General features: G+C 46.4%; 2 protein-coding genes across 4 annotated transcripts in view; both read right to left on the bottom strand.

The window, feature by feature from the left end:
• Positions 1-8,049, bottom strand: part of LOC136151290 (DLA class II histocompatibility antigen, DR-1 beta chain-like) — a 14,865-nt gene extending 6,816 nt beyond the window's left edge. The window contains exons 1-2 of the mRNA XM_065912277.1: positions 7,950-8,049; positions 2,242-2,511 (exon numbers count right to left, since the gene is read on the bottom strand). Coding sequence (XP_065768349.1) covers positions 2,242-2,511; positions 7,950-8,049 — 370 coding nt within the window. The remainder of the gene's footprint in view (positions 1-2,241; positions 2,512-7,949) is intronic.
• Positions 8,050-15,973: 7,924 nt separating this feature from the next.
• Positions 15,974-58,077, bottom strand: GCLC (glutamate-cysteine ligase catalytic subunit). Of its 3 annotated transcripts, none has more exons than XM_065912466.1 (16): positions 57,508-58,077; positions 35,425-35,537; positions 34,420-34,602; positions 32,029-32,142; positions 30,309-30,367; positions 30,074-30,207; positions 26,697-26,771; positions 26,105-26,221; positions 24,740-24,878; positions 24,207-24,319; positions 23,897-23,989; positions 23,477-23,581; positions 18,995-19,076; positions 18,815-18,921; positions 18,601-18,721; positions 15,974-17,564 (listed from the first exon to the last, which is right to left on the bottom strand). In XM_065912466.1, the coding sequence occupies exons 1-16, from the start codon at positions 57,655-57,657 to the stop codon at positions 17,353-17,355; spliced, it is 1,917 nt and encodes a 638-aa protein (XP_065768538.1). In that variant the 5' UTR covers positions 57,658-58,077; the 3' UTR covers positions 15,974-17,352. The 3 variants fall into 3 exon arrangements, with proteins under 3 accessions (XP_065768538.1, XP_065768539.1, XP_065768540.1); XM_065912467.1 differs by having other exon boundaries at positions 18,815-18,918; XM_065912468.1 differs by lacking the exon at positions 26,105-26,221.
• Positions 58,078-71,389: the final 13,312 nt, after the last annotated feature.

The following is a 71,389-nucleotide window of genomic DNA, read 5'->3' as shown; positions in this document are numbered from 1 at the left end:
ACTACCTAAGCACTATTAGCATTATAAACATGGTAATATTAGTATGTTAATATTAAGTAACAAAATTATGTCCAAAAGTTGGCTTCACAATCATTTCAAATATGTAAACTTGTACATACCAAGAAAGCAAAAAAGTAGTCGGAAATTTAGAATTAAAAGCAGCTTCAGAAAGGTCAAAGGGGTGTGGGAGGTTCCTCTCCACTGCACCCCTAGAAATTAGTGCCCCCACTAATTTATTCTTAACCCAACACTCCTGCATACAGACACCAGCGCACTTACTCCGGAGGGTTCAGAGTGAGGGGGTGTGCCCAGAGCAGACTGGGGCTCTTCTCACAGTCTCCCAGTCCTTTTACATTCCTCAGCTCCCCCGCAAACCTCCCCCAAACCACGGACCCGTTGAGGCCCCTTCCTGAATCTGCCCCCACTTCAGCCAGCGTTTCCCTCCCCCCTCCCCCAGCCTCCCTGGGTGGCAGAAGGTTCGGACCTCCCGTCCCCCGCATGTCTCTCCACCTCGCCCCTCTCCCCCTCTCAGATCCTGGTCCGCTCCCCCACCACACACCCTCTCCCCCCCACCGCACACTGACAAAATCGCACACCAGCTTTCTGGCAGCAGGCTCTCACACGGGGACCCCGTAGCCAGCACTGTCCCCCACCATCCTGCTCACCCACTGGACTCAGACTAGCTCCGTCTCTCTCTGCCTCTGTCTGTGTGTCTCTCTCTGCCTCTCTGTCTGTCTCTGTGTCTTTGTCTGTGTCTCTGTGTCTCTGTGTTTGTCTCTCTCTCTGTGTCTCTGTCTCTGTCTCTCTCTGTGTCTCTGTCCGTCTCTGTCTCTCTCTGTGTCTGTCTGTGTCTCTCTGTCTGTGTCTCTGTCTCTCCGTCTCTCTCTGTCTCTCTCTGTGTCTCTCTGTCTCTGTGTCTATCTCTGTGTCTCTGTGTCTCTCTGTCTCTCCATCTCTGTCTCTGTGTCTCTGTCTCTGCATCTGTCTCCGTCTCTGTCTCTCTGTGTCTCTGTCTCTCCATCTCCGTCTCTGTCTCTGTCTGTCTCCCCGTCTCTCTCTGTCTCTTTCTGTGTCTCTGTCTCTGCATCTCTGTCTCTGTCTCTGTCTCCCCATCTCTCTCTGTCTCTGTGTCTCCCCATCTCTGTCTCTGTGTCTCTCTGTGTCTCTGCCTCTCTATCTCTCTGTCTCTCCTTCTCTGTCTCTGTCTCTGCATTTCTGTCTCTCTGTCTCTGTCTCCCTGTCTCTGTCTGTGTCTCTCTCTGTCTCGCTGTCTCTGTCTCTCCATCTCTCTCTCTCTGTGTCTCTATCTCTGCTTTTGTCTCTGTCACTCTGTCTCCATCTCTGTCTCTCTGTCTCTGTCTCTCTGTCTCTGTGTCTCTCTCTACCTCTGTGTCTCCGTCTCTTTCTCTCTGTCTCTCTGTCTCCCCGTCTCTCTCTGTCTCTTTCTGTGTCTCTGTCTCTGCCTTTGTCTCTGTCTCTCTGTCTCTGTCTCTCTGTCTCCCCATCTCTCTCTGTCTCTCTCTCTGTGTCTCTCCATCTCTGTCTCCGTCTCTGTCTCTCTGTGTCTCTGTCTCTCCATCTCTGTCTCTCAGTCTCTGTCTCCCTGTCTCTCTCTGTCTCTTTCTGTGTCTCTATCTCTGCCTTTGTCTCTGTCTCTCTGTCTCTGTCTCTCTGTCTCCCCATCTCTCTCTGTCTCTGTCTCTGTGTCTCTCCATCTCTGTCTCCGTCTCTGTCTCTCCATCTCTGTCTCTCCGTCTCTGTCTCCGTCTCTGTCTCTCTGTGTCTCTGTCTCTCCATCTCTGTCTCTCCGTCTCTGTCTCCCCGTCTCTGTCTCTGTGTCTCTCCATCTGTCTCCGTCTGTCTCTCTGTGTCTCTGTCTCTCCGTCTCTGTCTCCCCATCTCTCTCTGTCTCTGTCTCTCTGTCTCTCCATCTCTGTCTCTGTCTCTCTGTCTCCCCGTCTCTCTCTGTCTCTGTCTCTCTCTGTCTCTTTCTGTGTCTCTATCTCTGCCTTTGTCTCTGTCTCTCTGTCTCTCTCTCTGTCTCCCCATCTCTCTCTGTCTCTCTCTCTGTGTCTCTCCATCTCTGTCTCTCCGTCTCTGTCTCCCCGTCTCTCTCTGTCTCTCTCTGTGTCTCTGTCACTCCATCTCTGTCTCTCCGTCTCTGTCTCCCAGTCTCTCTCTGTCTCGGTCTCTCCCGCACTCCCCTCCCCTGCACCGCCCTCTCCCCCGTGGCCGGCTCACCTCTCCTCTGCACCGTGAGGCTCGCAAAGAACCGGTAGTTGCTGGCGCAGAAGGTGCGCACGGCGGCGCGGGCCCGCTGCAGGGCGTGGGGCCAGCGGTTCCAGCGCTCGGCCGCCGGCCGCCCCATCTCGGTCCGCGCGCGGTACTCGCCCACGAGGCTGTCGAAGCGCACCTGCTCCTCGCGGTTGTAGATGTACCTGTCCAGGAAGCGCACGTTCCCCGTGCCGTTGACGAAGTGACACTCGGACTTGCCCTGCACCATGAAGAGCGCTGCGGGGCGGGAGCGCCCTGGTCACGGGCGCCCGGGCCGCGGGGCAGCGACGGCCCCCAGCGGCTCCCCGGCCCGCGGAGCCCGGGTCCGCGTCCCCCGCCAGCCGCGCAGGGAACACGAGCTCTGCCCCTGAGCCGATCGGGCTCCTCTTGGCCACCCGGCTCTCCTGGCGTCGCCAAGTGCGGCCTGGCCGGGGTCCCACCACCGCCTCCTCCTGGGACCCTCCACTGCAGACTCCACCGCAGACACCACCGCTGCGCCCCCCACGATCTCTGCCTCCCCGCGGCCGCCCCCGCCTCCTGTGAGGGCTTGGTCAGGACGCCCGCCGGCAAACCCTCGCTGCCCCTGAGATTCCAGGAGGGGGAGAACGGGCACGGCCCTCTATTCCTGCAGCCTGTTTAGTGAGAGGGATGGACAGAAAACAAATGCACAGCAATTTGTAGGGGAACGAGGAATGTCAGGATAACAGGGTGGGGCTCTCCGAATGATAGGAGGACCTAAGTTAGGTTAGGGCGTTGGAGGCAGGTCTCTGAAGACACGTAAGGTGTGAGGTGTAAGGGGAAGTGGCTGAGAGCTAGAGGAAGTGTGTGTGTTTAGGGGAAAAAGAGAGGCACATTTTAAGTGGAAAAGTGGAAAAGAAGGAGAAGTGTGGAAAAGCTGAAAGAACTGATGAATTTCCTCAAGAAGACAGTTCACTGAAGCACGAAAAAGTGAGAGAAAGGAGGCTAAAAGATGAGACTGGACAAATTACATGGAACCTGGCACTTGTAGGTAATATTAGGATTTTGACTTTATGCTAAATATAATGAAAACTATTGATGAGTTGTAGGAGATTAAAACTGTAACCCGAGGACAGGTCCCCCATTCCTTTTCCAAGTCTGGACAGCTCAGAAAGTCAGATTTTCCAAAAATTTGGTGCCGCGATTCATCTGGCAATTCTGACCTGCTGAGGGAAAGGGTCAGCTGGGTCTCAGAGCTCTTATTGGTTACACATGGCTCTGTAGCTTCACTGTGTATAAAGATACAGAGATACAAATAAACACATACATACCATATGAGTGTATATATTTTAAATCTTTTGGGTCTTTTCTTAAATTGTAGTATCGTTGATTTACAATATTATATTAGTTCCAGGTGTACAACACAGTGATTCAATACTGTTATACTTTATACTCCATTTAAAGTTATTACAAGATAATGGCTATATTTCCCTGTGCTGTACTATATGTCTTTGTTGCTTATTTATTTTATACATAATACTTTGTATCTCTTAATACCATACCCTTGTCTGGCTCTTCCTGCCTTCCAGTTTCCCACTGGTAGCCACTAGTTCACACTTTGTGAGTCTGTTTCTGTTTTGTCATATACATTTGTTTGTTTCATGTTTTGGATTCCACTTATAAGTGATAACAGAGCATTTGACTTTTTCTGTCTGACTTCTTCCACTAATCTTAATACTTTCTAGGTCCATCCATATTGTTGCAAATGGCAGAATTTCATTCTTTTTTATGACAGTAATATTCCATTGTATATGTACCACATTTTTATCCATTCATCTGTCAATGGACACTTAAGTTGCTTCCACATTTGGGGTATTGTAAATAATGCTGCAGTGAATGAACACTGGGATGCATGAACCCCTGCAATCTAATCTCCATGTGGTAGCTAGAATTATTTAAAAATACATATATATATATAGGACAGTGGTTCAGTGGCTAAGACTCTGAGCTTCCCATGCACAGGGCCAGCATTCACTCCTTGATTAGCGAGCTAGATCCCATGTGCTGCAACTAAAATCCTACATGCTGCCACTAAAAAAAAAGATCGTGCATGCTGCAACTACAGATCTGCATGCCACTACAAAGATCGAAGATCCCGCATGCCACAATTAAGATCCAGTGCAGCCAAATAAATATTTAAAAATATACAAATGTACTCAGTTTGTAACTTAGTAGCTTCCCTACAGTATCTCTGTAAATAAAAGTCAAATTTCTCATCATGGCCATTGGGGCCTAACATGATTTGGCTCCTGACTTTCTCTCCAATGTCATCTTATTCCAGTCCCCCACCTGTTTTATCTGTTTCAGCTGCTCGAACCTTCTTTCTGCTCCTTAAACATAGCAAACATCTTCCCACATTTCTAGCTTTCTCTTGGTTCCTGGAGTATTTGTCCTTTAGATCTTTCTCATGATCGTTTTCTTCTCATCATTTATTGGATGTCACTTTCTCAGGGGAATCCCCCTAGACACTTGCACTGAAGTCAGATGGATACTCTCTCTCTCTCTCTCATATATATATATATATGACTCAGACAGTAAAGAATCTGCCTGCAATGCAGCAGACCTGCGTTTCATCCCTGAGTCTAGAAGATCCCTTGGAGAAGGGAATGGCAACCCACTCCAGTATTTTTGCCTGGAGAATCCCAGGGACAGAGGAGCCTGGTGGGCTACAGTCCATAGTGTGGCAAAGAGTCAGACACACCCACACTCACTCATCACATATAATATATATATATATATATATATATATATATATATATATATATATATACACACACACGGCATTTACTACTGTTTCAAATGCTTTTCTTCATTCCATGTTTATTGAGTTGTTGTCTTTCTTTCTTGTCATTAGGTAACTTCCATGATCTTAATGGACTTTTCTATATTATTCAAATAGAATTCACTGAGTCTAGTACATAATAGTTGCTCAAAAGAGTATTTGTCATTTATGGTTTTGGGAATTAATCTTTGTGGGGCTTCTGGAAAGCAGGAAGGGGCTCCAACTCCAACACAGTTTTGTAATCATGACACCTTAGTTTCCCCAGCCAGAGTCGAACCTGTGCCCCCTGCAGTGGAAGGTAGAGTCTTAACCACTGGGCCACTGGGGAAGTCTCTGTATCTTATGTCTCTTCTATATTCTGTGAGAAATTCAGACTAACTTCCTCTTTCTCTTCTTTCTACTATAAAGAAACATTCACAGGTGATTTTAAGAGACAGGGAACACTTCATGAAGTTTCATCTCATCCAATGGGTCTGTTATAGTGCTGAAGGTTTGTGCAAACTTTGGGAATTTTCAGTAATGGTGGTGACATGATTGGGGAAAGAATACAGAAAAATGGAGGTAGAGGTAATCAAAGATGGCTGATTATGGAAAACTGTTGGCATGATGAATGAACATATGAAAATTGGGCTCAAAACTCCAAGAGGCAATGAGTTCCCTTGACTTCCTTATTGGCTCTCAGCCCCGTGGGATGGAAACAGCCTTGACACTCTCAGTATCCTGCTCAGGGTATATGGTTTGAACCATATGAAATGGCTGGTATTTGACTATTTGGGATTTATAAAGAAAGTGAAAGTGAAAGAAAGTGAAGTTGCTCAGTCGTGTCCGACTCTTTGCGACCCCATGAACTGTAGCCTACCAGCCTCCTCCGACCATGGGATTCTCCAGGCAAGAATACTGGAGTGGGTTGCCATTTCCTTCTCCAGGGCATCTTCCCGACCCAGGGATCTAACCCAGGTCTCCTGCATTGCAGGCAGACGCTTTAACCTCTGCGCCACCTAATTTAATGTGGTCTATTCTATCCCGAGATTCCCAGGTGGTCCTAGTGGTAAAGAACCCACCTGCCAATGCAGGACACATAAGAGATGCAGGTTTGACCCCTAGATTGGGAAGATCCCCTGCAGGAGGGCATGGCAATCCACTTCAGTATTCTCGCCTGGAGAATCCCTTGGACAGAGGGGCCTAGTGGGTCTATAGGATCGCAGAGTCAGACACAGCTGAGTGACTGAACACGCACACATGCATTCTATACTAGTTGAATCTCTTCTTGTGGGTTCAGGCCAGGTCAAGAAGAGATGGAGCAGAAACTGAGAGGGTAGGTTCCAAATAGTCGCAATAAACACTGACCTGTCCCAGGTTTTCAGTTCTTCCTGAGTTCTTTACGGCGTCACAGAATGCCCCTTAGATGGCCTTAACTACAGGGTCATTCCTAGTACTGAGGATCCCCACTTTAGTTCCAGAGGCTTTACACCGCAGGATAAACGAGAGAAAACTAACCCCAACTTGTGCCAGAGAACCTCCAGTCCAGGGACACGGGCCTTATAAACCGCGGGGTTTAGGGAGAAAGAAAGGGAGACAATAGATAACCAACAAGGACCTACTGTATAGCACAGTGGATGCTGCTTAATATTTTGTAATGACCTAAAGGGGGAAAGAATCTGAAAAAGAATACATATATACTATGTATGTATATTATATATACACACACACATATATATGTAACTGAACTGCTGTGTTGTATACCTGAAACCAACTCAATATTGTAAATCAACTCTGAAAAAGTGGAAGTGTTAGTTGCTCAGTTGTGTCTGACTCTTTGAAACCGCATGGACTGAAGCCTGCCAGGCTTTTCTGTCCATGGAATTCTCCAAGCAGGAATACTGGAGTGGGTTGCTAGTCCCTTCTCCAGGGGGTCTTTCCGACCTAGGAATCGAAGCAAGATCTCCTGCAATGCAGGCAGATTCCTTATTGCCTGAGCCGCCGGGGAGCCCAGTATATACGTATCACATATATGTATGTATAGCTGAGTTGCTGACACAGTATTGTAAATCAAAGATACTTCAGTTGAAAAAAAGAGGAGACAGCGGGGAGGCCACTTGGTCCATCCTCACATACTGGGGAGCGGAAGCAGCTCACAGATCCCGTGCAGGACCCAAGAAGGGTCTTCCAGGGGAGGTCTTTCTAATTCCTTTTGAATCCCCTTAAAGTTTTCAGAGGATTGTTCCCATTTTCTGGTATAACTCAATAGAATAAATGGAATAACAAATGGGAATTATTTTGAAATTATTCATAATCCTTACTAATCATTTTGAATTATTTTTGAAATTATTTCTAAATCCTCTCAAAACCCTGAGGGAATAGGATGTGAGACTGAAGAGGTTTTATTAGAAGAGAGTTGAGAAGAAATAGACTATATGCATATATATGAAGTCTCCTTGGGCAGGTCTACTAAAGAGGGCAAGTATCCAGGCTCCTTTTGTTTGTGGAGGGAATCGAGGATTCATATGATAAAGATAGGGCTTCCCACGTGGCTCAGTGGGTAAAGAGTCTGCCAGCGATGCAGGAGATGTAGGAGACGTGAGTTCGATCCCTGGGTTGGGAAGATCCCCTGGAGGAGGGCATGGCAACCCACTCCAGTACTCTTGCTTGGAGAATCCCACGGATAGAGGAGCCTGGCAGGCTACAGTCCATGGGGTTGCAAAGAGACAGATACGACGGAAGTGACTGAGCGTGCATGCAAGCGCTCATGATAAAGATAAGCAGTCACTGGAGAAGATGCTGATTTTTGAGGGATGTGGCCTGGACACAGAGGTAAAGCTAACTCCCTCCCTCCGCCTCCCTCCACAGCAGCTCACCAACCGAGGTGTGCACTTACTTCGGTTACTTCCAGCCCAGGCCAGGAGCGGGCTCAGCACCATCAGTATCTCTGGCAGAATCACTGTCCAGGAGCCTTGGGGGAACCAAAAGCACACCATGCAGAAGAAGAGAAGAAAGCAAAGTGCAGGGGAGCAGAAAAATCTCAGTGAGGACTAGGATCCCCCTCCACCCACATCTCAAATATTACCAACCTAGGAACTCATTGCTCTGTTCCTGGATTGGGTCGGCTCAGTTTGGGCGAGCCAATCAGATTCATCCGCGGATAGCATCATCAGTTGCTGGTTAGATATTCAGTATGCAGTTCCTCTTTTGAATCCTTAGGAGGATTGTTTTAATTCCGTGCTTTAAAAGTTTGATCCGTTTGTAGTTGTAGCATTTTAATTGGGGCCCTATCGTGAGCCAGCTCTACTGGTCACCTAAGTTTTTCAGGATCATCTCCCAGCGCTGCCTCTGCCTTTAGTGGCACCTCCAGAATACACATAAGAGAAAGCTGCTTATAGCGAGTGATCTGTGTGCAACGAAGGGTCTTGAAGCTACCTTTGCAGTGTGTGTTACTAACAGTGTAACAGGGTCCAGGTCCTAATCCCATCCTGCAGGGGCTCAGAGATAGGTCTCAAATCAGCAACTCTGCTTTAGAATAATTAGCATTTTATGTGAAAAAGTGATTAATCCCCTCCTCCCGGTTCCCATTTTTGACTCTCCTCTTTCGACTGGGGACATGCCCCCTTCTCTTGCTTTACCCGAAGCAGATACAAGCAGATGTTGCTCAGAACACATTGTAGAGTGTTCAGTAAGCAGAACCCTATGAAAAAAACTATGAATTACCTCCTTTGAGGCAATCATATGACTTACATATATCATTCTACTTTTAGGTTAATGATTACATCTTATATTAATATATGCAGTATCTGTGATTTAGAATGGACTTTAAAGGAAAGCTGTCTATCTAAAGTTCTGCATTAATTCTTTTTCTACCACAATTCTGATAAACAGTCCATCTTTACGTGCTTTAATGTGTCTAGCGACAGGAAACTCACCATGTTCCATAAAAATGTGGATCAAGTTGAAAACTCCCTTGAAATGACACAGTTACTCATTCATATTTTCTATTCACTTATATGACCACAGTATATTTGTCTGTAATAATTAATTCTCTCATGTTTCTAAAATCTTAACTTTTTAAAAATAATGTTTGATTATATGATTAATTTTTTAAAACCAAACTTCCAGAATTCATAAAAATGACTATGACTAAAACTGGTACTTTCTGGTGGCCCAGTGGCTAAGACTCCATTCTCCCAATGCAGGGGGCCCAGGTTTGATCCTTGTTGAGGGAACTAGATCCCACATGCCACAACTAAGAAGTCACATGCCATAACTAAAGATTCTGCTTGCCACAACTGAGACCCCATGCAGCCAAAAAAATAAATGTATTTTTAAAATGACTGAAACTTATTGAGCAATTTTTGAGCTGGCTTTCTGTATCATCTTTTTATTGAATTCTCACATCATCTCAGTGATTGAATTACCTGAAGATGGACAGAATAAAATGGTGGAGAAGAACGACTTTTGCCAGGATGAAAATCTGGTGAGTGACACTCTCCACACTCAACCAAGTTAAATGTGATTCCAAACACCACAAGGTCAGCTATTACTTCACAACAGTTTACATTCAATTTCTGAAGAGGGTCCTTAGATTAAAACAATTTTTTCACTTCATCTCAGTGGAAATGTGAATCCACGAGAGGCCCATTTTAGTGAATGACAACATCTTATATAAACTGAGGCAGTTGCAGTGTTGCAATTCTAGTTCCTCCAAAAAGTTTCCCCTCATCTTCATTGTTATTTTCCTCTGGAAATGACAAACTTGGCATGGATTTTTGTAAATAACACTAGAGTTCTTGTCCAAGTCTCCTTCTTATTGAAGATAAAAGTGACCTTAACATTCCTAAATCCAGTCCATTGGTCTCAGTTATTATTCCAGATTTTTCAGCATGATGTAGTGCAAGTTTGAACCCTGCAAAAGAGAATCAAATGGTGCCTCACTTACTTTGGGAAAAGGATTTCTTTGCCTGTGGAAAGTTCAAACTTTTCTTGGACAGGGAGAGCTTGAGGAGCAGTCACTATTGTCCCTGGACTTGAGGAACATCCATGTCCCCAGGACCGCAGTGATAATTCACTACTACCAGCAGTTGTGCAGTTGCCACCAGGAAACTATTAGGTTTAATTTGACAAACAGAGAATCATAATTTACTCAGAATTCACCAGTTGTGACAATGTGGAAAGCCTAGCAGAGGTTCACCTGAGATGATAGGATAGAAGGAATGCCAAGGAAAAGTGATTCATTATCACAAACATACCAAAACAGTGTGAAAGAGGCAACTACCAAAACCCATTCATATAAATCTGACACACAGTTTATAAAATCACACAAATTTCCTTTCAAAAAGGATGGGTTGTATATATTTATGAGTAACCAGGATCTACTGCTTTAAATGTTATAAATCTCAACTTTTCTTCTATACTAATTAAACATAAGGACAATTCAGGTAAAACAATGCAGTAACTGTCACCACACCATCATCCCTAAGGTGATCTTGAGGCTGAACTTCTTCACTGAAAGCAGGAGGAGAAGCAATCCTGCTAAGCTCCAACTGTGTAAGAGAAGTCTCAAGTAACAGCTTATCTCCCAAGGAAAAGGCAGTTAATTTGGTTTCTGGAATAAAGTGGTTCTCAGTGTAGAAGTTCCAGTCTCTGCTCTTGATGCATGAGACCATACGCTTGCTTCTATGGGCAATAAATCAACACTTGGGAACAAACAAGTGGCATCACATTCACAGACCTTAACTGAACAACAAGCAGGTGGAAGTTTGTATCATTACAGGATGCTTTGAGTCCCACTAACTGTCGCAGAATAGGATTCACTTGTAGGAAGCCTGGAAAGTTGCAACACATCTGGGAAAAATGGGTTCTTCATTATTGGCAAGTTAGTTAGCATATAGAATCTCTCTCTCTTGTCCAAGTAGTTTAATATATTCTCTGTAGTTTTCAGAAGCTATCAGCCCTAAGCTGGAAACTAAAGTGAGAAGCAGGTCAGGGGTTCCTTTATTTAAGGAAAAATATTAATAACAGGGAATGGATCAACAGGTCCCATTTCTTCTTACCAAGGAAGACACATATCCTCCACAGAAGACTGTGTCATTTACAGGCTGCATCAGCCCTCAGCAGGCTTAATAGGATGCTTTCCAGTGAGATTTTAGCGATGTCCTCCATTAGGAACTTTTAAAAAGTATTTGTTTTTATTTATTTGGTTGTGCCAGATCTTAGCTGTGGTATGTGAATCCAGTTTCCTGACCAGGGATGGAACCCAGGCCTCCTACATTGGGAGCTCGGAATCTTAGCCACTGGACCACCAGGAAGATGCTTAAAGATGATCCAGGGACAAAAACAAACCAAACAAAAATCCAACAAACTAACTATAACCACAGCAACAACAATCAAAAAAACCCTCTTCTGCGCCATAAGTGTCGCGCGCCGCCTGCTGGCCGCCGGGCCCAGAACCGGACACTGGCTGGAGAAGCTTGCGGAGCCGCTCCCGCCGCGGACTGAGGGGCGCGAAGCGGCGACGACGCGCAGGGGCTTCAGAGCACGAAGGTGAGACCCCGAGCTGCCGCTGGGGAGGTGGTGCGAGCGGAAACCCGGAGCGCTAACGGGAGAGACGCAGCCCCCCGATCGCGCACTCCACGCCCCCGGCGTCCTGGCGCTCTGGACCCCGGGGAGCCCAGGAGCAGGGCGGCCGCCCTCTGGTTCTTGGGAGCTCGGCTGCGGGCGGGGCGTGGTGTGCGGAGGGGGTCGTGGAACTTCTTTTAGAGAATGAGGCTGCAGATGGTCAGGCTTCCCAGCTCCTTCTGTCAGGCCAAATGCATTGGGTCTTAGGAGGGAGGCGCTGATGAGGACGGGGTACCCAGGGCATCTTTCAGGGCAGCACTGGGTAAATGTGCACCGTGGAAAATGTCCGCTGCCCATTTTTAATGTGTACCCCCCACCCCCCATTGAGTTGTATGGATTTTTTAATATATTTTGGATATTAACCCCTTTATCAGACACATGATTTGCAAGTATTTTCTCCCATTCGGTAGGTTGCCTTTGCATTTTTGGTAGGTTCCCTTTGCTGTGCAATAATTTTTTAGTTTGATGTACTACTTGTTTATTTTTATTTTTGTTGCTTTTGGGGTCAGATTTAAAAAAATCATCGTCAAGACCTATGTCAAGAAACTTAACACCTACATTGACTTCTAGGAGTCTGTGGTTTCAGGTCTTGCATTGAAGCCTTTAACCCATTTTGAGTTAATTTTTGTGTATGGTGTTATTATTGATAGTTGTCTAGTTTCATTCTTTTGCATGTGGCTGTCTGGTTCTCTTTACACCATTTACTGAAGAGACTGTTCTTTCCCCATCGTGTATTGGCTCTTTTGTTTTAAACTAATTGACTGCAGTCATGAAATTAAAAGACATTTACTCCTTGGAAGAAAAGCTATGACAAACCTAGACAGCTTATAAAATAGCAGAAACATTACTTTGCCGACAAAGGTCCGTATAGTCACAGCTATGTTTTTTCCAGTAGTCATGTATGAATATGAGAGTTGGACCATAAAGAAAGCTGAGTGTTGAAGAATTGATGCTTTTGAACTGTGGTATCGGAGAAGACTCTTGAGAGTCCCTTGGACTGTAAGGAGATCAAACCAGTCCATCCTAAAGGAAATCAGTCCTGAATATTCGTTGGAAGGACTGATGCTGAAGCTGAAGCTCCAATAGTTTGGCCACCTGATGCGAAGAAATGACTCATTTGAAAAGACCCTGATGCTGGGAAAGATTGAAGGCGGGAAGAGAAGGGGATGACAGAGGATGAGATGGTTGGATGGCCTCACCAACTCGATGGACATGAGTTTGACCAAGCTCTAGGAGTTGGTGATGGACAGGAAAGCCTGGCATGCTGCAGTCCATGGGGTCACAAAGAGTCAGACACGACTGAGCAAATGAACTGAACTGAATTGACCATGTATATGTGAATTTATTTCTGGGCTCTCTATTGTGTTCCATTGATCAGTTTTTATACTAATTCCATGCTGATTACCACAGCTTTGTAATGTGGTTTGAAATAAAGCCCGGAGGCACTATTGCTCTCACTGCATCTTCCATACTTCATGGGCTTCCCAGGTGGTGCTAGTGGTAAAGCACCACCTGGGAATGCCAATGCAGGAGATATAAGAGACACAAGTTCAATCCCTGGGTTGGGAAGATCCCCTGGAGGACAGCATGGCAACCCACTCCAGTATTCTTGCCTGGAGAATCCCACGGACAGAGGAGTCTGGAGGGCTACAGTCCATGGGGTTGCACAGTGTCAGACATGACTGAAGTGACTTAGCACACATGCACATGCTTTGTAATGTTTCATTTCACAAAATGTTAAGAATGTAAGGGGCTTTAGGGACTATCCAGCCAATTTCAGCCTCCATTTACTATAAATACAAATAATACCATAATGCAAATACAGCAAATCCCCTATGTACAAACCTTTAAGTTTTGAACTTTCAAAGATGCAAACATTCCTTCCATCACAGTCAGGCTTTAGTGAAACTGCAGCTTGTCCTGTCTCCTATTGCTGAACCTTCAGCTCTGCCATATCCCACCTTTTCTCCCTCCTCGTAACTCTTCCTGCCTGTTCACTTGATGCCAGCCCGTGTATGTAAGCCAGCTGTTATCCTGTACTGCAGTCCTTTCCAAAGGACTGTACTGTAAGATTAAAAATGTTTTATCTTTTGTGTTTGTTTTTTCATGTATTATTTGTGTGATAAGCATTACAAACATATTACTGTACAGTACTATATAGCCAATTTTGCTAGTTGGGCATCTAGGGTAACTTTGTTGGACTTAGGAACATGTTCAGAACATGAACAGAACTTTGTGTTTGTTTTTTCATGTATTGTGTGATGAGTATTACAAACATATTACTGTACAGTACTATATAGCCAATTTTGCTAGTTGGGCATCTAGGGTAACTTTCTTGGACTTAGGAACATATTCAGAACGTGAACAGAACTTGCTCGTGTGTAGGAGACTTACTGGAGTCTGAGGAGCGCATCTTTCCCAGCCAAGGTTACCCGCTAAGGCCTCCTCACGTCCAGTCCAGACAGTGGTTCCCTTCTAATTTACACTTCCCTAAATATCACTTGGCATACATGTTCAGAAGCATTTACAGGGAATGTTAAATATTTACACAAAAGTATAATGAAGAGAGAGCAGCTGGTAGATCTCAGTGGCTTATCTTCAGGGAATGTAGGCGCGGGGAGCCTTAATCTAAATGGAAAGTTTATTAGCAGCACGCCTAAGAACCCTGCCGATAAAACAGCCCCTGGACAGTTCTGAGAAGGGCCCTTCGCCAGCAGGGAACCTTGACGCCCTGGAGCCCCACGTCCCTTCCCCCCACATCTGACACCACCAGTGCTTGAAAGATGCTGTCACATTTTCTCTCTGCAGGATCCCCAAGAAACCTGCAGAGATGTGGCCTCAAGCTGGGTTTCCACACTTTGCACTTTTAGTTAACTTCTGTGTAGGTGCTAGTTCAGAAGGCAGTGGCCCGGGCCAGCTCCCTCCAGAGACAGAAAGGCTCGCCAACAGCCAGGGGCCGGGTGGCAGACAGAGCATCCTGGGGCTGGGCCGGGCGGCGAGGCACACGGGATCTTAGTTCCCTGACCAGGGATCGAACTCAAGTCCCCTGGCTCAGAAGCTTGGGGTTTAAACAACATGAGACCGCCAGTAAAGTCCCTAACGGGCTTCTTTGTAAATTTTATGCGCTTTTTCCAGCGCTGGGTCTCCAGGGCTGCACAGCTTTTCTCTAGTTGTGGCAAGCGCGGGCTACTCCCCGATTGTGGCGCGGGCTTCTCACTGTGGCGGCGTCTCTTGCTGCAGAGCGCCGGCTCCAGGGCGGCGGGTTCAGTCGTGGCCTGAGCGCTTAGCTGTCCTGTGGCATGCGGGATCTTCCTGGATCATGGATCAAAAAACCCGTGTCTCCTGTGGTGGCAGGAGGATTTGTCACCACTGAGCCACCAGAGAAGCCTCCTTCACAGGTTTTGTTTGTTTGGAAACCTCTTGTAGATCCAGGAGACTTGATGGGTCAAGTAAGGGCCAGTTGTGTTCTGAGTGTCTGGGCTCAGCCAACGCTATTTCCACCAAGGACAAGGTACGCTTTGCTTATCTGTTTTATTGTTTTGCTCCCAAAGCCTGAACCCTCAGCTGTGTTCAGGAGGAAAAGGTGATGCTTTGTCTTGGATAGAGATACGGTGCTGCTATTTGATTTTCAGATACACATGAAAGATCAGTGTCAGCTGAGACTTGGAACGGATGTGTGTCTGAGGTGCAGGAGTGATCTAAGTCCTTGTTTCTCAACACGGTCCACAGACCAGCAGCATCGCGTTGCCTGCGGGTCCTCACCCTGGACCCACTGAGTCAGGGCGCATTTTGGTCAGAGACGTGTAGGCAGATTCGTTTGACAGCGAGCCTGCTCTAGGATCATTCAGATAAATAAAAGCAGACCAGCAGGTGAAGTTGAGAAAAGTGGATGGACCAGATGAACTAGGGGTTGGGGGTAGGTGAGAGGTGTGTGTGTGAAGACGTGGGTGGGCAATGGCTGTCTGCCAGGCCTGCTGAGCCGGTCTGAGTGGATTCACCACTGTGCACACAGCACCTGAGTTACTTGCCTGTAATTCACCACGTGATCACCGACCCAGTACGGTGATGGTTTGGAATAAAAGGAAAATTCATGTCTGGGGGTCACTGCTGCCCTCCCCACAGTGCTGAGGGCTCCTGGGGAGGCCAGGCATCTGTTCTCATCACTGTGCTTCTTTCTAGAAAGAGCTGAGGATGGAGCATGATGAAGAAATCACTTTCTGGCGTACTTGGGCTAATTAAAAAAAAAAAAATCCACCACTATCTGATAAGTTGCAGAACTCACACTTTCAAGAGTTTTCACAATGCCAATTCCATTCTTTTATTTCCTCATACCACAAACATTTTACTGCCTTTTTACAACCTGAATTTACATAAGCAAATTGCAAAGGAAAAACAGGCATTCTTTTATCCTCCAAAATGCTTGTATGAAATATAGCACAAACTCTAGTACATAAACAGGCTTAGCTGAAGCTTTATGGCAATTTCTTAAAATGAGCATGACAGTTTAAATATTTATGCCTGTAAAGGTCTGCATAATCTACTATACATAGTTATTTCAGAAGCAGTTAAGACATTTAATTGGAAAAAAACTTCAACAAAAAAGCTCTAACAATTGTGTGCAACTTAAATTATTCACAATTAAACATTTAGGGTCCTGATTCACAAAACTTAGTGCATATCATGATTTTTGCAGTGAAGCTAAGTAGTATGCAGAATATTCCTTGGGTAAAATCTAGAATGAATGGCTTTTAGAATAATGTTTGTAATATGCTATTGGAAACTAGAGAAAAAGTAACAAAAACTTCAGCAACTGCATTTGATTTGAAAATTTAAGTAGACAACAGCAACCAGAAAAAAAAAAACAGAGGCCACAAGAGAAGAGCTGGTGGCATTTTTGATATTAGTTTTGTTATGTACAAGAAGAAAAACAATACTCCCCATTTTCTTCCTTAAAAAAAAAAACACCCCTAATAATCACTACATGTGAACTCAGAGTCTTTCTTCTTCCAGAGTTGTCTTTAAACTTAACACCAAAATTAGCAAAAGTGGATAAAAAGTACCATCAGTTCAGTGGGTTTTGTTTTAGTAGGGAAAGCCTGGGACAGGGTTACCAAGGGATTAGCTATTCAAATTACGAGAGAATTGTCACAGATAAGGCGCCAGAACCCCAAGCTTCCCCTTGAAGCACTTTGGTGGATTCAAAAGTGATTTTACACATATGCCAAAGGAGATGATGCAAAGGAAATGAGCAGAACAACCTGTTCTTAAGGTAAAGTGACAGAATGTTCAGTGAATCAGGAACCAGGTTAATGTCTTAAAAAAAAAAAGCCAAAATTTACAGTAAACATTTTAAACTCTGGAATGCAGATATAGTACAGTTACCAGTAAGTTACATTTACAAAACTGCTTCAGACAGTAGTTGCTCCAGAGTCAGAATTGAAAAATGTACAAGCCAGCTCATGAAGAACCTTAGATACAATGTTATTAAAATACATTGTTAATCATAAAAATACTTTACTATGTACATGTACCTGTATAAACTCTAGGCCTGCTTAGACCCACTTCTGCCAGGGCAGCGCGCTATTACCACCCGCTCTTCACACACCGCACACAGCCGGTCCAGCCGTCAGGTCTCCGGGAACGCGGGAAGGGCTCCTCGTCCTGCAGGGCGTCTAGGTGGGAGAGTCGGTTTTATTTCCACTGTACCTTACTTTCCTAAACGCTGGTCCGAGTAACTCTGGGCACTCACATGATTCGTTTGCGATTTGATTACACTTTAGAAGAAGGCTATAGTTCATCTGGTCAGTTATTACACTGTCCTGCTTGTAGTCAGGATGCTTTGCGATAAACTCCCTCATCCATTTGGCAACTGTCATTAATTCGCCTGGGGGAGAAAAATAAATTGTTTTTTTATGACAACTTAGTAGTATTTTTTTTTATTTGTTGGGTTTGGTTTTTATCTTTAGTAAGCTGACACTTAGCGGCTAAACAACACAACCCTGAAGAATCAAGAGTGGCGTCTGGGCCGAGCCACACGGCCGGGGCTGGGAACAAGACGTTTTTCACCTTGTTTGAAGAACTCCTCCTGGGCAGGGTTTCATGTTGCAGGCAAGCAGAACACACATGTCCTGCTGCTATGAGACCTGTTAGGTGCCACCCATACGGGGACGCCGCCCGCCCTGACACAGGAGCCCATGCATGTTGACTAGTCCGTGTCCTCCCATCCAGCCAGGCCTGCCAGTGTCAGAGACTGCCCTGGACGGGGGGCTCTGCGTTCCCCGTTCCCCAGGGCGACCTGATCAGAGAGGGACACAGAATAGTGAGCAGATGCGCTCAGAGAGAAACCCGCAGAGACAGCACTTGGGGGGTTATCCTCTTGGCTCTGGAAACCTTACAGAAGCCTCAAGCAAAATACACAAGCCGCTCTCCTCTTAGTCACAGCTGACGGCTCCCTGGCCACCGGGATCTCAAAGCTGAGAAAGCAGGGGTGCCTGGGCGCCCCTACAGGGAGGCAGGCTAGAGCGCCTGAGTTCAAGCTGTGTACTTAGTTAGTTCACCTTCGAACTGGCTTAGACTCACTAGAGAGTCCGGGATGCTGCAGAGCGCGCGCAGTTGAGCATTAACGACAAACTATCCACATACAGTATTTTATCACCTAAAACGCCATCGGGTTATAGACGCAACACTTGTTTATGAACCAGGAAGAGAAAATGTGCTGCTGACTCAAAGGTGACTGTCAAAGACAACAAGGTGTATGTAACTGCAGAGACGGCACTACCTGGAAAAGTGCATTGATTTAGGATGGTGCATACTTTAACAAAAGACCACTTTAAAAACTGAATATTTTAAGACTGTGAGGTTCTGCCTGTGTTAACGAGATTTTTTTGTTTTAAAAGAAAGAAAAGCAAAGGATGCCATACCAGATGCTCTCTTCTTGATCAGCTTCAAGTAGTTCAGAATGCTGCATCTGGTGTCCACATCCACCTCCATGTTCTCCAGGTAGGAGTTCAGAATGGGGATCAGCCCAGGGAACACACCTTCCTGCGAGGAGCAGGGTGCGGTCAGGCAGGGGCGCTCGGGGTTGGGGGGGCAATCTGGGCAGGCAGTCGGGGCACAGGCCAAAGTGGGCCCTACCTTGCCATTGATGATGGTGTCGATGGTCATGAGCGTGTACTCCTCGGCCGCTGGCTCTGCGCTGCCCGCGGCCTTGCCGCAGCCGTCCACCACAGCGTTGCCACCTGCTGGAGGGGCGCAGGGTGTGTTAGCAACCGGTGTGGCCTCCGGGGACCCCAGAAATGCAAGAAAAGGCGGTACCTTTGCAAATGTCTTTTCTGAAATAAAACTGTCCCTGCAGGACGGCATCTCGCTTCTGGGCGACCTTCATGTTCTCATCAACCTAAGGAGGCAAACCATCGTGGCCACGTCAGAATGTTCCCGAATCGGGGACACTCCTGCTCCCACGGGGGTGGGGCCGTGGACCCGCCTGTGATGAACCCTCCCACCCCTCAGCGCCGGCTGCGGTCAGAGAGGCTGCACAGTCACGTGGGGTTGTGTCCCTCAACCCCAGCCTGGGACACGCTTTTCTATAACGGGGCAACTTGAAGAGATGCGCACCTTAGAAATCCACGTGAAACTTACACGTGTGGAGGCTGCCTGGGAAAACCTGGGGGGAATGCATGGCGCTGGGGAGGCACCGGGCGGTCCCGGCTCACAGCCAGAGGGAAGCGCAGAGGCCCTGCTGCCTTGGGGGTGGGGGGTCCTCTGTCCTCCCTGCCCCCAGGGCTTTGCTGCCTCACCCCACCACCTGGCAGTAGGCAGGCTGCCAACGCTGCCTGCCCGCCTGGGGCTCTGCCCACTCCCTCGGGAGCCCCAGCTCCCTCTTCGTGAATCCTTCATTTATTTCAATCAATATAATGAAATCGTAGGGGACAGTCCAATATACAAAATGGACACAAGTCAGAGGTCATACTGGAAGGGACGGCTGGGACAAAGTCTTGGATCCCTCAGCTTTGCCCTTCACACCCATTAATTCCTACAGTTATTTATTTCTTTTAAAGGTACATATGACCTTCAGATTAATATAGATAGTTCTAGGAACATGCTCAAATAATAATCTTCATACATCTGGCTTCAATCCTAGTCAACACTTGTATTTTTCTTAGTCTTGACAAAAAGTCACAAAGATCAACAGCAGTAATTTCTGCTTTTAGAAATTCCTTTTTCAGTCTATTTTTACTACTGCTCTTTAGATTCTTAATTTGACTACTTAGGTTTATTTTTAATCTTTCTGTTAAAGCATTTAAAGCTACGGTTTTTTCCTTGAGCCCAGCTTTGTCAGCATCATTTTCCTATACAACCTACAGTTCTGATTTTGATTTAATCTAGAACCTATTAGGAGAACAACTTAAAATTTCCAACAGTTAAATTTTTCCTGAACATTTTCTTGATGAGTTTCGGTGGAAACGTGACTTACTGTATTTTCCTTGGTTAACTTTTGATATTCTTCCTCAGGGCATTCAAAAGGCATGTGTGGTGTGAGATCTGTGGTACAAGTGACAAGCCAAGCTTGTTGGGCGTGTCGTTTACGCCCCCTGTGGCTTTTCTCTTCCTCTGAGTGTGTGACCTGTCAGTTGCTGGGTAACAGGACGGCTTCTCTAGTAGGTGGTCTACTCCACTGTCCCAACACGGCCTCGGGACGGCCCCCCATCCCCTCTGCACCCGCATACCGGGGCGCGGAGGACAAGTGGCCCCAGTGAAAGCGCTGCCAGGCGCTGCAGGTGACCGTGCGCTCACCCGGACCAGCATCTTGCCCTCTGCGCTTCGGTGCCCTTAGAGTCGTTTATGATCCTGAGAGGCTATGCTTTCTGGTTAGAAAAAAACAGAATCGTGGCTCTAATGATCCTGGATGAGCAAGTGGACAAACTTGCTTTCTGTATCTAAGACTTTCTCACATTTCTCTGTTACAACTTTGCCATGCCTGTATTCTTTTTAAAAGGTCATTATGGAGCACTTTACTGTCAACATCTGTCCTTGTTTTAGGTGTATCTTATGCAAATTACACTGCTATTTTAGATCACTGCTTTCAGTATTTGAATAGGAGAATATAGTCTATTCAAATTTGTCTTCATCTTATTTTCACCATCGTGTGCTCTCTTAGGCATACTGTCTTACCATGCCCATGGCCCGAGACCTACTTCTGTGGCACTGGAAATTTTCGTCCTTTTCCCACCCCATTTAGCTAGGAGATTAGAGGCAACAAATCCTATTTCTAACCCGTAAGTGTTTCTTCTTACTTTCAGACAGTTCAGTCGCTCAGTTGTGTCCGACTCTTTGTGACCCCATGAACTGCAGCACGCCAGGCTTCCCTGTCCACCACCAACTCCCGGAGTTTACTCAAACTTATGTCCGTTGAGTTGGTGATGCCATCCAACCATCTCATCCTCTGTCGTCCCCTTCTCCTCCTGCCTTCAGTCTTTCCCAGCATCAGGGTCTTTTCCAATGAGTCAGCTCTTTGCATCAGGTGGCCAAAGTATTGGAGTTTCAACTTCAGCATCAGTTCTTCCAATGAATATTCAGGACTGATTTCGTTTAGGATGGACTGGTTGGATCTCCTTGCAGTCCAAGGGACTCTCAAGAGTCTTCTCCGACACCACAGTTCAAAAGCATCAATTCTTCGGTGCTCAGCTTTCTTCACAGTTCAACTCTCACATCCATACATGACTACTGGAAAAACCAAAGCCTTGACTAGATGGACAAGTAGTTTTGAAATTCTTTCTCCAGATGTCAGCCATTAAGAAGCATCTACTATTCCCCTCCTTCCACTGACCCCTTGCTAGATAAGATTTCTGGCTGACTCTGAGCCCTAATGTAATCTTTTTTGTTATAATCACTCGGAATTTAAAGACTAGCTTGGATGCCAGAGATGTTCACGGTTCTAGTTCTTTACCTTCAGGATTCTGGAGACTTCTCTCCATCTCTTTCAGCGTTTAATGTTGTAGATGAGAAATGAGACCAACTGATTTTTCTTCTTTTTGGCAGAAAGCTAAGTAGCCTAATTTCCTCTCCTTTCTGGACAACTGATCTTTTCTTTGAGATTCTTTCTAGATTTCAGTTCTTCTTTATCTATTTCTGTCTTATCCTTAATGGATTCTTACTTGGGGAAAATTATATTCATTTATCATCTCTCATATCTCTTTTGTGTAGACCATTCTCTTCTTCTAATTATTAGACAAACGCTGAACTTTTCAAAGAATTTCTCTCTTGCTTTCCCCATGATTTCCATTTCTCTGCCATCCTATAGGGATGAATCTCAGTTTGGTTCCGGAAATCAGTGACTTTGACCTTGAACCACACCTGCTTACTGGGGAGCATGCTGAGTTTTAAAAGTGTGGCTACCACGTCCTTTGTTTCTGAGAACTCCTCTGATCTCCAAATGTTCTTTGATCCACAGGGCTTGTTTATTTAAGATGCAACTCTTCTCTAGGATTTCTTCAGGGGCAATAGTGAGAATTTCTTTAAAAATTCTTTCCAGTTTCCAAATTAACCACGTTCCACTGAGGATAATACACTCTGGGGGCCCATGGGCTCTTCTCTTTAAGGCTATTAAAAGTTTTCAAGTTTCTCCCGCCTTTCAGGTATCTATACCTGACCCTGGAACAACGCACGTCCCCCTAGATGAAGGTGCTCTCCAGCAGTAAACATCACAGTACCCCACGAACTGCAGGTCGAATTCTCGGATACGGAGGAACCGACTGTTAGGTACATGTAGTTTTCTGACTGTGTGAGGTCAGGGTCCCTAATGCCTGTGTTGTCCAAGACTCAAGTGTATTTACATTCATAAGCAAAGGCTTAATTAGACCGGCAGCTCTCATGGACCCATCACATGGTCTGATCTCCCCAGGGGGTGCCCCACACGGCTAACAGGGGTCTGCAGAGTCCTGCTGGTCACCTTGGGTCTGGATGCAGAGGGCAGGTAGGGTCAGCCTGACCTCCAGACTTCTTCAGGGTGCGTGTGTGCACCGGCGGGAGTGGCCCCCACGGAGGAAGGGGGAACGGCGTCTGGGGGCAGGCGCGGGTCCTCCTCCATGCTTGCCGGGACAAGCAGTGTGCCCCGCTGTCTCCGCTCTGGCCCTGAGCCCCGCAGACCCCACTCTGCCCGCAGCCGCTCCCGGCCCCGCTCTGTGCCTGGTCCTTCAGCCAGGAGCTCAAGGCCTCCACACTGGCTTGAGTATGGCCCCAGGGCCTGCGGCGTTACAGCCTTAGAGCCTGGAGCTGTTTCAAGGCCCTGAATAGCTTCCAGAAAGCTCCATCTTGGTCTTAGTCGGGCTGGGGCGGATTCAGGTCTGTTTTTCTGATGGTGCCCTGCCATCCTCATTCCCCAGAAACCTCCCCAGCTCAGCTCCTCTGAGGAGCCCCCTCCCTGCACGGAGCAAGGTCGTGACCGGCCTGGGAGGTGACAGGATGAAACACACTGGGGACACCCCCTTCCACCACCATCTTAAATCCAAAGTCTAGACATTAGTGGTTATTCAAATGTAACCCTAAATGTCCTTCAAATGGGCCGAGTAAGGAGCTACCATCAGCACTTTTTTCTAGGAGTCTCCACCAAAACGATTCCCAAATCTATAGTATAAATTTTGGTTTGAAAGTAAAAAAAACAGGGTGGAAGGGGAACACTCTTTCTAAGGAGGAACAGGTCTAAGTGAGGTCAGAGTTGAAACAAGTATTATACATACAGAAGCATCAGATGATAATCCAGACACCCACAGCCAGCCCTAAGCTGAAAACCATCCTTACCTTCGACAGCGGGATGAGAAAGTCCAGTTTGTAGGACAGGATGACCCTGGTGAGCAGCACCACGAACACCACGTATGCGGAGTTCTCGAAGTCTGTCAGCTGAACCTGGACGTGGGGCCAAGACGTCAGGGACCCACTGTGCCAGCAGCTCCTCCCGAGGGGCCCCCGCGGGTCACAGCGGTCCCATGCACCTTCTAACCCCCACCCGGGGCCGGAAGCCTCTGCCCACAGTCTACTCCGGGAAAGCAGTCCTCCCGAGCCTCTGGTGCACGCACATGCACGCGCACGCACACACACATGCGCACGTGATCTGTGCTGCTGTCTGGGTAACCCGAGCCTCTGGGGAGGGTACAGGTGGGTGGGTGGCAGTCAGGTGGGAATAGGTTCAACTGAGTTGGTTCCTGCCCACAGCCCGCGTACCTCCATGGGCCGGAATTCCACTCTCCACCCAATGTCAGAATTTGGAGGAGGAGGCTTGAATCTCATTGTCTGCCAATTTGTGGACTGAATATTCTGTAATCAAAAAGCAGAGAATAAAACCAATTTCCCACACATCTGGGAAGATCCTAAGGTGATTTCATACTTAACACGTAAAGCAGACTATTCACTGTGTATACCCTTCCACTTACAAAGGAAACTAAACAGTGAGCATTTAACAGAAGTGAGGTGACACATCGACTCTGAAAGTAGCAGTCATGTTCTTATTTTTTAAAGCATTCGCTGCAGGTACCTCAAAGTGGTCGGACTCGTTGGCATCATCCAGGTGGATTTTCTCTTCAAACAGAGTCAGCGGGTCTCTGATGAAGAGGTGCGCCACGTGCTGGGCCAGCAGGTGGTCGAGGCCTGCGGAGAGGTCACACCAGGCTCACTCCAGAGCCGCTCTCCACGCCCCGGGGATGGCAGACAGCTCGGGGGGTTGAAGAAAGGCAGCTAGAAGCTTAGGAGACGCTGGGCTGTGCAGGATTCTTGTGTCGCCCCGAGTTTATCCTGCAGACCCGAGGGGAGTGTCGGAGTTGTGTTCACCCCTTAAACGATGCCCGTGGGGATCTCAGGGACACACCTCCAAAGTCAGTTCTTTTTCTACAAGTTAAGCTCTCACAAGTATTTGGGACTTGAAACTTTAGGGAAAACAGCTTCATAAGAAAAGTTCAGAGACCTCACATTAAAAATAGAAGCCAGATGGGAGTCAGCAAAGGAGTTTAAGAGAGTGTTGAAGAACTAAAGGCTTACAGTCAAATCTAGACAAGGGGAATGGAGGCTTACCTTCCTGCAACAGCTGTTCGTAGATTTCTTTGTCTTTTGTCAGGTCAATGTCATTGTATTTCTCACCGCACTCAGATAAGTAACTGTCTATCGAATCGTATCGGGACTTACTGATCCTATAGTGGTTGTTCTTCAGTGGCTAAAATTGAAAAAATGCAAATGAATGCCATATAAAGTGATGTGGAAATAAACTAATATCCCAAGTAATTATATTAGAAGCTTATATACTTTATAAACAATTACCTAAAAGTGTCCAACCTGAACATGAGATTCTGAAAAATAGCTATTAACCCTGAAAAGTATTAGAATTAAAAAAAAAAATTTGGAGACAATTTAATTTGTTCTCAGATCTGAGTTAAATATATATACATATATATACATATATATATTCCTTTTTTTTTTTTTTACAAGTGGATCACCATTATTATTAAGACTAGAAAATGCCCATGTTGAGAGCAAAAATATAAACCCACAGTGTATTCTTGCCTGGAAAACCCCAGGCACAGAGGAGCCTAGTGGGCTATAGTCCACGGGGCTGCAGAGAGCCAGACATGACTGAGCCACTAACACTTTCATAATGTAAACCAAAAAATTTGGTTTAAAACATTAAAAAACCATTAAAATTTCTGCTTTAAAGCTTATTTCTACTCAGAAAGCATGGTCAACAATTTATGAACAATTACATAGAGATCAGAGCAGCAGCAGTGTAGCCCTGGTCAAGACCATGAGACTCGCCTGTGAGGACCCTCTACTAACACGCACATCTGTGTCTTAGCTCTGGGCTTTCTCTGCTCACTGGGTCTGTGGGTGGGCAGGGCTGAGTGAGTATTTTTAAAAAGCTCTACAGGCGGTTCTGATGCACACTCTTGGTTGGAGAGATGCAGGGTCAGAGTTCAACATGCAAACAAGAGGCACAAACCTACCCTTCTTAGGCAAAACTCACCCTTTGTAAGGGGCCAAGGACTCTGACAACAGATTACGCTTTCCCCAGCAGAGAAAGCGCCATAGACAAAGCACTCAGTAGCGCCAAAAAGCTTTCTGGTAAAAACAGCCGTCAGCACTGACTTCCAAAATAAAGAAAAACTGTTCTACCAATTTTAGAGGGCAAACAGACACAGATCTCAACAAATGATGGAGATTAACTTGGCACCGCCCTCCTCCCTCCAACCAAACCACATTTCCCACGTTCTCACCCCAAACACACCATAAAGCCACAGACAGGCTGATAAGCTGTCAGCTTCTTCCATTGTGATTAACCCACTCAGGATAAAATCGGTTTAAAGGGGACTTCAACACTGTGAGTGGTGACAAGACCCCCACTTCACCTGCTGGATTCAAAAAGCTAGTAAGGAGAAGCGTTCCCACCTCCAGTCCTCTCTCCTCCCGAGTTCTATCATCTACAGATGCAGAAATCACGCCCCAGCGACAATCAATGTCTGACACATAGCCTCGGTAAAAAGGTGACGCAGCGCTCAAAGCCATCTAGGAACAAACAGAAGTCAGCATCTGCAAGGTCAAAGTGTCACCAACACGCTGAAGAAGGCTCCATGCTGTTACCCCTGGTCTAGAAGCACCAGCTTACGCCACCCCTGCGGGCTCTAGCACATGTACTGCGCCTGCCTGCTCCTGGGGAAGGACAGCGGGAGTGACTCCAGCCCTGGCCTCCGCTTCCTTGAATCATCCTCTCTAGACGGTGAGGACAGGCAGGATGAGAGAAGGAAAACAGCTACGCTTGAACTTGACGTTTAACACTTAAATGCCTCGCTAGCTAAAGCACTGCTAAACTCTTCAGCTTAGACGCTTACCCATGAGCTCCTCGTCTGCATACTAGTTGTGTTAGTTCAGTTCTAAATGAAGTCTTAACTGGACTTAAATAGCACACGGTCAGCAAATTTTGCACATGCAGTCTTTATCTGATACAAAAGAGTAGTTAAAATTAGGTGTGATTTCTACTTACAACAATTGGGCAGATGGTAGCCAACTGATCATAAAGGTATCTGGCCTCGGATATGCTGCAGGCTTGGAACGTTACCTGTTTAAGAATCACAGATTATTAAACAATAATACAAAATCACCACCATCCTCCCCAAGGAGCCAGTCCGAGAAGGAAGGTTGTTGCTCATGGCATGTGAGGTCATTCCACTGATCTCGACACTGAAGCCAGTTTTAAAAGCTGCCTGGGATGAACTTGTCTAGAATATGGCTTTAATCATGTTTGCAAGGGATATAAATAACCATGTTCTAATGTTAAGTATGATTAAGAAGTCAGCAAAAAAAAATAGGACCTATATTAACAGAGAAGTTCAGCCAGGCACTTCTCCTCTACAGCTGGCCACCCATGTCCGGCTGGCTGCGGGCTTGTATAAATTTTGGTACAAAAGGAGAATCTGCAGATGCGAATAATGGGCTTCAAAGCTCCCCACTGTGACACAATAGGGAACAGCCTGGAAGGAGGCAAGGCTGTAGGAAGGAAGAGAAGGCAGTTAAAACACTTCAGCTGCCCAGGAAGAACTGCGCCTGGTGGAGGAGGCACAGAAGGCCACAGCGGGCCTGGAGCTGGCGGGAGCAGACGAGAGGAGACCTGGGTTTGGGCCCGGGTGGTCCTCGGACGGTGGGGAGCCGCAGCACCGGGACACGGCGGGCGTACTGAGCCACGAAGAGACCAGGAGACCCATAAGCAGGCTTTCTTCTCAGTTTTTTGATTAGTGCCTCTTAGACGGTCTAGTATACACTACATTTACAGGCAAATTCTGGAAAAGTCAACCCTAGAAAAATATGCTTAAGAAAACTGGCAGCTGGAATTCAATAACCAAGTTACAACAGTGATACGGCTTACAGCTTAGTTATTTTAAGTACATTTAAGAGCTAGCTTCCTTACCCCAGGATCGACAGAGCCACAGCCAAACCAAAGAGGACATCACTGCCGTAACGATGGAAAAGGAAAAAAGAATTCTTAACACCTTAAAAAGGTATGAATATATGAATGGTTTTGGCTTCTGGTATCCTTTCAAAGTATCATATAAAGAAAAGAAGCAATTTCCCCTCAGGAAAATGAGGAGTGGGGAAAAAAGAAGAAAAATTGATTTTAGAAAACTAAATACCTAAAATTTCTCTAGTATCCAGGGTTGAAATCAGAATTTTTTGGGGGGTGGGGGGAGGAAGGGAGCCTATCATAACATGCATGAACTTATTAAATGATTCCTTAAAAGTCCCCTGAGAGTCAAGAATTTGAATATGGTTAAAATACTTTTTGTTCTGTACAGTGAGTTGCTAAAAAACCTTAAAACAATACTTTAGCATCATTTTGTCCTGCTTTCTTGTAATGGGCAGTTTCTAGGGTTCCACCTAAGAGATAACAGAGAGACTTCTGTGGAGGTTGGTGGAATCTGTTTCATTTTCCACTTACTCACATTAGCTGGGCTAAAGACTTTTAAGTGTAGTATTGAAAGTGAGGTGGCTGGACACGCCATTTAGAAAAAGAAAACAACCTTAAACCCATGACAATGCTTAAATTGGATGGAAAACTATCTACAAGCAATAAAAATGTAAACTACCTACCATTAGGATGTATTTGTTTGTATAAACACTGTATCAAAACAAAGAATGATCCTTTTGGAATGGGGTAACAGTGCAGTCTTAGGCAAAACACCTGGGTTTAATAGTAAACCAACGAAAAAAGGCAACTGGCACTCCAATAGCACTGCTACAATTTTAAAGCCATGCACTGTTAAGTTCTAGAGTTTAATGGCTCTCTTCAGAAATATTTGTAATTAAGATAGTTAAGCAGATATGCAGTTAAAAGTCAAAAGGTCTCCTTTTTTTATGCAGTGTGCCTAGCTGGAAGGAAACTCATGGCCTAGGTTTGTTTGGCAGACACACTTTATACCGCTTACATCAGTGAGTCGGGAAAAATGGGGGGAATGAGATCCTCGGCCATGGTTACTTAAACACACTTAGCATGGATACATCTGACTCTCACATTCAATTCTGATCATACATAGCTGTAAAAATGAACGCATCTGAGATCCGGGTGCAGGCAGGCGTGCCTCTGTGCGAAGCTGCCCGAGACGGTGGGACACAGAGTCACCAGCTGTGTGTGCAGGGCAGGGCCACCTCGCATGGGGCCAGGCTTCATGGTGCTCCAGCCAGCCAAGTCATCGGAACTGGACACAATCTCCTTAAATAACAATGAGGCTCCCCTTTTTATCAGAGATTTTCAGTCTGAAACATCTAGTTTTGTGCCACTCCTCCTGTTCTAACATTTTATTTTTTAATATTTTTATTTACTTATTTTTGGCTGCTCTGGGCCTTCACTGCTGTGCGTGGGCTTCTCACCGCAGCGGCTTCTCGTGCTGCAGAGCAGAGGCTCGAGGCGCACAGGCTCAGCTGCCCTGAGGCGTGTGGGATCTCACCGGACTAGGATCGAACTTGTGTCCCCCTGCGTTGGCAGGCGAATTCTTAACCTGGTCTTTAACCTTAAGGTGGTCTTTTCCTGGACCACCAGGAAGGTCCCGACATGATTTTAAACAAACTGAAGATTGAAACCAGTACTGCTGTTACTAAAAACAACAAGAGTATGAGCTCAGTCAGACTTAGAAGGGGCCGCAACATAAACTCTTTTTTTATGATGAGAAAACTGAGGCCAGAAGAAGGGAAAGGAGTTAGCCAAGTGCCCGAGAGATGACAGCTGAAGCCTGGATGGGGGCTCGCGGGCAGCCGGAGGGGTCCCCCGCAGATCTCCTATGGGATGGGGAAGCATCGCTGCCACAGGCACCGGCAATCAGATTAGACCCGGGGGCAGTTTTAATCACGTCATTAAAAGAGAGGCTCTTCTATGTCCTGTGAAACAGCCAGGGGCAAGGCAAACCGGGGCTGTTAAATATTTATTCTTTTTATACCACTATACAGCTTTACAGGAAGATAGAAGTTTAAAGTCCAAACAATCCTTCCCTTGGACCATAAACTCACTGGGGTGCATCCAGGGTTCATTCTCAGAAACTAAGAAACTCAGAAACCAGTGTTTACAATCTCAAAGCTAACCCATCACTAGATGGCAGCAAAAATTAGGCACAGAAAGAGCTGAGACAGTGACCCTGGAACATTCCACATGTTAAGTTCACGAGCAGCTGTGTTTTTGCAGTGAACTGAAGATTTTGCAAATTCTGTTCAGAGATACCTTCCAATGAATTTACTAACATAACCTCAGTGGGTTTCAGAAAGATGTCACCAGTTACAATATTTCAACCTGAGGAAAATTTTAAAAAAACACGTGCATCTCAAGAAAAGAAGGTAATGAACAGAAATGGGGGGCAGCTCCGGGTCTTTGCACAGTACCTGCAGGCAGCAGTTGCCCATCCCGAAGCCCATGGCGTCCATGTAAATGTGGTCGGGCTTAGCGGCCTTCGCGGCCTCCTCGTCCTCAGGAAAAGTCTCTATAAATGGAGTTGGGGTGTTCTTGTCCTTAAAGACTGCAGTGATAAAGCCAGAGAGAAAGAGGAGAGAGCAGGGCGTGAGTGAGAGTCAGCATCCGCAGCGGGCAGGGCCGCCCCCTCCCCGCCCGCGGACTCACTGGGCACGTTGATGACCACTTTCTCGCCCCTCCGGTGCCGGATATTCCTGGTGAGCGTGCTGAAACAGACGACAAACGTCCTGAGCGGGCAGCCCAAAAACCCTCATGCAGAAGAATTTGATAATACAGGCTACGCGGGCCGGCTCCTCCCTCAGACAAGTCCCCTAAGGCAGCCCTACAGAAAAATCACAGGCGGGAGATGGAGGGATTTCCTGCAGCCTCGCCTGCGGGCTCCTGCTTGCGAACGTCACCCTCTCTGCTGTCCAAGCCCCCATCCCAGACTCTGTGTGACTGACCAAACCGAGCTCAAGTGTTCAGGGTCTGCCGTGGTCTGGCCTCACGCTATGTTTCTAACATTTTCCATGTTAAGCCCAAAACCTGAGCTGAGCTGAGGTCCTCACATTCCCTGCGCCTCACGGGACCCCGGTACCTCATCGCTACCCCCATCCAACCTGCACCTTAACACCATCTAATGGCCCCCCTTGTCTGACCCAGAAGCCCCCAGGCATGCTATGGCTGTGAGCACTGAACCTGTGGCCAGTCCTTAAAAAAGTGCCCTGAGAGCAAACTCACAGCAGATTTTGAAGACTTGGTTTAGAAATAAAGTAAAACTTACTAGTAGTTTACAAATACTGATTGCAAGTTGGCTGTGTGTGTGTGTCATTAGTCACTCAATTGTGTCCAATCTGCGACCCCACGGACTGTAACCCGCCAGGCTCCTCTGTCCATGGGATTCTCCAGGCAAGAAGACTGGAGTGGGTAGCCATGCCCTTCTCCAGGGGACCTTCCGGACCAGAGTCAAGCCTAGGTCTCCCGCCTTACAGGCAGAGTCCTTACCGTCTGAGCCACCAGGGAAGCCCTCGAGTTGGATATAGCTATAAATGTAATTCATTTCTTTCTTTATTACTTCTTTAACATGGCTACTAAATTACTATTAAAATGACATGTGGCTCGCATTATGGTTTCACCAGGCAGGGTTGCTGTCCACGCGGCGTTAATGCCTCCGCTCTCGGGAGGCCTGCCTTTGGCCCCTCGGTCAGAAGCACCCTCTTCTGTCGGGTGTTGCCACCTTTGGACATAACCTTCCTTTTCTTGCAGCTGACCATCTCCATGTTCTCCTTGGCACACTCTAGCCCTAACACTGGGAACTAAGCTCCTGTGTCTTCCTCTTCCCCAAAGACTCCGCGCGTAGCACGTGTGCAGACGTGTTACAGGAATGAACCCTGAGCTGCCACAGGTCCCTAACTCTAGGCCAGGAGCCCGCGTTCAGGACAACAGGTGAGACTCAAAGGGACAAAGCTGAGACCAGACCGGTGTGGGCCCTAAAGCAACCTGAAACCCTGGAGTTAGAACCACAGAGAAGTTCTAACACACACACAGGCGTTGGATGCATTTTATCTTATAGTCAAGGGACACGAGCAGGGTGAGGAGATCACAGACACTGGAGGTAAAAGATAAAAATAACAAGAGAGCTTCTCCGAACAGGTGTTAACAGACCTGGGATTGAAATGAATTTGCAGCTAAGTGAACAACTTTAGGATGACTTGCAAAATGGGCAGATCCAGCCTGGAAACAAGCGGCAAGGGCCGTGCAGCTACAGGGGACGGAGGGTGTGAACAGGCGTGTCTGCTGGCTTCTGCGGAGCTCGGGAAGCATGCAGGAGGGTCCCGGGGGGCCCCGCACCCCAGGGCAGGGCCGGCACTGAGCCTCGGGCACTCACCTGAAGCGTGGGTGCTTGTTGATCGCTTCATCCGGGAAGAAGAGGGACTTGGAAGCGCCTCCTTCCACCGGGCTGGGTTTGAACTCGGGCAGCGTGAACCCAGGGCAGCCTAATCTACAACAAATTGAAGAACTAAAGAGATAGAATGTGTCTGCAAGGATTAACAACTCGCAAGTGCAATGCTGCCTTCTTCAGGGGGGTCCAGGTGTTCTACCAACCCTGGGCCCCTTGCAACCAGCCCATTGAAACCTGTCTTGCTCACCAAGCTCTTCTCTTGTGATCGCAGCCTGGGGCTGATTTTATCAGAAGCCTCCGTCCACCCAGGGTCGGCAGGGCACAAATCACAGGGCCTCAGCTAATTCCCCCTGGAGCTTCTGTCGTGAGGCAAGCTCCTCTACTGATGTCAGCCCTGCACACCCTCACTTCCCGGCAGCGTGGGTGGGTCCCCTGGGAAGGGCCTCCTGTTTCCTGCCTCTGCCCAGCACCTCCCGAACCCCTCTGGATCAGGCAGGTCCCCCACGGGTGACCCCGCTTGCCCCCAGGTTTCCCCCTGGAGGCTGAAATCCAACCCTATTATTTCACTTGACCTAAAGAAGTGCTTTAATTCCAACACAGAAACAAAGATCCACGTTCTCCCCTAAACGTAAAGCTCAAATTCCACATCACGGGTAGCGATGCCACCAGCTCCCCCAAGTTTAAGGTCATTGCTGAGTTTGCTGGGGGGGGTGATGGGGTCCCAGGGAGCAGGGCCAGCACAGCAACAGTGGCCGCTGGGGGTGCGCAGGGCCAGGGTGGGGAACTTCTGGCCTGAGCGCCAAACCTAGCTGGTGCCTTCTTTATTTTCAGCCTCATCTTTAATAAAAACCGGTTGCCCACAACCACCTTGTGAAGAACAGTGAAGTTGCCCATCCTATCTGGAATAGCCCCAGATGTGATGGGGTCTTGGGAGGGTTCCTGCAGAGCCTGCGTTATCCACCACGAGCCTGAAGCCTTAGGAGAAGCCCTCGCAGAGAGTGACAGACTGAGACCTGGGGATTCTCTGCTGGCCAGGATCGGGGTGGAGCGGGGAGGTGAGCGCCAGGGCGCTGGGCAGGAAGTGGGCGGCCGGGGCTCAGACCTGCACGCCCAGCAGGGCTTCCCTCTAGACGACCATCCCACCATCCGACGAGCCTCCAGGGGTGGGGACGCCCTCCACCTGACCTGCCGGGCGAGCACCAGCAGGCAGAGGACCTGGACTTCTGGTCGCGTCAGTCCGAGTAACTGACGTGTAAACAGTCATATGACCACTGGGTCACAGGGCCACACTAGAGTTGCACTCGTTTATGAACAGAGAATCCCCCTGTTTACGCTGAAAAAACCCCAGTCTTCTCTCTTGATCCCCAAACAAAACCTTCCTCATCGTTTAACTGTGGATTTAAGGTGAGGCTTTTACAAACCAATCATTATTACTCTTGTTTTGCTTACAAATCCAAAAATACCCTCCCATCATAAAAGATAAACTTAAAAAAAAATTAGATTTTTAGAATAAAACGTATTCCTTGCTCAACTTTCCTCTGTTCATAATGTCAGAAAAAGATATTCTCTAAAATATTTGATGAGCTGCTTCAATAAGGCCTCGATTGTTTTGATGTGATCATGGAGATTTTAAAAAAGAAAATTCCCTTTAAGTGTCCTAAGACCCACGGTGTGACTCTGAATGCTTGTGTTCACAGCGGACATTTATCAGGAAAAGAAAAAAAGGTATAAAAATAGTTCCACGTGTTCCAGGCTTTGGATACCAATCCTCAGAGCGCTTCTGAACTTTGGGGAGGTAAGCATACTTTGTCACAACCTGAGAGATCTCTCGCAGAGATAACCAGATTTACGATTTGGTAGAACTGCATTCTTGTGTACAGGTCCTACACAAAACCGTGTGACATTTATGTACCTCATTCTAAGCCAAGGACTGAATCCCACTGACTTTATATTCACTCTTGTGAACTTTAAGCCATAACCGGATTTGACGAGAAATCCTAACTTGTTTCAGCGTGATCCGAACATGACCCAGCAGCTCCCGTGTTTTTCATGTGTATTGCCCATCCCAGGAGCACTGAGGCTGACCCCCGATCTGATCTGGGGGGCAATGCACGCCCTTCCTTATACAGTGCTCCCTCCTCTTGGCCTGGGGAGTGTGTGGCCCTCGGGTCCTCCCGCAGTCACCCCACCCTGCCCCCCGGGAGGCTAGCATGGGACCCGGCCTGTGGCTCTGACGTTAGATGCTATCAGATGCAGCATGACGCGGATAAACGGCCCAGAGTGTGAGAGCTGTGGGTCAAGCGCTAGGTTGTGGTCTGCCCTCCAGACGCCGGATGCTCTGAAACGCCGGCTGCGCGCGCTGACGCAGGCACCAACCTGGGAAAGGATGTGATTGTGCAGAGGGCCTGGTTTTCCCGCAGGAGGGATGTGGCCTCTTTGCGCCGTTTCCTCATGTTGTCCTCAACCGTGTTGAACTCAGACATGGTCCCGCCATACGGCTGCCCCGGTGTCCCCTCGATCATGTAGCTCCCATATTCTGGTCTCCAAAGGGTCGGATGGCTGCAGAGGAGACAAGGTTCCAGGTCCCTCTTATTCTTCTGCGGCAGCCTGCTCCCTTTTGAGTTTTGAAAAAGCGGCTTCCAAAAATTTAGAAACCAAGTATACAAGAAGCCAAGAATGCTTTATGGCTCCCAGAGCCTGTTAACCTTCCATAGCTCTTTAACTGTGTAAGGGCTACAAGTGCTGGGTCCAAAATATTTATAAATAACTGAGTTGCACGCAGGGCACGCGCTGTCCAAGACAAACAATCCCATCCACTCTGCGGGGAAGGGTGTGAGGGCTGAAGGCTCCTTCAGTTTAACGCTGGGCTCCAAACGCAAACCCAGTCTCCCAAAATTTAGCGGGCAGAGAAATGAACATGCCCCCTTCACCTCTGTCTACTGAAATAAAGAAATATTAAAAAAAAAAACCATCTTTCCAGCCAAACAAAATCCATCTGCAAGTTTTCTCTGGCACCGTGGTTTGTGATCTTGGGAACATGTCACCAATTTTTTTTTTTTTTTTTTAATATTTAAATAGTAAACAGACTTTATGTGGCATTTACTCTTCCAAGCGCTCACTAATGTATTTAGAGTATCAGCACCCTAAGAGGCACCCCTGATTTACAGAAGAGGAAACTGAGGCCCAGAGAAGCTAAGCCCCTCACCTAAGGTGCTCAGCTATTAAGTAGAGGGAGCAGGATTTGAACCCAGGCAACTGGGAACCAGAGCCTGAGCCCTAAACTGCTGGGATCCCGTCTCCTGTACGTGGAGGAAAGATGTCACTCCAGTGGTCCTAACAATTTCAGAAACTCGAAAACAAGCCCCCCGTCCATCAGCTTACTTTGGGTTTGTCCTTTCCCCTTTTTCTTGCAGAGTTTCAAGAAGTTCCTCTCCAGACAGGACCAACTGGGCTTTTTTCTTTTCATGATCAAAAGACACCAACATGTACTCCACCTATTGAGAATAAAGGAGAGCAAAATGAACGTTCCTCCATCCAGATTCGTGCTTGATGCGACCTTCAGGAGAGAGAGAGAAGCAGGGAGGTTGGGAAGGGTCACAGGGGGCCGGCTCTTGTATGACGCGAAACCCGGAGGGAGCGGCCGACAGTGGTCTGGGAGGAGGACCCAAGCTCGCACTCGAGTCCGTCTTCTGTTTTACACAGTCCCTCATAGAAAGGTCAACACGTCCACTCTGACAAACTACTTTGAGAGAGAAGTTTTGAAAACAAGATTTTGTAAATCGTGGCTCCAAGAAGCAGTTGCATTTTACAATGTATTTCCTCAGTGGACTCACTACAAATTTATGAAAGGGGTTACCTGGGCATACTCATCAAGGTAGATGATACTTCCTCACTGGTAGGTTACTTAATCATCCCACTATAAGCCCTGCTAGTGGACAGTTAAATCATAATCAAACATATCGATATGGAAGTGTTAGCGTTAAGAGTTTTGGCAGTTTCTTTTTTAAAAAATAGACATATCTTCATTACTTTAATTTTGTATTATTTATTTGGCTGCACTGGGTCTTAGTTGTGGCAGGCGGGATCTTTAGTTGCAGCATGCAAACGTTTAGTTGGGGCACATGGGATCTAGTTCCCTGACCAGGGATCGAGCCCTGACCCCCTGCTTTGCGAGCGTGGAGTCTTTGCCACTGGACTGCGAGGGCAGACACTTGGCAATTTTGTTTTGGTTTTTCAAGAGTAAATTAAGGCCACTTCCCCACTCTGAAGTGACACAGAATTTACAATTCAAGGGGCACTGGTGCATTTGTAACAATACCTGGTGGAATTCTGATAAAAATCAAGAGTGAAATACCAAAGGAAGACTTTTCTGGGCTGAGTATAAATAGAACCTGCTTTTGTTTTCCCTGAAATTGTGTGCTGTAAGTCATGAGAGCTGGTATTAATTGTGAAGGTTGTGAACCACTCTTTCTGGTTAAAACTAGACACACGCCGTTCATAAGTCAGTGAAAAGGCTGGAGCTGGATGGTTCAGGGGGACACGTGAGAGCGCCGTTTGCACAAGGCCCCAGACTTGTGTCTCGAGGCAGCCGGCTCTCCAGAGTTACTGTGTCCGGCTTATCATAAAAGAGGCACGCAACAAGGCACCCATTATTGGCCTTATCCACCTGACATTCCGCGTGTAAATCCAGATCCCAGCCTTAAAAACAAACCAAAGTCGGGAAGCCCAGCAGCAGGCCTGGGGCTGGTCTGCTCCCCTTGGGGGCGGGGGGGCTCTGGCCTGTGCGTAACTCACAGGGACCTGCTGCCCCAGCCTTGCAAGGTGCCTGAGTCATGGTCCCATTCAAGAGACTGTTTGGCCCTTCAGCTAAAAAATACAAAAAGGAAAAAATGTTAGTAACCATAGGGAAACAGCTTGACAGGCTTAAAGGACAACAAAAAAATAAACTTTAAATTGACTTTTATTAGTTGCTGTTATGGACTGAATGAGTGTCCTGCACCCCCAACCATATGTTGAAGCCCTTCAACCTGATGTGAGTGCATTTAGAAGTGAGGCCTTGCGGGGGTGGGGGTGTACCTAGGTCAGGAGAGTGGGGGGCCCTTGTGATGAGACTTGTGACCTTCTAAGAACTGATGAGGAAGACGGGTTCTCTCCCCCATGCAAGGACAAAAACGAGAAGGTGGCCGACCACAAGCCGGGAAGAGGGCCCTCACTCAGAACCAAAACTATTCGCATTTTTGACCTTGGACTGTCTGACCTCCAGAACTGTGAGAAATAAATGTCTGTTGCTTAAGCCACCCAGGCTGTGGTATCTGTTACAGCAGCCTGAACGGATCGAGACAGCTGTCTTATTGATGAGTTCAAGTCCCTACTCTTGCTTCTCTATTACAAAATTTTTTAGTTCAAAAAAATGAGTAAGATGGCTTGATTTATGTACATGAACCAGAAACGTGAGATCTGCACCTGTACAATCACTCAAAGTTCAAATGCCAGGAAGCTCCAGGCTGCAGAATCTGGAATTGCTCTCAACATTAACAAGTTATCAGGTAACACTTACAGATTCGGGACTCCTGAAAAGCTAAAACCTGATGGAACAGGACTTAGGTCTCGGGGGTGATATATGAAAATATCCTAAGTATGAGAAACAACTTTACCTTTAAACAAGCACAAGGAGAAGTGGCCTGCTAGGAACCTCTGGATCCTCATCTTACTCACCATGCACCGTAGGCACGATCACCCACTTCGCAGATAGACAAAGAGGCTCAGAGAGGCTGAGCGGACCGTCCAGGGCAGCGAGTGTCAGCAGCGGTCTGAACCTGGGCCTGCCTGGTCTCAAGGACCACAGAGGATTTCAATCTTGGATAAGGATGGGGATAAGCTTTCTAAAAGAACTGTTGTAAGCTGTGAGGCAGGGAAAGGTTCTAATACTGGCTGCAAATCTCTCAGACTGGATTATACCTCCACTTTATGAAGCAGGCCTGATGTTACATCATAGAAGCGGAGCTCACACAATTCCAGGTAGAGATCTAAACTGATGGGTTGGCTTGCCTCTTTAGGCCCAGCTCAGATTGCCGTTGCTCTGTGCTGCATTCTGAGCCCCCCACCGTCCCTGCTGCCACCCCCACCCACTCCCCCTCGCCGCACCCCGGCCCCGGGTAGAAGGAATCCTCCTCCTTCGATCACTGGTTCCAACACATCTGCCTTGCACCATCTGTTGGGGTGAAGTTATCTTCTTAACGAGATAACATGTTTCTTCCGGAAACAGAGATGAAGAGATACTCCCCTGTTGACTGGGTTCCTACTGTCTGTCTATTCATCAAAATGAGCAAGAACTTTGGAACCAATTTATACAACCTATATTGCAATTACTTTTGTTAGTTTCCTGGTTTTGAAATCATTGAAATCCTGTTTTCAGAATCACGCTTGGCCCAGAAGTTTAAAACTTGGGTAGGGCAGAGAACAGAAAGCTCAAACTTGGTTTGAGTTTTAAATATCAGCCAAATGGGTGACATTTAAAATGCTAACAAACCAAACCCTCCTTAATTAACAAATAATCACCCATGATCTCATTAAGCAAGTGAAACAGAATATTTACAAGAGGAAGAGAAACTTTTGGATAAAATTGACTTATTTTGGGGATAAAATCTAAGTTCAGTTAGAAGGCCTAGAATTCCCTGAACATTTTATAAACTCAAATTTAAGGCTTTCTGAATTATCCTCTACAACCTCCTCCATTTTTCTGCATTAGGACTCAAAAAGCTTCTTTAGCCTCTCAGCTTTTTGTTAACTTATTTACCCCTTCCTCCATCCCAATATATGTACGTTTATCTCCAATTCTAGTTCATACAAGCCCTCAAATAAATAACTCGTTCTTTAGGAGCCAAGCTAGAACTGTAAGGGAGTTTGGTTCAGTTAACAAAAGTGACACAGTAGAATGCTTTCCCAATATAAAATACCTAAAGCCACAGGGAGTTAATTATTTCTGGATTTTTGTCCCCATCCTAAACTTCCTATTTTCATACAAAAGATGAGAGAAAAAGACAAAATCACAGGGAAAACAAAACAGGATATCACGGCCCTTCTGTACACAACATGATTCTAAGGACTGGCCTCTGCCTCCTAACTTCAAATAGCATCTACGCTGGCGTGGTGCAGGGTCTCCCTGCGTGCACGGCACGCAACACGGCTCTAAGAGCAGACACCCAAGGAGCATTATGAATGGGTAAAGGGCGACGACGACGAATTCAAATCTGCACGATTAGCATATCATTTGGAAGGAGCAAAAACAGCCATCTGTTCTCTGGACAGATTACAACTCCCTGCAAATTATTCAAGCCACTACTGTTTGGTGTCCATCAGCTGTCTCTTTAAATGTAAGGAGAACAGGACCAACAGAAATGCCCAGTTAGTTGAGACATTCTACTTAAAATGTGCACTACATCTTCTACAAATAAAATTAAAATCCTTTAAATTTCTATTGCCAAAAGACTGAATGTCATCCCACCAGATTAAAAGTCACTAATATTTCTGAGCTGCTGAATCAAAGACAAAGGCACATTCAAAGACTATTACGTGGTTTACTAATGATAGAGGGTTGCTAGGAAGGACGTGGACACGGTAGCCTTCCAGCCATTCAACGCAGGTCTGCACAAGCGGGAGGGGCTGTGTGTTCACCTGAAATTAGGCCAATAAAAACAAAGAACTTTAATTGAGGGTGATGTAAGTCAATGCTGAACACAGACAGTGAAATGCTTGTGGCATTAAAGCTCAAGTTAACAGTACTGTTAACGTAATATTAAAATGCTGACATTTTTAGAATTCAAGTCATTAAATGGCACTAACTAGTTTAAAATTAAAATATTCTTCTCTTTTTTTTTTTAAAAGGCATTCTGATACTCTACCATGAAGGTAAGGGTTTCAGGAAGCTCAGAATTTGAGGAAAGCCTAGACATTTTATAAAATGTTAAGTTTTAAATTTCTGCTTCCTAGAGATGAAAACAGTGCTTGATTCAGAATCTAGATCTATAAGACTCAGAATCAGCTACAGGCAATTTCCTATTTAGGGAGACAGTACTTTGAGAAAGTTCCTCTGTCAATTTCTGTGTACATTAGAAAAAAGGAATTTTCAAATCTCTTTGAAACAAAGTTATACAAAGGTCCCTGGGCCACCACTCTAAGTGTCTAACCGATCATGTGCCTGACGTCTGAAGAGAGGGAACCTGTCACCACATCCTTGGGGACAATGAGGTCCTAACTGCTTCCCAGGCACTGGGAGAGGACTCCACTGCTATACACCTGTTCCCAGGAGGTCAGGCCGAGGAGGGCAGGGTGGGAGGAACTTAGACAGCCACAATTTAGGATTCAGGGCCAGCTCCTCCTGTTCACCTGCCCAGGCAGGGAGTATTCTTGACTCCTACTGGAACCACCTGTTGTTTCTAAGAAAGCTGGTTTTCTCCTTACACTGATCTATTGAACAAGCCCGAAGCCATCCTGTGATCAGGCTCTAAGCAGCCGATGACCCCTGAGTGCCGAAATGCAGCGTTCTGCAGCCCCCACTCCAAGTTCTCTGATTCAAGTCCTATCTTCGGCAAGTGCTGGGAGCAATGCAGCTGCAGAGCCAGGCGGATGACTCCTGCTCTCAAGCTCAAGTGGGGCCTGAAATGACAGTCAATAACCCAAGGGGGCTAAACGGTCTGGGCAGGAGCTCAGGACGACCATCAGAGCTGGGCCTGTGTTAACAGGAGGTCCAGTCCCGCCTGGGGGATCAGAAGGCTTCCCGGGGCAAGGGGTTGGCCAGGCAAAGTAGGGGGTCCTCACAGATGCAGCCCCCTACCCGACAACTACCCTGACTGCAGGGTAATCTCTTGGCTGGCTGCCCAGAGACACAGAAAAACTGAGCACATCCCCAGGGTACCACGTCCCGTAGCCCCACCTCTAGATCATAAACTGCTTTAAAGCGAGAGACCATGTCTTCTGCCCAGAAGATGGTTCCCTCACACAGCAAATATTAATGACCAATGTTTCTGAGCACTTTCAACCACCCAGCTGGATGGCACCCATTTCCATATTAAGCATGATACCCAAGCTGGAAGCACCCAAGGACGTGCCAGGCATGGCGATGCAACTTGGTTTTAGAACCACCTGCGGTGAAACAGCGAAGACCTGGGCAACGAGATCCGAACAGCTGTGCTTAGAACGGTGGATGGACTTGAGGTGACTGCCACAAGTCCGGGAACCACCTGTAAATGGTGATATTTTAGACTGTAACTGTAGAGATGTTCTTTTAAAAACTGTCCTATTTTCCCCAAAAGGAAATGTTTTAGTAGCTCACTCTAAAGTTACATCAGGGAACTATACTGATGATAGTTACTGATAACCTCTAAGGGAAAAGAATCTGAAAAAAAAAACATAAACATAAATGTATGTGTGTGTATGTCTATACATATGTGTGTGTATATATATGTACATATAACTGAACCACTCTGTTGTACACCCGAAACACGACATTGTAAATCAACTATACTTCAATAGAAAAAAAAAAAAAGAAGAAACACACAGGCCAAAAATAAATAAAGTTACATCCAACTCTTAGAATATGTTATATTTTGATTTCTTCCCTACTATGAAATGCCGTTTCATACCACGGAATGACACAGCGTGCACACCAGGGAAGTTTACACAAAATAAAGTGACCTTGGCCTGGTCTTCCGCTGGCGTGTCTCAGACCTGAACTTCAGCTAACAAAGCAAGAGGCTCTCTATTTATAATACGTTAATCTCAAATATAACACTGCATAAAATGATGAATTTCCCGTATGATTAAGTCAAGTTACTTCCTTGAATCACTACCAAAACAAATTCTTCCCAGGCCAAGATTAAGATATGAGGCCTTGGTGAAAAACTTGCAAGATTCAGGATGAGCAGGGAAAACTGTGATGGATCTCAGAAAGGAGACGAGACCTTTCAGTAAAGGGGGAAAAAATTTTTAAAAGCCATCCTCTTCTTTATTGGAGACACTAGGCATGTGTGACTTGTTGGATCTAAAATTAAATAAAAATTTCAGTTCCCAAGTTCCTAACTGGATATTGCAAACAATTCAATTACTGCAGCAAGTGGTACTGGACAGCACTGGACTTAAACTTGAGAGAACCCACCTCCCGGAATTATATCTGGACTGATGCATTGCTGCTGGCTCAAAGGGAATCCTGCATGCAGACTGGCTCTTTCCTGTCCTACAAATGGTGTGAGACCTCTACCTTCTGGCCTCTGAACTAACACTGGCTGATTTTTTTTTTTTAACCATGCCACTACATGTCAGGCATATGGTTTTAATCTTCTGATGGTTGGATGGCATCACTGACTCAATGGATATGAGTTTGAGCAAACTCTGGGAGATGGTGAAGGGCAGGGAAGCCTGGCATGCTGCAGTCCACGGGGCGCAAAGAGTCAGACACGACTGAGCGACTGAACAACAAATGAAGGCCAGACTAACGCACTCCTACCTTATTTCTGAACCAAACTGGCAGAGCCCAACTGGTCTGATCTTACCAATTAAACTCAGGAAAGACAGCACATTGTGTGAAGTTATCAAAGGGGATGTTTGCTGCGGCCACCAACATCGGTACTCTGCAACTTAGAAACCTAAGCCAGAAGACACTTCCTCCTAAATAATATTGTAAATATAAATAGTTCTCGTGTGCTGGGCTTAGTAGCTCCGTTGTGTCTGACTCCCCCATGAGCAGCAGACTGCCAGGCTCCTCTATGGGGATTCTCCAGGCAAGAATACTGGAGTGGGTTGCCATGCCCTTCTCCAGGGGATCTTCCCAACCCAGGGATCAAACCCAGGTCTCCTGTGTTGTAGGCAGACTGTTTACGGCCTGAGCCACCAGGAAAGCACACAAGTAGTTCTTATTTATCTCGAAACACCTGCAGACTAGAACCTTCCAGATTCTGAGGATAAGTCAGTTCCTTGGCTCTTTCCTGAGAACGGGGTCCTGGTCACCAAGCGGCTGACAAGAGAGGGTGCTGTGGACCAGATGCTCTGAAGGGCAAGCTGGGGAGAGGGCAGAGAGGGAAAACCGATGGATCTCATCAAGGGGACGACACCTTTCAGTAAAGGGCAAAAAATACACAATCCTCTCCTTCACTGTAGACAGCAGGCACATGTGACTTCTTGGATTTAAGGGCTGAGGGCCCCTGGAGGAAGCCCACGAGGTGCAGGAGAGCTCTGAGCTTCAGGAGGGCGGGCTCTGGGCTCCAGGCGAGAGAGGGACAAAGCAAGCTGGCCGCTCTGCGCGTGCTTAGCGGTGAACTTGGCCCCAGTTCAGGGACCACCGTGGAGATAGGAGAAATTCGGGGGTTTCGTTCTCAGGAACTGGTCGTCGGTTAACCCACCCGACAAAGGAAGGGTGCTTTCTAAGGAGACTGAGAGCTGGTGCTGAAACAGGACGTCCAGCTCCGAAGTCACTGCTGTGTTCAGAGGGCCCCCTAAGCCCCCAGGATTCCAGACCCAAGTCGAATGTCCTTCCATCTCAGGAGGGGCTCTCATAACTGCATCTCACAGAGGTGGTGCCTGGACGCTGTGGCAGGTCCCACCAGCAGCTCTGACCTGCTGAAGACGGGGTCTGGGGGACGGAGATACGCAAACCCAAGCCCCTTCCCACCAAGCCTGGAATTCACGGGCAAAGGTTACAATCTCAGATACATCAGAGCTCCTGACTTGGGGTGCTGACGCTGGCCTGCTGCCTTGGCATAACTATCAGGTGAGGTCAGCCTGATCCCCAGAGAGGCTCATCGGTGTCTGCGCTTTTCCCAGGGCTGGACTGCTGGCAGAAGATTGGCTGAGAAGGCTGCAGCCACATCACTAAACCTGTTAACATCTGCCCTGCGGACAGAGAAACCAACTGCACATTCTCGACGCTTCGGACCTGGAAGCACACTGGCGTTTCACCGGGAGGGAGTCTCGGCCACCTGGGAACCAAAGGCATGCTGCACAGCCGCTCTCCAGGCTCGAGACCGTCACCAGAGCAGCCCCCCACCCCGCACCCACCCCACCCCACTGCTTCCCCTTCCACCTCCAGCCTTGGCTCGGAGCCTCATTTAAATCTGAGTAAGGGCTGTTTTTTTTTTTTCTTGTACAAAACGAGGATAACACCTACCTCAGGGGGTCACTAGTGAGGATTACAAAGAATCATGCCCGTCAAGTGCCTAAAGCAGAAGTGAGTCCACGTATCCGCCTGTGTTAACCTGTGTTGCTGGGGATTACTTTCTAAGGTCTTTCTAAGGCAGAATGGTGTCTTGCAAGTGTTCTTAGGGGGCCATGATGGCCTGTAATCAACATTACCAAAAAGTTTCAAAACAGAGCAGAATATCACAAGTATTTCACCCTAACGGTGCTTCCCGTGGCATTTATTTTGGGTACTCGGGGTCTCAGTAAAAGGAAAGCCTTCTGGCACAACACCCACTAGCACTGTGAAAGCAGGCTCGGATCAAGTCACTCCCCTCCCGACCACTGCCAAGGTCTGAAACTCAGAGGGAGGCAGCAGCACCACGCCAGGCAGCCGCCCTGCTGCTCCAGCCCACCCCCTCCTCTCCAGTCCTGCCCCCAGCCCGCACCATGGTGACCGCTGGCCTTGATGCTCCTCCTGGCAACCAACCACTTCAGGGCCTGGACGGCACCTCTGCTATCTGCTTGGAAAGCTCTGGCTGCAGGCCTTCGGGAAGTTGGCTCCAGTCGGGCTCTGGTCAAGGACCCACTCTTCAGAGGACCCTTGGCTGACCCCCAACACCAGGACCCCTCTTGGCCCCACGTCCAAGGGCGCCATGCACACTTGGGCCTGGTGAAGTTGTGGAAGGTGGTTACCCTGGCCAGAGCAGTCGCAATTTCCCCTCTCTCCTCACAAATATTACCATCATGGACATTCAGACATTGTTTTAATCTCTGGAAAATACGGAAAAAAACCCACCGTGTCCCTTCCAAATCCAAACTACTATTTCTGTAGTTACACTCTTCCAGAAATTCTCACAGTATAGGATCATCTTTTTCTTTTCCTCTCAAAGGCAAGACACTGCATACTCTGTATTGCCAGGGAGTTTCTTTTCAAATGCATTGTCTTGTTACCCAAGGCTCACCCTTTCTAGCACATGATCTCTTAAATTGCACGCATACATCAGTGGAAATCTTTCTAAAGTTGATTACGTCTTCTTGTGCTACAACAGGAAGACACTGGACACACTGCCATTTAGTAAGGCTTCAGACTCCGGGCAATTTCATTTCTTTAACGAGAGTGGTAACAGAGCAAGGACCTGGGAGGCAGGCACCAGCTACCGCGCTTAGATCTGCTTCTCCAAACTGCTCTTGGCATTGGTCTCTCACTTCTGCTTCAACTGGCTTTTGGTAGTTCATCCTGAGTGGAGGAAGGAGATGACTAGCATGCAGGAATAGTGTATAAAGTGGGTGATCTCTGGGTGAGGGCTTGGGACAGGCTTCCAGGAGTAAAGTGCACGCCCTCTGTGCTGCATACTTGCTTCCTAGCTGTGGCTGTTTGCATTCTGGAGCCAGCAGTTCCTGACCCCTGGGTCCCTCTCACCCAGCCAGAGTGGCCCTGGGCCGAGGCAGCAGTGCAGGCTGTGCTGGATGGCGCGCCTTCCAAGCACCCAACTTGTGTAAACACGTGAACACTTGAGCGGGAAATGAGGGGAGTGCTCCCAAATAACCTCTCTAGGTTGCTCTGAGGCTTCCAGGGCTCAGCATATTCTTTCAAACAAAAACCTTTTTTAAATTAAAAAAAAATGTAAACGTTCGCGGAGGCTCTGGCCTCTGAGGTTTGTTTTAAAACCCTGCTTCTTCAGCACGCAGTTCAAAAAGAAGTTAACTGAATCCATAGGACCGAAAAACAGGCCTGGGGCATGGGAGACAAGACAGTGGGTTTGTGTGAACATCTATGTAATTAGGAACATCTGGTTTGGGGGTTCTTTTTGTAATCTTGTTGTGGAAATAAGTTTAATTACTAAATCCTGACCGTAGCAGACACACACATCTAAGGACGCTGAGAGCTCTCCAAACAGCGTTCAGCTAAATGGAGCCACGGCTATAGGAACTCTCCAAAAACACACCGACACAGGTAGCCAAGCTTTCTGGATGCCTATAGAAGGTGTGTTCTTTTGGCTGGACGTCTAATGCTTATGATTCCTTAATTTCTCAAACAAATCTGAGAAACTCAGCCTTTAAGAGGCGGCGATTCAGGGTCATTGCTCTAAATTACTCAATCCTTTATGATCAGTTTCAGTATACAGTCCCCTTGGCTACTAAGTTCAGTGACTAAAATGCATACGCTTTCCGAGCTCAATTCTATTTCTTTCTGAGACTCATAATCAAGATTTCAAGGACCCTACAAGCTGTGAAAACACGCACGGGCTTTGCGCCATTTATCTTGGCAGGAAACCAATTCTTGCTCTTTTCCCAAGTTCTTAATATGTTCGGGATCGGTCGCTGCCAAAGCCTCCGGTCCCTGCCTAACCAGTCAATTTGGGCTCACTTCCGTTCCCGTCCCCAGACCCCCTTGAAAGCCTGCCACCCTCCCTGCCCCCAGGGTGACCCACCGCCCCCGCTGTCATTCTTGGGGTCCCACACACGCCCGGGTGCTGTGTGGGGGTCCGCGGGGTTCAGGGGCACTGGCCAGGCTTCCTCTCTGGGTCAGGCACCTCTCCCTCCTCAGTTCTAGCCCTGTCTGCAGGCCTGCAGCCGCCCTACCACACACACGGCCAGCCCAGACGGTGCCCCGGCTTCCTCTGCACGTCTACCCAGTGTCTCTGCTACACCAGCACGGGGCTCCTTCACCTGGAGAGCCCCAACCCAGAGGGCCCAAGCAGCTCCCCAGGAGCCAGCCCCCGGCCCCCACTCCAGGTTACACTCTCTCCCCTCCCCCAGGGACGAGGCGCCCTCTGCAGTGGGAGCTCCAGGCCTCCAGTTACCTTCCCAGGCAATGTTTCCACCCGCTCCGAAAGGACCTCGGCTTTCCTGGTGGCTCAGCTGGTGAAGAATCCACCTGCTATGCGGGAGACCCGGGTTCGATCCCTGGGCTGGGAAGATCCCCTGGAGAAGGGGCAGTGTTCTGGCCTGGAGAGTTCCACGGACTGTATAGTCCATGGGGTCGCAAAGAGTTGGACAGGACTGAGCGATTTCATTTCACTTCTGAAGGGACCCAGGATTCGCCTCCCTGCACCACCATCCCTAGACTGACACTCCTAATGTCAGGCGCTGCCGCAATGCAAGGCCCATCACAGAGGCCCTCCTACAGCCTCGGCCTCTACCCTTAACCCATGCCCTGCTCTGGCCCCACGCCATGGCAGAGACCCTCAGCTTCAGGAGCTCCACAGGGGCACATCTGGACACGCCCCTCCCTGACCCCCTGGCCACCTCCATCTGAGATCCTCCCAGAAGGCCCCCCATTCAGCCCCCATCTCTAAGGCTCCCAGGATTTGCAGGTAGAGAGCAAAGTTCTTCCTCCTCCCTGTGCCCCCACTGCCCCCTGCCAGCACGCCACGGGAGCTCTTCCAGGGCAGAGCACACCTCCCTTTCCTTGGTTTCTCTCTTCAAGCCCATGACCGACCCCGGGAAGTCTGTAATAAACAGCAGTCACTTGACAAATGCATGAAAGTCATCCATCACGGAAATAAAGTCACAGTGTTTTGCCACACATAAATGAAGCTGAAGTCTTAGCTTTTCTGAAAGAAACATTCTGCAATATCATCTTGCTTTTTTAAATAGAACCATTGTGAAGCTCAAAGAAGTTTACGTAGGAAATTAAAAGTTTCTAGAAACCTAATATCAATGGGTTTGTAATTAGATTACTTTTTCCAGTAGCCAGTAAAACATGTTCTCTTTGAAAAATGCTAAAACCCAAAAAGGTAACAGGATAAGGAAATGAAATGGATTCTACCACCTCCTGTACACATTTCCTGATTTTCGTAAGTTATGTGGAGTTTTTTTCTGAAACAGTTAAATATCTGAGAAGATACACCTGAAATTGTAGGGCTTCCCTGGTGGCTCAGTAGTGAAGAATCTGCCCGCCAATGAAGGGGACACGCGTGAGATCCCTGGGCTGGGGAGACCCCACAGGCCCCGCAGCAGCTAAGCCTGCACACGATTGAGCCAGCGCCCTAGAGCGCAAGAGCCGCAACTACCAGGCCCACGTGCGGCAACTGCTTAAGCCCTTGTGCCCTGGACTCCGTGCTCTGCGACGAGAGAAGCCCCCGCACCCGCAACTCGAGAGGAGCCCAGTGGCCTGAGGGCTTTCTCCAGTTTTGGAGAGCGGGGACTCCTTGCTAGCTGTGGTGCACAGGCCATTGCGGGGGCTTCTCTTGCTGAGGAGCATAGGCTCCCGGGCCCGCCGGCTTCAGGGACTGCAGCGCGGGCTCTGGAGCACAGGCTTAGGAGTTGTGGCGCACGGGCTTGGCTGCTCCGAGGCATGTGGGGTCTTCCCAGACCAGGGAATGAACTCGTGTCTCCTGCACTAGCGTGCAGATTCGTTACCACTGAGCCACCAGGGAAGCCCGATAAGTTATTAAAAAAAAAAAAATTGTAGGGGCTTCCCTGGAGGCGCAGTGGCCTGCTTCCAATGTGGGGGCACAGGTTCAATCCCTGGCCAGGGAACTAAGAACCCACAAGGCATGCAGTGCGACCAGAAGGTTTTTGTTTTTCTGAATTGTATGTGTTGCACTCAGACGCTTCAGTCGTGTCTGACTCTTTGTGACCCTATGGACCATGGCCAACCACGCGCCTCTGTCCATGGGATTCTCCAGGCAAGGATACTAAAGTGGGCTGTCATGCCCTCCTCCTTTGGATTGTATATATACACACACACATATATATACACAAGTAAGCACACAATTCAAAACCAAATGATAGAAGTTTTTGATTAGTCTTACAGATGAGGGAATTGTGGTCCTGATGTTCTGTACCGAAGATCACACAACTGTTTGGAAGAAGACCTGAGCTGTGCTCCCACCTTGAAGTTAGCCCATTCTTACACATGTATGCAAACTTCAAAATAATTGTGTTTTAACCTACACATGTATGCAAACTTCAAAATAATTGTGTTTTAACCAAATATGAACAGTGATACTAAGTAATGAACATTACAGCATAAAGGCAAAGAAAATCCTGACTTTAAACATTTGGCTATATCTAGGTTGCTGGAGATGTAAGCACGAGGGCTAGCTTCTGGACAAAGTTTATAGACAAAGGAGAGCAAAGCTGAAGGAAAAACAAAAAAGGTGCAGCAAAGACTTCCACCTCTGATCAAGATGGAGTAATAGTGATCAATGTTACCCTCCCACATGAAACAACAACAACAAAAAGAGAGGGAAAATATATGAAAGGATTTTCAAGACATTGAACTTTAGAAAACAAAGGGCCGAGATACCTGTGATACAAGGAAAATGTGTGAGTGAGTGAGACCGACGAATGCCCCAGCTTCAGGCCTGCAGAGAGGCATTAGAACCTGGGCAGGGAGGTGAGGCAGAGCCTGTTGGGGAAGGCGGCTCCCTGAACTGAAGGCAGAGAGCTGAAGGTCTGAGCGAACCAAGTCAACTAGAGGTCACAGGACCAAAGAGAGCTGCGCAAACAATCCCGGAGGTCTGCAGAGGGTGCGCATTACGGACTCGGCGCTGACCGGGCCCGCACGTGAGGCGAGGACCCATAGCTGGGACAGGGTGCCTTCCCACCAGCCAGAACGGAGCGACTCCTAGCTCAGGGCACTGCAGCAAGTCCTCCCGAAGGCCTTGCCTCAGCAGAAGGGAATAACTAGCCCTACGCTGAGACTTCTCGGCCCAATAAATTGTAAAAGAAAGACCCGAAAGGATTAAATGTGCTTAGTCACTCACAGTTGCGTCCGACTCTTTGTGTCTCTTTGGACTGTAGCCCGTTGGGCTCCTCTGTCCATTGAATTTTTCAGGCAAGAATACTGGAGTGGGTTGCCATTTCCTTCTCCAGAGGATCTTCCTGACCCAGGATTGAACTTGCGTCTCCTGCATTGCATGTGGATTCTTTACCGGTTGAGCTATCAAACCATCTCCAAATAACGATATTTCAGAATAAAGCTTTTAGGAAAATACAAATATCAAGCACCCAAGAAGGATCCAAAGATTATCTGTCATGCAAAGAAGCAGAGGAACCTACTGAAAATAAAGAGGGAAAAAACAAAATCAATTGAATCTTACCTTAAATGACAAAGATAGAATTAGCAAAAATATTGAAACAGTTACTAGAATTGTATGCCGTATGTTCAAAAAACAGTTTTAGCAAGGTTGCAGGATACAATATAAATACACAAAATCCATTTTATTTTAATATATTAGCAACAATCAGAAATTAAAACTTAAAGAGTAATGCAATTTACAATAAAAAATATGAAGCTGATAAATCTGACAAAAGACACAAAAGACTTGTCCACTGAAAACTACAAAACACGTTGAGAGAAAAACAAAGACGTGGAGAGATGTCCTTGGGTTGGAAGCATCATTATTAAGATGTCAGTTCTCCCCAAATGATCTATAAATTCGATGCAACCACAGACAAAATCTGAGCAGGGTTCGTTTTGGTTAGAACTGCCAAGCTGTGCTAAAATTCATGTGGAAATTCAAAGAATCTAAAAAGATCAAAACAAGATGAAAAAGAGCAAAGTTGGAGAGTTAACAGTACTTGGTCTCAAAACTTATTATAAATTGTAGCAATAAAAAAGAGTGTGGTATTGACATAAAGAATAGATCAATGAACAGTGCAAAGAGTTCAGAAATGAAACCACACATGCACAGGCAACTGACAGTCAAAGAATGTTCAAAGACCTTCAGCAACGGAGAAAGGATTTTTCAACAGGCGGTGCCAGAGCACTGCACAGAAGCAACCAAACCCCAAAATCCACACCCGGCATCATATACAAAAATTAACTCCAAAAGGGTCATAGGCCTAAATGTAAAACTAGGGAAAGATTTCCTTGATACCAGACCAAAAACATAATCCTTTAAAAAAAAAAAAAAAGGACAAATTAGATCTCATCATAACCAACAACTTCTGTTCCTCAAAAGACACAATTAAGAGAATGAAATAGACTGGGAATACAAATGCGCAAAGCATGTATCTGATAAAAGACCTACATCCAGAATATGAAGAGCTCTCAAAATGCAGTAATAACAACTCAGACAGACAAATTATTTCAACACACTTCACCAAAAGAAAATAATACACAGATGGCAAACAGGCACATGGAAAAGTGCTCAACATCAGCAGTCTTAGAGAAATGCAAATAAAAAATACAATAAAACACCACATCAATTAGAATGGCTAAAATTAAAGAGACTAATATAAGTGTTGACGAGGATGTGGATGAGCTGAACTAGCATATTCTGATGATGGGAATGCAAAACGGTACAATCACTCTGGAAAAGTTTGGTAGTTTCCTTCAAGAGTTAACGTACATCACTCCTACAGAATAAACAAGAATAGATGAAGGCATAAGTCCATACAAAGACTTGAACCTTTACTTTCATGGTTTTATTTGTAATAGCTAAAAACTGGATACAATTCAAATAGTGAAAAGATAAACAAATTATCATGTATACATAACAGTGGAATACTACTCAGGAATGAAACGATTTCCTAGATATAAAACTAGGAAATGCAAATTGAGCTATGGTGACAGAAAGCAGGTCAGCGGTTGCCTACAGAAGTGAGGGACAGAAAGCGAGTTATGAAGAGACACAAGGATGTTTCTGAAGATGATGCATCTTCATTATGTTGACTGTAGGAGCTGTTTCATAGGTGTATGTGTATATATATATAGTTTATATATATATCAAGACTTAGTAAATTGTACAGTCTAAATATGTGCAGCTTATGTCAACTATATCTAAATAATGCTGTTAAAATACACCTAACTTGGTCAAATGTATAAACAGAGAATATGAATAAGCAAGTTCATCAGGATTATGGTCTATCCAGTTAATGCAACAGCAGTAATGCCCCATATAACAACATACTCAAATGCCTCGGGCATCGAAACAAACATTCAGAAACACAAATTCTGTGTGAGAGGCTCAAATGATATTCTACCATCTTTTCTTAAGATATGGGGTCTTACACTGAACTTTACTGAGGTTTCTCCTTCAAAATGAAGCTACCCACAGAGTTTTTGTAAGTACATTTGCTAACACCACTTCTAGCCATTTCTGGAAGTGGCACCACTAGAAATGGTATCCTGGACGTTCCTCTTCATGGAGAGGAATTCAACAGGGATACGATGGGGTGTTAGTAACTCGTTCAGAAGTCTAGAAACATCCTCGAGGTGAGCCGGGTGTACAGAAGGAATAAATCTTTCCTTCCATTGTGTTTTCCTCGTGCCTTTAAGGTACAGCAAAGCTTCTAGGTATCCAAAGACCCCTGCATGCTAATCCTGCGGTTCACTGCACGGGACACCACCAGCAGGCACAGAACCTCTCACCGTCTCACCTTTATTTACTGCTCGCTGGCCTGGAATGACTTCCCTTTTCTTTATCTAGATAAATCTCTAGGGCAGCTTCCCAATGACGTGCTGAAGCAGCAGGATCACCTGAGGGGTTGTGAGTCTCACATGTCTGCAAAGGGCACAAGGGAACTTCTGGAGGGCATCAAAGTGTTATATATGTTTCATATCTTAAATTTTGACTGCGGGAGCAGATATCTGGCTGTATACACTTCTTAAAAGTCACTGAGCTCTACATTTAAAATGGGTGTGTATTATTATATGTAAATTATAATTGAATGAAACTGGTTTAAAAAGAAAGTCCGCATAAAACTACACAACACAAAATGAACAAAGGGGAAAAAAAATCCCAAAGTGAGATGGACACCAGAGGAGGTACCCAAACTCAATTCCTAACATACAAGAAATTGACCCTTGAACCAGGAGGGGGTCAGCGATGCGGACTCTCCCCATAGCCTGACATCTGATGTTAACTTTATGGTATGGATCACGTAGTTCGTATTTACTGAAAAAAATAATAATCCATGTATAAAGTGGACCGGTGCAGCTCAAATCCAGCTCAAAACCTCAACTGTACACACAGGGTCAGTGATCTGGTTCTCTAATCTTCAAAAATGAACCTCTTGGTTGAAAAAGGTAATTATGGGGGGGAAAAAAATCACCAGAAGGCTCCAACCATGTTTCACTCTTTTCCCTGGACTTCATTGCTGAGCTTTAGAATGTCAGTAAATGCTGTTAATGCCCATGATGATGGAAAGAGAGGGAAAGATACAGCAACTGCGCTTCATGTGCAGAGAACACACGATGACTGATGGACTTTGCAGGACTCTCAGAGGAATTTGTGCTCAAAACCATATTCTAAGAAGTCAGTGTCAAATAATGCATTTAAAAAATACAATTTAAATTCTGAAATGCAGTTCAAAAATACAATAAACCATGACTAAGTTTATGGAACACCATTATATGTGAACGGCACATTTCAGTTAAAAACCCACAAAAATGGAATGCCTCATTCCCCAAAGACCATGGCTATTTAAATGAGACATTTTAAATGAGGTATGTTGGATATTTAAACATTTCCAAGTACATAACTTAATCTACCATTTGAGTCTTACTTAAAAGACTAGGCACTGACTTGTAAGACATTTCACCAACATTATCTCATTTAATCTTACTAACTCTATAAGGAAGGTATTACTCTCTCCGTTTTATAGATGACAAAACTGAGGTTAAGAGAGGTTAAGCAACTTGTCCAAAGCAACACAGAACCTTCAATCAGATTCAAATGACTATGCTTTTGTCCATTCTAGATTTATAATTCAGGATATTACTTTTGCTATAAAATCATAAGCTTATTAACAAGCTATGCATTTTCTAATTAGTCATGTAAGCATCCTCAACCTACACAGTAATTTGAAGTTCAATGAGTGATATGCCAGCCCTTTATAAACCGATCTCATGGTTTTATGCATGATACCAATGCACTCATAAATATTAAAGATGTATTTTCCTCTTAAAAGTTCACATGCACTTATATCTGCTAATTAGAGGACAACTGACCTTCTTTCCTTTGAAAGTCACTATAATACTGGGTCAAAAAAAAACACACACACTCAGAAAAATGTATGTTTCCTTTAAAATGTTTTTCTGATACCTCTCTAACCAGGAGAGTTTGAAGAAATTTGATGAAATCTCATACATTGTAAATAATCCAAAACCTGGTATAATGTGTTTAAGAAAGGTACCTGGAGTCAGACAGATTTCAATTCCGATAATGCCTGTGCCACCACGCAGCTGAAAAGGCTGGCAGGTAGCTGACGCTAGAGGGATGTTGGAGTCGTGTTTACTGCAGCATGTGCAGCTTTTATAAACTTCCTACGTTTGTCTTTTAACGTGCATACTCCAAGTTATAAACAAAATCTGTACCTAAACGGTGTGTGTGGGCTGGGGAGAGAGAAGTGCTTTTTTTTTTTTGGCATAAAAGAAGGCTTAATAGACATCAGGGCCCCCAGGAGCACCCATCTCAACTTCCCCAGACCCCCATCCTGGGCCTGCAAGAAGTATCTTCTCTGTACCTGGGAGTTAGAAGTTTGATTTCCCCCAGAAACAGCACGATCACTGGTAGCTGGGGTTGGGACCTACCCCCACACACTTTCAAGGCGAAACCTGCACCTGTAGGCTGACCTGGGACTCTGCCTGTTTCTAAGGTTCTCACGGGAAAATAATCCTGAGCTCCAAAAGCCAGCACACACATTTGCACAATACAACCCCTTTGGCCAGCCTTCTCTCTCTTCAATCAGCAGTCTAAAGATGAGCTATGCCCAGGGGGATTTCAAAGAGAAGCAACTCTCTCTTGTTCCAAAGGAGAAAACTGAGGCTCATGACCACATAGGCCGTTGGCAGGCCTTGGAATACAACACCAGGGCAGCTCCAAGTGCAAGTTCTTCCTGATAACCACCACCAAACACTGCCCTAGCACCAGGCATTTCCAAGATGGCAGGCTCTCCTTCCAACCATGGGCTTAGGGTCCTTTTTTCTTTTTTTTAATCCAAGTCCATGGTCCTGTAAGCACAACACCAAAACCTCCAGAAAGAGCAAAATTTGGTATCACACCAACACAGCCCAACCTATCATGTCCCAAACACCCCTTTCTGTCTGGTGGGGCCAACTTGCATCTCCGGGGCCACAGTCCCCACCACACCCTTCCCCACTTTTATCTGCCCGGCCTGATTCCTGGTTGTCGCCTAGCCTTCTGCATACAGACAAGCTCCCCTGTGGGCTGACCCTGCCTGCAGACGTCAACCAGTAGTGGTGACAGGGAGCTCCCACCAAGTGCAAGGATCAGTGCTAACAGGGTTAATTTTCGTCCTGCTCTCAGTACCTCACCTCTGCCACGATCAGTGTGGGACCCTGACCTCCAAACTCCTTTAGCTGCAACCACAGTAATATTTTACTGCAATACAGGCACCCAACATACCACCCCCCACACACTCAAATTATTCAGGTTTGACATAATATCCTTGCTATGTATGATAAACTGATACTCTTCATCCTACTCCTCATTTTTTACAGTCTCAGAGAGATAAAAAAAATCTGCTATAAAAAAAATCAGATTCCTAAAATCTTCTAAGTTTATTTCTCAACCTACTAATGGATCATGAGCTCCAGTTTGAAAAATAATTTTCGGTAACATAACAGTGATTACCTTTATATAATGCCAGAGGTACACAAATACCAGCAAATACTTAGGTATGAGATCCCGCACCCCCCACCCCCTCCCACCCGGCAACCCTCAAGTCACATCTTCTCTCTGCCCAAAGATGCAGAGGTACCACAAAGGAGAATCAGCATTTGGATGCCCCAGGTCAAGAAGAGAGGGCGGACCTGGGGCAGACTAAGGTGTCAGGCAGACTAAGGTGTCAGCAAAGTGCCATTCCAGGAGGAGGAAGAGTGCGGCTTTTCTCTTCCTCACCTGGGAAGTCTACACACTCTCAAGTCTTCCCCTTAGGTCAGGCTGCCCATTTCCCAACTGGACTGTCAGTGCTGGCGGGCAGGAATTTCTTTGTGAAAATCCTACACTCTACCCAGACATGACTGAAGCATGATTTAAAGTAATAATAAATGGTCAGTGGGTTATTTCTTAAATCTAAGACAACTTTCCTAATTTGTGGTTTCTGATAAACAGTAAACTTTTCATTGCTAAGGACACTGGTTTGTTAGCGGGGGGAAAAGGAAAGGGAGATGTGGGAGGGAAAAAAAAATCTGGAGGGAACACAAGAAGAGATCAAAAATACATACAATACACAAATACATAAAATGTCGGATGCTGTTGAAAACAAAACCAAGGAGCTTGAGACTAAAACTGAAGAATTATCACCAAATACATACTGTACCCCTCTTCTGTCCAATAAAGTATGGCAAACCATATAGTAGAAATATGAGTTACAAGTCAAGTTACTTTTCTAGCTTACAAGAGCACAATTCCTTCAACTACTATGAGAGACAGAGGCATTTTCTGATCATGGAAAAACTAACTTTTTGCAAGGAGACAGATCTGGCACTGGTGTAGCAGCACCCTGACACTTAGGTCAAGAGTGATAACACCACCGAGAAGATAAATAATTTACACCTGAGCAAGCCATGGAGCGTAAAACACGAAAAACAGGTGGACCTTTTGAGAAGTCACTTGATTCAAATTGTATATACAAGCGATTCTTAAAAACAGGAAGACAAGGAAGGCACAGAAAGCTTTGGTAGAAAAGACTCTTAACAGGAGGCAGTGCTTTCCAGATCCTTCCAATAAATAATGGTTCAACACTGAAAATCTAGAGGCATTTCACCTGGAAGCCCACACATGGGGAAGCACGGATTCGGAAAGTTTACAGGCTAAATTTGAGCCATGGAAAGGCACTAACAAATCCTAATTTTGAAGCTCTCCGAGTTTCCATAACTTGTTTTAATTTACACCTATAAAGTTGTGGTCGAGGGGTGGTTGATGAGAAGCTGGAGGCTTAAAAGGTACCTGGATGAGGTGGGGAGGAAATGAAATCCTTTAGACCTGATCCCGAAAAGCAACCGGCCTTCTGAAACCAACCTAGTCCCCTTCACGTTAGTGGCATTCTGAGACGGGACGGGGACAGTGGATCAGCAGGCGGCGGCGGCTGACACCCCAGCCTGAAAACTCCTCCAGGGACACGGTGTCACACTCTGGCACGCTCACGCCTTCCCAGAGCCCGCTCCGCGTTTGCTGAATGGAGAGGAACCCCAAATGAATGAATGGGAGAGAGGCGTCTGGCCAGAGGATCTGAGCAGCAGGGCCCTGGACAGCGCCGGGCACCCGCGGGCGCGGGGAGACCCTCGAGGCAGAGCGGCGCAGGGCGCGGACCGAGGGGGACGGGGCCTCGTCGAACAAAGGCGCGCGGGGCGGCGGGGGGCCGGGCGCTCACCTCATCGCCCCACTTGAGCACGTCCTTGTGTCGGTCCTTGACGGCGTGGTAGATGTGCAGGAACTGGAGGATCCCGTGCCGCCGCACGTGGTCGGCGTGGCGCTGGGTCTCCTCCCAGCTCAGCGGCGAGCCCTGGGACAGCAGCCCCATGGCCGCCCCCTCTCTCCGCCCTCGGGGCCGGCGGCGGCCGCTCCGGGCTCGGGGCGCGCGGCGCGGGCCGGACGCTCAGCTGCCCGCAGAAGGCGGCGGCGGCACAGCCCCGGGGTGGGGTTGGCCCCAGCCGGCAGAGGGAGGGTCCGGTCCCCTCCGGCTCCCAGGCGCGGGGTCCTCGCCGCCCCGGGGACCGATCCAGGGGTCGGGCGCACCGCGCGGGCGGCGGCGGCGGCGGCCCCGAGGCCGGGCTGTCTGGCTGGCCCTCCGCCCGACCCCTCGCCCGTTCTGGCTGCCGCACCGCTCCTGCTTCGAGGCGGCGGCGGCTGGCGCTTCTCTTTGCCGGTGTCGTGCACTAGCTCCTTCCTACTTGTGACCAAAACCTGCGCCGCCGAGCATGCCCAGTACTCCCGTCCGCCGGCCGGCCGCTCCCGGGCACGAGAGGCCGCTCCGGATTTTATAGGCTGCGGAAGGGGCGGGGAAAGGGGCGGGCCCGAATAGGGGGCGGGGCCGAGCCCCCGCGGAGACTCGGGGGCCCGGTGTAGGCGTGCGGAGGCGTGGTTAGGGCGGAGTCCAGAGGGAGCTTCCGCGGAGGCCACAGTCTGCTGGCTTTAGGCAAATAATCTCTGTGAAATTCCTTTTTTTTAAATCCGAAAAGAGAAACTGAGTTGGGGAAGAAAGTTGATTATCCGAGCTAATGAAAAATCCACCAGATTATTTTTTAGGTGAGAAAGGCCTCACACTTATAAAAACAGGGTGAGAGCATTATGGTGTGGCCAGAAAATTTGTCTATAGGCTTTAAGACGTGAACGTATTAAGTATTTGTATAGTCTCTATTTGATGACATAGGTTCTTTATGGCGCAGACACCATTCCGCAACTACAGGGTTGCAAGTCACCCATCAAGCGATTAAAACGACATTCCTGTGAGCTTACCATGGAGGTGGAAGATATTAGGAACTTCTGGAGTTGGCCCTATCTTGGAGGGAAAGGGAAAGAACGAGGTACGTCGCCACCAAATGATTGTTCAAATAATGTGTTAACAGAGAGATGAGATGACAGATGAGGCTAAAAGTGACAGCAGCTAGATCATACACATATTGAGACCAGAAAGTGTGTACTTACTGTGCCAGCTTCCCTTACACCACAGCTAACATTTAGTGAGCACTGTGTGGATCACAACAAACTGGAAAAGTCTTCAAGAGATGGGAATACCAAACCACCTGACCTACCTCCTGAGAAATCTGTATGCAGGTCAAGAAGCAACAATTAGAACTGGACCTGGAACAATAGACTGGTTCCAAATTGGGAAGGGGGTACGTCAAGGCTGTATACTGTCACCCTGCTTATTTAACTTATATGCTGAGTACATCATGAGAAATGCTGGACTCGATGAAGCACTAGCTGGAATCAATATTTGCCAGGAGAAATATCAAGAACCTCAGATATGCAGACGACATCACCCTTATGGTAGAAAGCGAAGAAGAACTAAAGAACCTCTTGATGAAAGTGAAAGAGGAGAGTGAAAAAGTTGGCTTAAAGCTCAAAACTCAGAAAACTGAGAGCATGGCATCTGGTCCCATCACTTCATGGCAAATAGATGGGGAAACAGTGGAAACAGAGACTTTATTTTTGGGGACTCCAGAATCACTGCAGATGGTGACTGCAGCCATGAAATTAAAAGACGCTTGCTTCTTGCAAGAAAAGTTATGACCAACCTAGACATCATATTAAACAGCAGAGACATTACTTTGCCAACAAAGGTCTGCCTAGTCAAAGCTGTGGTTTTTCCAGTTGTCATGTATGGATGTGAGAGTGGACTATAAGAAAGCTGAGCACCAAAGAATTGAGGCTTTTGAACTGTGGTGTTGAAGACTCTTGAGAGTCCCTTGGACTGCAAGGAGATCCAACTAGTCCATCCTAAACGAAATCAGTTCTGAATATTCATTGGAAGAAAAAGCTGAAACTCCAATACTTTGGTCACCTGATGTGAAGAACTGGCTCGTTTGAAAAGACCCTGATGCTGGGAAAGACTCAAGGTGGGAGGAGAAGGGGATGACAGAGGATGAGATGGTTGGATGGCATCACAGACTCAATGGACATGAGTTTGAGTAAACTTTGGGGAGCTGGTGATGGCAGGGAGGCCTGGCATGCTGCAGTCCATAGGGTCGCAAAGAGTCGGACACGACTGAGCAACTGAACTGAACTGAACAGTTACTGATTGCCAAATGGATAAATGATCATAGGGGTCTCTTCTCCCCACCCTTCATATTGGACTTGCCCATCTCAGAGTCTGGGGACATGGATACCCAAGGTCTGGCTGTAATGTCCACAGGGATGTGTGTGTGTGTGTGTGTGTGTGTGTGTGTGTGTGTGTGTGTGTGTGTGTGGAGTGTGAGTGGGGATGTGAGGGTATTTGAAGCTCAGAAGATAATGTTTCAATCATCTGTTTCAGCAGCTGGTTTAAAAATCAAGCCTCATTCTACTTTGTCCATAGCCCAATCTTCCTTGTGCTCTCCCCACCAATCACAAGACCTGTGTGGTTCTGACTTTCTGCTGTTTTTCTCTGGTTGGAATTCTCCACTTGACACAATCCTATTCTTTCGTTGAGTCCCAGTTACTCTTCTCTGTATTTTGGTTGGATTTGTACATATCAGTGTTTCTACATTACGATAGAATCACCACGCTAGATAGTGACTTCCTTTGGGATAGAGTTGATTCAGGCCTCTTGTATCTTTAGCTCTAAAAAAGTGCTTGGTGTAACTGGAAGGAAGGCGGTCTGGGGATGGGGAGGAAGGGATAGTGTTGGTCACTGTTTCATATCCAAGCCAGGCATCCAAAGGATCATTTTGTAATTCTTATAATCTCATCTCACATATGCATACCCTGGCATTGTTCAGTACAATAGCCATTAGCCACATGTGGCTGAGCACTTGAAATGTGGCTAATTGGAAAAACTGAATTTTACTTTGATTTTAATCCACTAAAATAGAAATTTTAAAACTGATGTCCTATGTGGCTACTGGAAAACTTCTAAGTAAAGTTTTGGAACAGATTGGGAGTGTGAAATCCACTGTTTCATCTGTTAAGTTTGTGAACTCTAAATACAGAGCAAGTATTTCCAAAGAAAATTTAGTGGACTGGAGATGGCTTGTGAGGGTAAGACACATACCAGATTCAAGGTGACACACACAAAGAACGTAAATATCTCATTAGTGATTTTATTTTGATTACATGTTGCAACAGTAATATTTTCAACATGTTATATTACTTAAATTAATTGACCTCCAGGATGCTTTGTAAAGACCTAGGGAAGCCATATTTAACGACACTCATTCTCCTCTATTAGTATTTTGCATTTTTTGATTTACTTCTCGAGTTTGTTTCGTAGATTGCACCACGTTTGGCTTTCGACTTCACAGCCCCACACAGAACGTTCAGGGCTTTAACGATGGCTAGGACGAAAAGAAGGCGCTTGGAGCCTGCAGAATCAGCCTTCTCCAAAGGCGGATTCCGGGTCAGTTCTGCAGAAGAGAGCAAGACCCACTGGGCCAGAACCCGGTGACTCTACGGATACCGCATCCGGCCCTGCAGGAGCCGGGTCCAGCCGCAAGCCGCGCCCCCAGGGCCGCGCGGAAAACCCGGGCTCCGGAGCCCGGCGCGGCGGGGCGGCGCTCTGCGCAGGCTCCGAGGGCCGGCGGGTCGCGCGGGGAGGCGGCGCGGGCGCTGCACGCCGCGCCGTTGTTGTGGTCCGGCCCCCGGCACGTGACCGCGGCCCGCCCCCGCGCGCGGCACCGCCTCCCCGTGACTCAGCACTTCATGCCGGCTCGGTCCCTGGGGTCAACCCGGGAGACCCTGCGCGGGGTCGGAGTGCGCTCCGCCGCTCCCGCCCCAGAGGCGGCGGTGGCCGCGGGTGTAGCCGCTACCCTCGCAGTCTCTTCGGTTTTCCGGCCTCCGGGCAAAGAGAAAAAATATATAATGTTTCCCTGGAGCCAGATCGCTCTGGGTTTCCCCTGAGTCAGCAGCTCCACGGAGAACCCGCAGCTGGCCTTGCGTGAGGCGATGAGGGAAGCAGAGGGCCGTGCTTAGGGGTCTCTAAACCTCAAGTCGTTTGCAGGTGACCTGTCCAGGCCTTACTGCTCCGTTTGGCCTGAGCATCCGCTAGATGGTCTCTTGGGTGGTGTCATTTCAGCTCAGTCCAGTCGCTCAGTCGTGTCGAACTCTTTGTGACCCCATGGACTGCAGCAGGCCAGGCCTCCCTGTCCATCATCAATTCCCGGAGCTTGCTCAGACTCATGTCCATCGAGTCGGTGATGCCATCCAACCATCTCATCCTCTGTCGTCAATACCTTACTCTTTATGCCTGCTTTCTACCAAGCTCTTCGATCTGGAAGTCTATGGAACAGCCAGCCATGGTTGTTTCCTTGTTCTTGGATGAGGCTGCAGAGATCCAGTGAACAGGTCGTTGCTATGCAGAGTTGAACTGCAGTGAATTTCAGAATCTGTGCACTTCCTGCTGCATTTCGAATCCTGCCTGAAGCTGAGGGCCGCCTTCCGCGGGACTCTTCTTGGGTCTTGATACCACCACAGCCTTCCTGTTTCCACACACCTCTCCCCCAAAGACCTGGTCTGTGAGGGGCTTAAGATTTTCTTCCTTTTTACTTAATTATTGGTAGAAAATAAACACACAGTGCTATTTCTTAACTTCAGCATACATGATGCAAATGATGTGGGAAGGATTTTTCCCCTACAACTGCATGGTGTTCAGAATTTGAATTGATTATAGTCAAGAAGGCCCCGGAGCCTTAGGATAGAAGAACAGTAGCCAACAGAAGCTACCCCGCTTCACCCTAGCTCAGCAGGTAACCTTCTGTGTGGATCTAAGCAAAGCTGTGTCATCATCAGGGACCACCCCCTCCTCACTCTTCACCTGTTTCAGTGAGAATCTGGAGGAAATGTGATTTCCTTTCCAACCTAAACAGCTCGGGTGTCAGTAGTACTAAATTAGTTGTTTGAAGAAGGTGCAGAACTTTTCATATTGTGTAGTATTTCTAACACAGGATGCTGAGATACACAATTGTTATTTTAAGAAAAAAAACTTTTAACTTGGTTTTTAAAAGCCAACCCCTAGTTTATATGGATTAAAATAATGTGTGTATATATATATATATACACACACACATATATATAAACATGTTCTTTTTCATGTAGGGTTACAAAAGATCTGCTCAGTAAAGGGAAGGCCTTTATTAAGCTGGGAAAGCATGGGTGTATAAAGAAAGTGGGTAGGAGTTAGCAGGGGTGAGGTTAAAGATGTGGGAGTGAGAAGCTGAAACCGTTGACCACAGATCGGAACTTGAACCCATGTGCTGGGACTCTAACCCAGCCAAAACTCGTGGTACCTGGTTTTAGGACCGACTGAAGCTCAGGTTCTTGATGTCTCATCGCAGAAAGAATTCAATGAGAGACAAAGTGATAGGTAAGAAGTGGGTTTATTCAGATTCAGGGAGAAGCAGACTCCGCAGACAGAGTGTGGGCCATCGCAGAGGGTGCATGCGGCTGTGAAATATGGCATGGTTGGTTTTTACAGGCTGGGTAATTTCATATGCTAATGAGTGGGAGAACTAGCCCAGCTATTTTTGGGAGGGGGCAGAGATTTCCAGGATTTGGGCCACCGCCCCCTCTTTGGTCTTTGGAACTGTCATGGCGCCTCTGGGTGTGTCATTTCACTTGCTGATTGAGGATCAAGATCTAGTCTTGTCTGCCATTTTGGTCCCATTTGATTCTGATCGGTTTATGTCACGTCCTTGGGCTAGGTCCTTCTTTCAAAAGCTGTGTCCTGCCCCTTTCCCTCTGGTTACAAAAGGATGTCTTTAGAAGCAGGATGTCTCAGGAGAGGGACTTCCCTGGTGGTCCAGCGGTCCACACTCTGCCCCTAATGCAGGGGGTTGGCAGTGGATCCCTAGTCAGGGAACTGGATCCCACCTGTACATCCTGCACGTGACAACGAAGGTCCCTTGTGGGGCAGATAAATTTAAAAAAAAGAAAAAAATTATCTCTCAGGAGACATGACTTGATGAAATCCAGAACACATGTAAAGAAGTTAAGTTTTTTCTTTCTTTCTTTTTTTTTTTAAATAGTATCATCTTCTTGTGAGATGCTGGGGAAGATGTATGGGATGGGCAACATGGTAGCTCAGTTCAGTAGACTCACTTTCACTGGAGTGCAGTTAAAGTAACACGGCTTTTTATGATGGACACTTCCAAACAAGCACAAAAGTAGGGAGAACATAGTGTCATCTACCTATTACCCATCTTCAGTGTTACTGCACAGCTACTCTTGTTTTGAGTATTCCCATTGGAGCAGATCTTACTGAAAATGATCTCCAGTGATGAACTCTAAATGAGCCCTTGCCTCTGAGAAAGAAAGAGGAACATAGGGATGAGAGTGATCCAGGAAGCTGGGAAGGAGTGAGCAGTCGGCTAATCTCTTACTGGAAATCAGTTTCCTTCCTTTAGAAATTGGAGATGGTTGACGTTAACCAGTGGTTTTTATTCCAAATGTTCTAACTATTGTTATAAATTATGGGACCATGAGTTTAAATCAAAGCCAAAAACAAAGCCAAAAAGCAGTGCTTGTCACATGTAATATAAACTATTTCACAATAGCTGGAATGGATAATTGTTGTGGTCAAAGTAGGCCCACTGTCAAAAGGAGTGTAAGGTCTTTCAAGCATGTATTTACCCTTTTAAAGATCCGTAATGTTAGTCTACACCCTTTTCTTCCCATTTCACTTACACTGGTTCACATTCTAGGTTAGATGACATCAAATAATTCACCTTTGTCACACAGCAACCCATCATTTGTGGATGACGTGATGTGAAAAGGTGCTAACCATAATTACACGTACATAAAAAGGCAATTGTACTGAATATTGAGCAATTTTGCTTTGATAAGATCAATTCCTAAAATAAAAAAAAGGAATAATGTAATTTTTCTTCCGTAAGGTATTTTTCCATACACAATACCCCTGCCGTTCCTTGTAGTACTTAGGCTAAAATGTAATAGTTACCTTTGGTGGGGGAGAATCAACTCATCTAAGATGTACCTTATCTGGGACTTCTTGATGGTCCAGTGGCTAAGACTTCACACTCCCAATGCAGGGGGACCAATTTTAACCCCTGGTCACGGGTCTAGATCTGTAACTAAAGTTCTTACATGCTGCAATGAAGACCTGGTATAACTAAATAAATAAGTGTTTTTTAAAAAAATAAAATGCAGCTTATCCTGTAAGTGCACAGGGCAGCCTCACACAATCATCCAACTCAAAATGTCAGCAGTGAGAAACCTTGGTCTATGTGGATCAGGATTAATCCTGAGTGTTACATGGGTGCTTTTTCTTAAATCTTTGCAAGGGTTTCTAAGTTCATCAGAATGGTTAGTTGAAACAAACTGACAAAGGTTAGTATCTTTATTTGCAGTTACCATGAACACAAATATGTGCAACTGTCTAGTACATTCTTGGTCTGTAATGGACTTATGGAAGCTACAGCAGGAGGGAGAGGGTAAGGCCCTTACTTTTATCCTGTTTCTGGTTTCCTCATGGCCTCTAACTGCTCTAACTCTGGTCTACTCTCCATAGCATCTTATTTTCTGTTCATGTGAGATGTTATATACCTGTACCAATATTAACGTTAAACTGCAGTGTTCTTAATCCCCCATCTAGTTTTCTTGAAAATTCAGTTTTAAAGAATGGAAACTCATTAGCTCCCTTAAAAGCTCCTTTCCTACTAGACAGGAAGTATGGTACATGTGTGATCTGGCCACCCAAGATACAAAGGTACTTTTCTCTTTTTTAAAAAAAAAACTTTTGGCCACACTGTGTAGCACATGGGATCTTAGTGACCAGGAATTGAACCCTTGCCCCCTGCAGCAGAAGTGTGGAGTCTTCACTAGGATGTCCCCAGGATGGCTGTTCTCTAGCCTCCTGTCCATCCCCTGCTCCACCAGCGCCTACCCCGCCTACACCATTCTCACAGGACTGACTTCCTACATACTTGCCCCTAACCCAGCTAGTGACTGTCCTAACTTTAGATTAGAACATCTCCATTATGATAGTTTATCAAAAGGGTGGTGGAGGGGTGTGCCTCTCTGCTTGCTTCCCTGGTAATCTATGAGCCAAGCTGACACCAATCCCTCTATAACTGGTAACCCGCCCCAGCACACATACCCCTCCTACCCCCACCCCCCACCCCCATCAAAGACTGCCACGTGGTGGGGTGTTGCTCCAGGACCTTGCTTCCCACGCGCGAGCTCCCCCATTCATTAAACCATTGATGTCTCTGTTGCTGACTCTGGGCTCTTTCTTTAGTTTCAAAGTTGGCCTTCAGGACTTGTAGGCCTGCTGGTTGCAGCCTGACAGCATCCTGGAAGAAACCTTGGCTTGAGAATTGGGATCCCAACTCTGCCTACCTTTAACCCTGGGCAATAGTTTGCTGATTGATTGTAAAGAGTGAAAATAACATGTAAAGCATCTGACACATGTTAGGTAGGGGCTCTTGAAATGTTTATTTCTTTTGCATCAGCCAAGACAGGGGAGGAATTTCAGGAGGACCAGCACTATTATATTCAAGGACCAGTAAGTTCACAAAGCATCTTATAAGCCATGGACACTTCCTTTCTGGAAAGACCAGTGCATACTGGGCTTTTCAGGAACAACAGCCTGTAAACACTGGGATTCAAAGCTCTCCACTGGCCACTGAAAGTTGCCTCTCTGACACTTTCATTTTTAAGGTTTTTTGATTTCTTCTAGTGTCTTTTCGGGAAGGGTGATTCAGTCAAACCTCCATGGGCTTCTTCTACCATATTTCTCCCCAAGAAGAAGCCTGGACAAAGTAGAGATCGGTTTGCTACTCAGCAGCTGCCTTCATGGTGGCAGGTGGGGGTGTTGTAAGGATGTCAAGGAGGGCAGGTCACAGCTCATGTGGCAGCGTGGGCCAGTGAGTTCACAAAAAGAGTTGTCATGAAGCGTCACTTGGGATGGGCAGCCCTGCCCTGCTTCACATTTATTCCTCCCCCAAAAGCCAAATAAAGCAGGACCTGATCTGGGTGACCAGAGCCTGCTGGTCAGGTCACATCTCACTGTGGGTGGCAGCATCCTTTGCAGTAAGAATAGTCTCCTTTTCAAGGTGGCCTGGTGGCTCAGATGGTGAAGAATTTGTCTGCAATGCAGAAGACCCAGGTTTGATCCCTGGTTCGGGAAGATTCCCCCCACCCCGCACCCAGGAGAAGGGAATGGCAACCCACTCCAGTGTTCTTGCCTGGAGAATTCCATGGACAGAGGAGCCTGGCAGGCTACAGTCCACGGGGTTGCAAAGAGTTGGAAGCAGCTGAGTGACTAACAGTTTCAATTTTCAATGACATAAAAAAGTTTGGGAACAACTTCTGTAGGTAGGAGCCCATTCACAGAAGAGGAGGCTGAGACTCACAGATTATTCCATCCTCAAAGGCCATACTTAGAAACAGCAAGGAAATAGCAAAACTAGGGTGTGATACCAGGCCTGTTTGCCTTCAAAGTCCAAGTTCATTCCTCACACTGCTAAAAACAAAACTGAGTAAACAGTAATACCTAAATCTTGAATAGGCCTTTATGGCCTACCAAGTGCATTGACAGAAGAAAGGGGGAGTTAAGGGCAAGAGGGAATGAACATATGTCATATAGCTACACGCAGCCAGTGCTTTGCATCAACCACTTTAGTTAATGTTCTTAACAGTGTGGATTTCTGATTCACAGAACTTATAGTAGATGGCCTTGCTTTGTTTTACAGATTTAAGATGCTCATTCATCATTTTCTCTCTCTGCCCCACTAGTTCTAAGAATAAGCACTACTAATTACTTATATGTGTGTATGACAAGGTAGCTTTCACATATTTTTTACATCTCATTTGGTTCTTAAATCACCCCTGTGGAGTTGGGCAATTTTACAAGGAAACTGAGGCCGAGATGGTACCTATCTTGCCCCAAAGTGGCACCGCTAGCATCAGGCCAGGCTGGGAACACTTAGTCACTGCTCCAACTCTGCCAGCACCTTCAGGGGACATTGATTCTTGAGTGTTTCTGCACTAACCCAGTGCTTCAAGACTTGCAGTTCAGTGGGGTGAGGGATAGAGTAGGAGATTGGGATCGATACATACACACTACCATATACAAAACAGGTAGCTAATAAAAATCTACTATGTATATGTGGTGCAGCAGAAACTGATGCAACATCGTAAATCAACTGTACTCAATAAAAATTAAAAGAAGATAGCTTTGAAGTTTAGCAGACAGCTTCCTCCTATCCTCCCTTTTCAAAACATTCCCAATCCACAGGAAAAAAATAAAAGTAAATAAATAGGAGAAGGGGAAGAAAAACAACCAAAATGTTCTCAGTCAATTGTCTTTCAAGAACAAACACAAAAGGAAGGCTGGCCCAGGAAATAGCTTTCTTCTCTGTGTGGAGAAGCCGCTGGCCTGGGGCAGGTGGTGAGGTCATCATCTCTCCTCATCAGGTGATGGTTTGGCTCCTCGGATTCAGCCCATCTTTCCCCAAAGTCTTTCCTAACTGTACCCTCAGCTGACTTCTGCCTGCAGACCGACTTCACAAGTAGGCTATCTTAATATACAGGCGCCCCTTTTCACCAGATTATATAATCTTACAGAATTTTAATATGACTTCCTTTTATTTTATTTTTTTGACTTCCTTTTAGAGATGGGGAAACTGAGCTGGAGGAAAGTTCAATGATAGAACTTGCACTTAAACCTGGGTCTTTGACAGAACATTCAGGACCTTTCTTCCCCCAAGAGCGATGCCTTCATTTCATATGGTAGAGACTTTCAGAATCAGATAATCATTTTCACTGGCTCAAGAGTAGACAAAAGAAACTCTTAAACTCAACAGCTTTAGTTTGTGTTTTTTCTCTCTATGTATTTTAATTTCTTTGTCCAGTACTTTTGGGTATTTGAAGAATTGCTTAAGTCATGTGCTGCTGGAGGAAGATAGGGAGAAAGACTGGATGAGCAATAACAGTACTGTGGAAACTGTTAGAAACCCTCAAGAAATGATTTCTTTTTAAAGGAAAACATTCAATAAGTATGCTTCTTAAAGTAAACCCATGACTGTAAAATAGGCCACTCCTTTTCAGTACTATTCACTGAAACTCACAGTAATTGAAAATTTCTCTGTCCAGGGATGTCCCTCAAGCACACAAACCAAGCCCTTTTTTTCTGTCGAGGAAAACCAAATGTAACTTGTGTGAGAGCTCACGAGTCATTTTCAGGGTCATGGCCCCGTAGTTGCAGATGTGTGTGTTGGGGGAAATTCAGCAGGCTTTCTGAGTCATAAGTAAAATGCAAGGGTGACAAGTAATTATTTATTTTTGGCTGTGCTGGGTCTCCACGGCTGCACGTGGCTTTCGGCGGTCGCGGTGAGGGGGGTGCTGCTCCCAAGCTGCAGTGCCTGGGCTTCTCACTGGGGTGTCCTCTCTTGTTGTGGGGCCCTGGCTCCAGGCAACAGGTTCGGTATTTGCAGCACGTGGGATCCTCCAAGACTAGGGATCAAACCTGTGTCCCCACAGCTAGATTTAAAATGGATAAGCACCAAGGAACTCTGCTCAATGTTATGGGGCAGCCTGGATGGGAGGGGAGCTTGGGGAAAAATGGATGTATGTTTGTGTGTGGCTGTGTCACCTCTGCTGTTCACCTGAAACTCACAACATTGTTAATTGGCTATACTCCAGTACAAAATAGAAGGTTAAAAAAGGTTAAAAATTGCAAGGGTGATAGCAAGAGCTAAAACCTTGGGTGTGAGAATTTGTCCTTGAAAGTAAGATTCTTACTGAAGTTAAATTTAACTGCTATCTTCTTTTCACTATGCAAAACAAATACCTAAGAAATCTTTTACAGATATCTTTTAATATTTAAGAACATGAATTAAATATGTCCACAAACTAGCTCTGAAATGAGTACCAATGCTGATCTGGGTTACAAAGAACTTTCGGGATGTTTAGATGATACACAGTTATATAATGGAGGCAATATTCTGCCAGTCGGATTAAATGTGTGCTTAGTTATTTAACAAATATTTACTAGCTACTCATTCTATGTAGGTACTGTTCCTGTCTTTGGATGAACAGGAAGGACCACATTTCTGTTCTCATAAACTTTCCTTCTAGAGGGAGAAGACAGACAAACAGGAGAATAGATGTGATGAATTTTAGGTGCCATTTTGAAGAAAGTAATAGAGAACAGTAATTGTTACTGTGATGATTTATGTATGCTAGATCTTCTTGTGGTTAGTTTTAAATGATTTAACTACCAGTCCTGTGACTTTGCAGGCCAAAAAAGCTGCCAGCTCTAGAGAATGTTCCTTTGCTCCTGCCTGGGCTTCCCGGGTGGCGCTAGTGGTAAAGAAGCTGCCTGCCAACGTAGGAGACTTAACAGACATGGGTTCGATCCCTGGGTCGGGAAGATCCCCTGGAGGAGGCCATGGCAACCCACTCCAGTATTCTTGCCTGGAGAATCCCATGGACAGAGGAGCCTCGTGGGCGACAGTCCATGGGGTCGCAAAGAGTCGGAGACGACTGAAGTGACTTAGCATGCACACACCTGCTGGGATAAACTCTATTAGTTGAAGTAGAGAGTTTTTTTCCCTCTGTTTTCCTTCAGGTAGGGCATATAGTTTCCTTCTTAAATTTCTTCAAAATGAGATAATCATTGTAATTGCTGTTGAAAGACAGATGCTTTAGTTACCTTTGATAGTTTGTTATGAATCTCTAGATCTTAGAAGCATAGTATTCAAACAGTTCCTAAAACCTAAAGTATTCATTAAAGATTTATGGTGAGATTTAAGTATGCCAAAATAGTGTCAAACATCAAAGAATATTTGATTTGAAGTTCATTGAATTGACTCAACATGTTACATGGGTCAAGGTTTTGTTTTTTTTTTTCATTTACTTGGATTGAAAATGATGATTAACGGCATTGCTTTGCTAACATTAGACTCTTACTCTTCTGCATTGAAACCACAAGAGATAAAGTTCCTTTCCCCGGGGCTGGAGACATCTAAGCTGTGAAACCAGAGGGAAAAGTACAAATAGTGCCATTTTTCAGATATTTGGTACTTTTGATGGTGTCAAATTTGTATGAAACAAGTAATTTAATCCATATTATATTATGGCCAAGTTTGTTTATAAATCCTGTGTTTTTTTTTTTTTTCTCATAAGAAACAAACATAAATTGTGCTTCTTCGAGATGGAACCCCCAGCAAGAGTTTTCTCTTTTATCCATATTTGTATTTTATATTTGTAAAAAGGAGATTCAGTTCACCCCATTTTAACTAGGGTAATATGTTCTGAGGTTTCTGAGTTTTTGTGTTCAAGTTATGGCTAGTTTATATCATTGTGGGGCTATTTTATATTCAGATGATTATATGGTAGTTTATTTAAAAGGTAAAAAGAAATGCCAACGTAAGCCTTCAAATATTTACTTCAGTTTTTTAAAGTCTGTTAACATTAATTCAGGTAGCATGTTATTGCATGATTAATGAAAGCTGAGTTTCTTTTAACCATATTTAGAAAGAAGACTGTTGAAATTAAAAAAAAAAAAAAAACAATGTCTATTATGTTTTGTTTCCTCTGAGGCTTGTAGTTTAGTAATCGCCTTAGTATTGCAATCCAGAGTCACAGAGGAAGGG

This window comes from Muntiacus reevesi, chromosome 20, assembly GCF_963930625.1.
Source record: "Muntiacus reevesi chromosome 20, mMunRee1.1, whole genome shotgun sequence".
Lineage (NCBI taxonomy): Eukaryota > Metazoa > Chordata > Mammalia > Artiodactyla > Cervidae > Muntiacus > Muntiacus reevesi.
This window is presented reverse-complemented; position numbering and strand designations above follow the sequence as displayed.

Bases quoted from the DNA above. Each gene is read 5' to 3' on its own strand.
- GCLC (XM_065912466.1), bottom strand. From the start codon at position 57,657: ATGGGGCTGCTGTCCCAGGGCTCGCCGCTGAGCTGGGAGGAGACCCAG. The intron at 24,879-26,104 runs GTGGGAACGCTT...TTTCAATTTTAG, and splicing joins GGGAGGAGAGAGGACTGGAG to CCACTGAAGAACAACCACTA. The intron at 19,077-23,476 runs GTAAGGATGGTT...TTGCCTCCTTAG, and splicing joins TTCTCATCCCGCTGTCGAAG to GTTGATGAGAACATGAAGGT.